Here is a 70,466-nt window from a genome sequence, read left to right on the forward strand (position 1 = left end):
CTGTACACGAGGTAAACAGTTAACAAAAAAGAGCAAGACCATAACAAATTCACCAACGCCGCGGTGACTCGGATGAAAACATTATACGTGGTGAAACAGGAGGATAATAGCTGATCATGAATATACAAACACAATCTTCTCACTTGAACAAAAACCTCCCACCCGGTAGTTATTTGTTGGCTTATAGTGCGCCACACAAATACAGCTAACGATAGGTGGTACAATATTATGGTTCTATACCTGCAAGCTGCTGCCTTGAAATCAGTTATCATGGAAGTAGTTCAGTAACATGGTCTTTCAGAAGTACTTACCATGGCTATAGAACCACTTTACATCGACTTAATCGTTATTCGGAACGTTACACTGATCTCTTTTGCCATCAGGACACTTCCTGGCTAGTTATCTAACGGTTAATTCGTTTAAATGTTACGCAACTTCTCAGGTAACGTCAGGTTATATGTCCGGCCAGCCACCAAACTCGGCTAACGTTGGCGAGCTATAGCTAACTGGCTCCCTTTGACCATCTTGCATGCAATCCCTGCTAGCTAGCAGGCATCTTATCACACACTGCAACCTGGCAAAACAGGTTTTAAGTAGAGTTCTTCTAAAAAATATAAATTGTATTCATATTTCGTGACAAAAACCTCAACACATTGTTAGTGCTAGCCAGCTACATTTTGCATCAATTATCTTGATGCATACCTTTTCAGCTGTTAGTAGCAAGCTAACAGCTCGCCAGCCTACTAAGGCAATGGCATGTTGGTTAGCTACCTAGCAAGCTAAATGAACAGGCCTAGCATACATCATGCAATTGCAAATCATTTTCAATAGCAATCAGTTTAAACAGCCTTACTGCTCCTGTAGCCAGCATTCTCTGAAGCGCCTGGATATAGTCCCCCTGGGGTTGCTGAGTACCTATTTTAAATAAATATCTGTGAAGTTATATTGAAAATACTCTGTTATGAAAACAGAGAAGCCCCGGTGAGCGCCGAAGCTATCCTATGACCTTTCAACTCCCATGGTTGTCATGCGTCACGTGACGATAATTTAAACTCATAAACGTCTACCCTTCACCGTCTATATTTGACTCTTTTTTTGGCGTGTTAGTAGTGAGAATCATAAACAAAGTAATTATTTTTTCAAACAACAATTAGTGAAACAACTAAACGTACATAAGAATATGAATGACGGTTATGCTGAAAAAAATATCCAATTTATTGGCTGTTCCATTTATCACCGTTAGATGGCAATGGAACAAAATGTTCAGTGGCAGTTGGGGGTAAAGGCAGAAGAGCTGTCTATACTCTTCTTTCTAGCGTAATATAGTGCTCCCTGAGTTGCTGTCGTGCACCCAGTACTACAAAGTAGTATATTTTATATGTTAACCTTTAAGTGTATAAAGCTAAAGAGTCAGACGGACCATTCATACACCAAAACAATAATGGCCTTTCAGCCTGAATTATTCATTAACCACATCCCTAGGAAGTTGGTTTTGGTTTAATTGGATGTGATGCAATGGTGCAGTATAGTTAACCAGTCATTTATTCATGTCTGTGTCAATCTTAAGCATGCCAGGTATTTCACAACATATCTGTTTAGACTGGTAATGTTTATTGAAGATGTTTGGGCAATGCAATTAATAAGATACTTATCTTATTTAAGTAATATAACAATAAAGTATGATGCACTCACTGTCTTTTGAGATGCAGTGCAGTTATTTTAAAAGACATATAAGATGGGTACAAATTCATGGGTCAGAGATACTGCATTCCAATCTCTAGCACTGTCCTGATTGGTAAGACTGGTGGAGACTGCGAGAGCGTTGTTTTGGTTAGAGCAACCCCATGCGCTTCCTCTGGTAATACTTACCAAACATTCTCAAAGCAGCCAATGGGATGGGATCCTCTGGATGCCTTCACATGAGGGGGGCCCTCTCCTCTTGGGCCCCAGTACAATTATTTGGGGAGGCAGGGAATCATTGCCAACTGACCTACATAGAGGACAACGATGCAGGTTAATGATTCTGCAAGCACACAGACTGAGTGCACATTTTAAAGGGGTAGACAAAGAGACGACTTGCAAAAGTGGACGTGTCTCTCTCTCTCTCTGTGTGTGTGTGTCTGATTCTCCTCTCGGACGAGTAATTGTAACCCCAGCCATGGCTAAACTTGTGGAGTGTGTGCCCAACTTCTCGGAGGGGCGAAGCAAAGAGGTGAGGCTGTGTGAGGATACAGGATCGTTTTATTATTTAATCATTATTTTTTAAATTATTTCATAATTTGGGGATTTGGCAGAAACAGATTGACTCATGCAGTTCCTTTAGATTTATTGGTATTCAGAGTCAATGCAGATATATATAATAATGAAGGTGCATATTGTTTTTCTGCTGGTGATAGATGCAATCGTACAACAGAGAGATAGGGAGACAGAGCGAGAGGGAAAAGTTTTCAAGTGTTTAAGGTCAAATGGTCAACAAGTGACAATAATGTAATCAAGTTCTGGTGTAGGAGGACATCATGTTCGTGTGATTGTGAATTCAGTAATAGATAACTGCAAACTTACATGAACTGATCGACTCTTCGTAGGTGATAGATGCCATCGCAGAAGCCATCTCTGGTACGGAAGGATGCAGCCTGCTGGACGTGGATCCAGGTTCCTCCACAAACCGAACAGTCTACACGTTTGTGGGGTCACCCCAGGCAGTGGTGGAGGGGGCACTGAATGCAGCCCGCGTGGCCTTTCCGCTCATTGACATGACCAAACACTCAGGTGACTGTCCACACTTCTATCTATGCCAAACACTGTTGCCAAAATATGGCCTTAAGTGCTTTAGGGGTTTAGGGCTTGGGTTCTGTTAAGTGCTCAACGGGTCTAGTCCTTGGGTTCTGTTAAGTGCTCGACGGGTTTAAGCCTTGGGTTCTGTTAAGGGTTCTATCACTAAATACAATTGCAATTGGGAACAATATTGTCTTATACTTGATATTAATTTGCAATGTTGACAGTGCACAGCCTACTTTTGGAGTTTACTATAATAGTTCTGTTTAAAGATCTTATATCCAGTAAATGGGTGAATGTGTTTGCAGGGGAGCATCCTCGCACTGGAGCCATGGATGTGTGTCCCTTCATCCCCGTCCAGAATGTCACCATGGAAGACTGTGTGACCTGTGCCAACCTGTTTGCTGAGAGATTGTCTGACGCGCTACACATCCCTGGTGGGTTCTTGCTCTCGCAGTTTGTATGGGTAAAATGTTGGGGTGCGCTTTTCTCTTGGTGACTGTGTTTGCAGATATAAAGGTGCATTTTGCGCTAGTTGACAGGTGTGTGTGTAGATGTTGGGGCAAGATTTGCTCTTACGGTTTGTGTATATGCAAATAAAGGGCGTCAATTTGCTATTGCAGTTTGTGTAAGTGCAGACATTGGGTGTGTTAAGCTTTCTTACTGACTGCCTGTAAAGATATTAGGGTTCGTTTTGAGGGCTAATAGCAAAATTATATTGGTTGTCTCTATTTTGCAGTATATCTATATGGAGCAGCAGCTCGTCAGGAGAGCAGAAGATCCTTACCCACTGTGCGTGCAGGAGAATACGAAGCACTACCGGAGAAGGTACCCGCTACACATTTGGGAAGAGAATGCTTCTCTCTGTAATTACTGTATATAACTGTATTATCTGACATTATGTAACATTATTAAAATGTGTTGAGTGATATTTCAAGAGAAACCGCTTGTGATCCAGCAAGTTATCCTGCAACGGTAATTTCTTCACAGCTAAAGAAGAGTGAGTGGGCCCCTGATTACGGACCTGCCACATTCGTGCCCTCCTGGGGCGCCACGGTGACGGGCGCTCGGAAGTTCCTCATCGCCTTCAACATTAACCTGCTGAGCACCAAGGAGCAGGCCCATCGCATCGCCCTGGATATCAGGGAGCAGGGAAGAGGCAAGGACCAGGTACCCTGGATTCGTTTACTTTATTTCACAATGAAGGGTATGATTAGTACACGTCATTAGACGTCATCGGTGTGTTTTTTGGAGCTGTCTTGCTGTCTTCGACTCCCAAACTCATGCCCTTTCTTTGAACCCTCTCCCAAACTCGTGCTCTTTGAACCCTCTCTGTCTTGTTTGCGCATTGCTGTGCTTTGACCCCTGCCTCAAAGGGCTTCTGTTCGCTCTGAGCCTGTTGCAGAAAAATAAAACCTGCTAAGAGAGAAAACTATGTTTTGTCCTGTGTTAATATGCTGGCACTGGGCCAGAGACTTAAGAGATTGCCAAGATTCTGGCTGCCAGGGTTGAGGAATGTGAAATTGTACTTTTTCTCTTAAAACAGTAATAGATCACAGGGCCATAGTTGATACTGAGGCCAGGAGTAGTACCTTTTTGGATGATGCCATCCTGCCAAGTGCTATGTGCTTAGACTAATTAGCTTTGCTGTGTGATATTGTAATTAATGATGTATTATCTATTTAATATAGCCTTTTATTCATACTTTCTTGGATTGGTAGTAGTGGCATCAGAGTCAATGCTTTTGGCGTTTGTGTTGCAGCCAGGTCTGTTGAAAAAGGTGCAAGGGATGGGCTGGTTTCTGGAGGAAGCCAATCTGGCCCAGGTGTCCACAAACATCCTGGACTTCGAGCTGACTCCACTTCACACAGTCTACGAGGAGATCTGCAGAATCGCCCAAGTGAGCAAAGATTCCTACCTGTGGTTCTACAAACTATGACAGACAGGTAAGGAGCTCCTCTAATGCGATGGTCATTTATTTTTTCTGGCCTCCTGTCGTAGGATCTGAATCTGCCCGTGGTGGGGTCCCAGATTGTGGGTCTGATTCCTCTCCAAGCTGTCCTGGACTGCGCTGACTTCTACATCCAGAGGGAGAAACTGTTCGTCGTAGAGGAGGAGCACAAAGTGCGGCTGGTGAGTAACCTGCAGGGCACAGCAAGTAGCAATGTCATTGGCTGAGGGGGAAACACGCCCTACAAGTCACAACAAACAGTGATTCTATTGGCTCAAGGCGAACATTGCCAATAACATCTGAAAAAAAAAAAAAAAACATATTCTCTAACCCGATTCCTGTGTCTGTACTGAAGGTTCCTGCGCACAATCACTTACACTCATTAATGTGACCTTTGATCTCTTCACAACTCTAATCCTCTGCACAGACAAGCGTTAGCGTGTAGCAGATAAGGTTTCCATCAAGAGCATGACTGACATGCACATTCAGCCTTCTGACACACCAGTGACGAACATCAGTGATGAAATATGATGCATTTAAAAAGCACTTTTGGAAAAAGAAACATTACCTTCTTGAGAGGAGTTCACTTTCGGTCCTAGTTGTGAAAGGACAGGACGGCAGTTATTAAACTTTTGAAATATGGGATTTCTAAGGTATAGGTATTGCAGGCTCACAAATGCGGAATTGTTTGAGGGATTTGGTGTTTTAAACAATAGCAATGAAACTGCTCTATTTCTAGCGGCTGATTAGGTTTATGTGATGAATGCCTGACAGCTGAATTGAGTCTCCTATCTGTTAGGTCATCAGCAAGCTGGGACTGGACTCGCTTGGGCCGTTTGTACCAAAGGACAGAATCATTGAGTGAGTGTCAAAAAAATCACCTGCTTTTTTTTTTTAAGTATTTATTTTGTATTGGTTTAAATTGGGATTACAATATTTCATGCATTCTTATTAAGCATATATGCCATAACATATCCCAAACATGTGATAACCCCCCCACCCCCTTATTCACCTGCTTCTAAGTCAAGCCAGTAACAGCAAATAAACAGTTTCAGTAGTTGAAATACATACATAACTGATTTTAACACCTATAAAATACATAGCTTAGTCTCTACAAAACTAAACCAGCATCATACATTGACTCTACTTATGATACGTTTATTACGTTATTTATTTATTTATTTAGCTTAGTTTAATAAGCTACCTAAAATGGCTGTTTGGTCTGTCAGGTACATGGTGAAGGACAGTGAAGAGGACAGCCGTCTGGTGTCTCAGTCCCTGCAGCAGTTCGTGCGCAGCGTGGGGGCCAGGACCGCTGCCCCGGGAGGGGGCTCTGTCTCCGCCGCGATTGCTGCTATGGTGATGAACCAACATGAACGCCTTCTGTTTACCTCTACATATGCCATTAATATGACTAACAAACCCCAGGAAACCCATTATTATTTATATATTATGAATATGAGGTGTGTTACATACATATACGTAGTCCTGTGTTGTCACAATCCTTTATGTAAAACAGTCTGACACCCAGCTCTTACGGAAATCCACCTACAAGTAGCATAAAGTTTCACCTTGACCTTGACCTTGACCTTGACACATAGTGCCATGTCCTTGTGGTGGTTCAGGGGGCAGCTCTTGCTGCCATGGTGGGGCAGATGACATATGGGAAGAGGCAGTTTGAGAACCTGGACGGGGCGATGAGAAGGCTGATCCCACCCTTTCACCAGGCCATGAATGAGCTGCTGGACATGGTGGATGCAGACTCCTCCGCCTTCAACTCCTACATGGTAAGAGTGCAGTAGCGGTGGATATAAGTGTTGTGTTACCGTGGTGACCACTGCACTTTCAGCCCATGGTAACACAAATCCAAGTGGAGCTTCACATGCTTCCTGGGTGCCCAGTTAATATGTTACTGTTGTGGATGCAAGGGCCAAACTAAGTGCTGCGAAATTAAATTAGCTTCAGAGTTGAGTTGGGCAAAGTGCGGTACTGTTTTCCTGTCTAATCTAGAATAAACACACATCTGTATTAGGGGAGCTGTTTCAGTTAGGAACGATATTGATTGAAATTAACACATAGCTTTGTATATCAGGACATGAATGAATATACTATCTGTGAAGTGCACTTTTCCACATGAAAGGTGTCATGAAAGGGAGTCACTGAAGGTGTGGTTCTTGAAAAGAATGCCACAGGCCTAGCGATCCATGTGTGGGTGGTGGAACTTCTTTTGCTAGAGTGCTAGAGCTCCTTAAATAAGCAGATGGCATGCGTGATTTGAGCTATCTTGATGTTATCACAAACGTACTGAAAGCTCATGACAAAACGTCACATGCTTGACTTGACTTGACTTAATCCTGACTTATTTGGATGTTTGTTTTGATTTCAGACAGCTCTGAAAATGCCAAAAAGCAGCCCAGAGGAAGTGAAAAGGTAAATATAATGGAGACGGCGTGAGGGTTGTCAGCAAAGACTTCAGCCAACAATCATAACTTGCTGAATCTGTAATGGACCTGGCCCAGGTGTGGCCCTGGTGTGGCCCAGGTGCGGCAGTCCGGAGCTAAGCCAGTCCCAGAGTCGGCCGTTATTTGGTTATTTTACGTGCAAAACACGAGAGAGAGAAAGAGATGTAAAAGGGTGAGAATCTTTCTCTCTCCCAAGTTTGTTAAGGGAAAATTCTATATTGGCTTAGCATTGCCTCCATCTTTATTTAGCTCTTCTGAGCACAATCTCCTTGTTGTGACGTACTTTGTAGTGTTCTGTCGTTCACCCAATATCCTGAGTTGTCAAGCCAGAAAAAGGGTGTGAAGGGTAGAAAGGATCAGGTTTCCATTGATGAGAGGAGACCCTGAGGAGAAGGCAACTCTTCCACCCGTCAGACACTGAAACTGTGACAGGTGCCCTGAGCCAACCTGGCAAACGTAGACACCTAATTAAAACTGCAGGTGTAATGCAGGAGAACCCGTTGGATGTTCACAGCTATCTGGAGAATGTGCTATTTAGACAAGGCAACGCAACACTGAGAATCGCATGTCAACGTTTTATTTTTCACCTTGCTTGGCCGTACCTGACAGTCTTGTCTGACCGCAGACACAAACCTGCTCAGTTTGTCAGGTGTTTAAATATTGAAATAAGCACAGTCGTACCAAGAATGGCTCAGGAATCAGAAATATGTTTTCATTTGCATTCACATTTGTATGCAATAGTGGTTTTACTGAAAGTAACGATTTATAACGTTAATATTTCTTATTCATCATTAATTAGCTGCAGAAATCAATATCAATAAAAAAGTAATGCACAATCTATATGTATTTGTAACTAATCCATCATCAGGCTTTTTTTCTTCATCTGATTTTACAGGTCAGCTTAATTTCGAATTGGAAACTCGAAATTAAACCTTTATCTACAGTCATTGTTTATATGGTATCAATGTTACCTGTAGCAGCAATTCCTATTTTACTACCACTGGCGGCTGAGTTGGATTTAGTTCTGACGCGTGTAGAAAAGATGAGAAGTAGAGGTGAGTCCAGTTGGTCCCTTTGACCGTTTATTGTAGAATGGTGGATAACAAGTTGTTGCAAATAAAATAAAGATTTTAAACTAAAAGGTCTTTCGTAAAGCACAGTTCTCCTTCGTTAACGTCCTGGCACACGGTCAAAAAACTGTTGCCTTCCTCAGCCACGCCCAGATGCTGTGGCTCCTGGCTTTTAAGGCCTTTCCCCCTTGGGCTCCACCTTCAGCCTCTCAGGTGTGTTCAGGTGTCCTCTAGGTGGGGCAAATACCTACGGCCATAGTGTCACTCATACAAACACACACACACACACTTGCACATACTAATAAGGAGATAATATATGAATCAACATAAAGGTAAATTTGGCTCCTACATACCGGCCCCTAATTGGGTTTGTAGAGGCAAAGACAATTATTTAAATTACAAAGGAGCCATTTCTATTTGCAGTTTACATATTTTCAATCATTTGGCAATCACAAAATAATCTCAAAATATGAACTCAAAGTGAATAAATACACTTATCTTGAACTCTCAGGATTTTACCTTACAGGAAATGTCATCACCCTCTAGCAGTAAGCAGATTTTGGACACTGGCCTCTCCAGTACACTTGTCGTTGTTTGCAGCTTCACCACACGGACATGGCCTCTGGCATCAGGCTTGGCCTCTAAGACTCTTCCCAGTAGCCAACAGCTGCGAGGAGCGTTGTTATCTGCTATTAGTGCAATGTCGCCTGGGACAAAGTTTCTTCTGGTTCTTGACCACTTTTGTCTTTCCTGGAGGAGAGGGAGGTATTCTAGCAGCCATCTCTTCCAGAAGAGCTCAGCAATATACTGGACCTGTCTCCAGCGTCTTCTGTGGTAAAGGTCAGAACTTGAAAAGACTCCAGGGGGCAGAAGTGGGTTAGTTCTGTACAGAAGTATGTGATTGGGAGTTAAGGCTTCTAAATCTTGAGGGTCATCAGATACTCTTGTTATAGGCCGGCTGTTGAGAATTGCCTCAACTTCACAGAAAACAGTGGTTAGGCCTTCATCATCTAAAGTTTGCTGCTTCAGTACTGAACATAAGACATGCCTTACCATTCGGATGAGGCGTTCCCAGAACCCACCATGGTGAGAGGCAGTGGGGGGATTGAAGCTCCACTGAACTCCCTCCTTCCTTAGAGTTTGTTGGATCTTTCTGTTATCTATGGCTTGAAGTGCTTCTCTCAGCTCTCTCTCTGCACCTACAAGGTTAGTGCCATGATCGGATCTCATGTGTTGCGCCGGGCCTCTTCGACACAAAAAACGTCTGATAGCATTGATGCAAGAGTCTGTGGTTAAAGAACAGGCCACCTCCAGATGTACTGCTCGGCTGGTCATGCAGGTAAAGATGACACCATACCTTTTCTGCATACTTCTGCCCCTTTTCACCTCAAATGGGCCAAAGTAGTCAAGACCAACGTTTGTGAATGGTGGCAAGTCTGTGACAAGTCTTTCACCTGGCAGATCAGCCATCTTTTGTTCACCAGGTTTTCCTCTGTTCTTTCTGCAAGTCACACAGTGAGAGAGAATCTTTCGTGCAGCAGTGTTTGCATTTACAATCCAGTATGTTTTTCGTACCTGGGATAGCATATGGTTCCGTCCACCATGTCCAGTTTGAGCATGAATGTGGCGCTGGATGAGAGTGGACACATGGTGGTCTTTGGCCAGAATGGCAGGGTGTTTCCTTTCCTCTGGCATCGCTGATCTCCTCAGACGGCCACCCACTCTGAGAATGCCACCATCCAGCGTCGGATCCAGTCTGTAGATGCCGCTGCCTTTTCTCACACAGGATGCTCCCTCTTGCAGCATGCTGATTTCCTGTGGGAAACTTTGTCTCTGCACATAGGTAAGTATTGCATTTTCTGCTCCTTTTAGATCTTCAACTGTTATTGATTCTTTCATGTTGAACTTAACAGACCTTGTGTTTATTCGGGTTGCCCTTTGATACTGACCGTCGTCCTTTGAGTCCTTTCTTTTCTGCACCAAGTGCCTCAATGCATCCTTCACTTTCATTATCCATGCAACAGCTACTCTTAACTTCAGCCAATCTGAAAAGTAATTGAGTAACTTGTCTGTGGGCCTTTCCTCACATGTCTGCATTATGGAATTAACGGTTACAGATTTTCTGACCTCTGGGTCATCCGTACAAAGCTGTCTCCTGTCTACTGTGTCATTTGGCCAATCCTCTTCTGATGACCAGAGGAACTCCGGTCCACAAATCCATCTTTGCTTCTGCATGAAGCTCTCTGCGCTCACACCTCTAGAGCAGTCGTCGGCAGGGTTTCGTTTTGTGTTAATATATCTCCACTGAGACACTTGTGTGGCTTCCCTAATCCTAGATGTCCTATTCGCCACATAGGTGTGAAAGCGAGTGTGGTCATTTGAGATGTACTTTAACACAGCTGTACTGTCAGACCAAAACACTGACTTATCTCTTGTTGATGGTAGTTCTGCTTTGAGCATTCTGTCCACTTTGACTGACAAAGCTGCTGCGGCTAGCTCCAGCCTCGGGATGGTCTGCCTTTTTAATGGAGCTACCCTCGCTTTGCCCATCAAGAATGCTACATGGACCTTTCCTTTTGCGTTAGTCATTCTGAGATAGCTGGCTGTGCCATAGCCTAGCTCACTGGCATCAGAGAAATGGTGGATCTGGCTGTGCACTGACTCACCAAAATGATGTGGCTTGAAACAGCGTGGTACCTCAAAGCCTTCAAGCAGTGACAGCTTACTGGTCCAATTTGTCCATTGCTCAGATAGAGTATGGGGAATGGTCATGTCCCATCCAAAGTTCTGACGGCATAGTTCCTGCAACAACAATTTAGCTGGCAAAGTAAGTGGACACAAAAAACCTAAGGGGTCGTAAATTGAGCTTACCATTGATAGGATACCCCTTCTGGTAAGTGCACGTTCACTGATTGTGATGTTGAACTTAAAGGAGTCACTTTGCACGCACCACTGAAGTCCTAAGGCTCTCTCCATGGGCAACTGATCTTTGCTCAAGTCCAATTCCTTTACCTCTTTGGCTCTGTCCTCTGGTGGAACAGTAGCAAGGACGGCTCTGCTGTTGCTTATCCACTTTGATAAATGAAATCCTCCTTGGTGACAGACTGTGGTGAGATTTGAGATCAGCTCTACAGCTTCCTTTTCTGTGGGCACAGATTTTAAACAATCATCCACATAAAAGTTTTCCATTATTGTCTTTGTTACCTCAGGTGGGAAGTTGCCTGCATTGTCCTGTGCAGTCTTTCTCAGTGCAAAGTTTGCAATGCTGGGTGAAGAGACCGCTCCAAATAAATGAACAGTCATTCTGAATTCTGTAGGAGCATCATCCACATTTCCTTCAGGCCACCAAAGGAAGCGCAAAAAGTCTGTATCACCTTTTGTGACCTTGACCTGATGGAACATGGCCTGTATATCTGCCATCAGTGCTACTGGCTCTTTTCGGAAACGTGTCAGCACTCCTATCAGTGTGTTTGTCAGATTTGGGCCTTGGAGTAGTTCACAGTTGAGGGCTGTTCCCTGAAATGCTGCACCGCAATCGAACACTACTCTGATGGTCTTCTTCTTTGGGTGATATACCCCATGATGAGGGATATACCATACCTTCCCATCAGTTCTGTTCACCTGTGCTGGGGGAACCATTTCAGCATAGCCCTTATGGATGACATCACTCAGGAACTCTCTGTACTCCCTCTGATAATTCAGATCTCTTTTGAACTTCCTTTTCAGATTCAAAAGGCGTTGCTCTGCAATCACACGGTTGTTAGGCATTGTCATCTTATCAGCTTTAAAAGGTAAGTTAATGCAGAAGTGACCCTCTATCACTTTAACAGATTCATTGGCAATGTTCAAGAACTTCTTGTCATCTACTGACATTTCACTCTTTTCATCATAGACTCTCTCATTGAAATCAGTGTTGTATTGACTCACCAGAAGTTCTTGCAGGTTAACCAGGGAGATCCTATTGGCAGTCGCTGTGGCCTTGTCCACCCCTTTACTGCATCCTCCCAATGGACCATTGACTACCCAACCTAGTAGGGTTCTTACAGCATAGGGCCCATCTTCTTGTGAGTTGATCACCTGCCAGGGTTCCATCAAATTTGCTGCATTCATGCCAATGAGTAAATCAATGTCAGAGTCTATTTGTGGTAATTGAACTTCACTGATATAAGGCCATTTCCTTAAATCCGCCTCTGTTGGGATGTCGTCCCTAGTCACCGGCATAGACCTTTGAGTGAAGACTTCTGGTAAAGGAAGGAAGTTGTTAGTTGTAATTTCGCTCACTTCTAGACCTGACACCAACATGCTCTTGACGTGCCGTTCTTGTGACATTGTTTTTAGCAACACAGTTGTTGGTTTCCCTTCAAGGCTCAATTTTTGCGCCAGCCTCTCTGTGCAGAATGTTGCCGAACTGCCCGGATTGAGAAAAGCATAAGTTTGAATTATCCTGTTGCCTTTCACAGACTTCACTTGAACAGGTAAGATTGAAAGTGCACATTTAGAGTTCCCGGCCCCATTATGCCTACAAACATTGGACTTCACCTCTTTGATGTTCTTTGGTGGCTCTGATGACTTTGAGGTCTCACCTTTGACCGGAAAGTTGATGTGAAGCACAGTGGGATGCATTCGGTTGCAGATGTTGCATGACAGACGCCCTGCATGGCAGTCTTTGCTTCTGTGTCCTGTACGCAAGCATCCAAAACAGAGTGCCTTTTCCTGTAAAAGATTCAACTTTTCCCTGTGTGATTTCTTCTTGAATGCAGAGCAGTGCTCCAGACTGTGAGCACCATCACAGCAGAGGCATGGGGATTTTACATCACTGTCCATGTTTGAAGTCACTGGAGTGGTTACCGCTGCCACATTAGCTGCATAACTAACCTTGGGCCTAAACATGGGCTTGCTTACCTCGGGTCTTTTACTCCTACTTGCAACTGACTCTTGGATATCTCCAAATACTGGGTTGGAGCATATTTTTGCCTGTTTCTCAATGAACTGTACAAGATCTGAAAATGTAATCCTGCTGTTGCTATCCAGTTTTTCCTGAGCTTTAGTCCTCCACTTATCACGAAACTTGAAGGGTAATTTCATTACTAAGGCCTTCAAGGTAGAGGCAACATTCAGTTCATCCATGTAATCCAGCTTTGTCATGGCATTACAGCATCCTTTCAGAAACAGAGCATACTCCTTCAAGGCCTTTGGGTCTTCAGGCTTCAGGCTAGGCCAACTAAGAGCTTTCTCAATGTAAGCGGTGGAAATGTTATACTCATTGCCGAAATGTTCATGCAACAAGCGTTTGGCTCTGAGATAACCCTGATCTCCATCCATATGCTGACAGCTTCTTACTAGTTCCCTAGCTTGACCTTTTGTATATTGTTCGAGGTAAAACAATCTGTCTAGTCCATTGTCTGTTTTCTTCTCAATGTTATGTTCAAAAGAGTTCATAAATGACCTAAACTCTAAGATATTTCCATCAAAGACAGTAACACTTTTAAGTGGCAATGTGGATAATTGCTGCTGTCTGAGAAGCATAGACGTGATTTCATTTTGTCTATTCAAGATGGCAATTAGATTACTGGGAGCTACAATGTCCTGTAATGACCTGCACTGCTCTTGGTCAGGTAGTCTAGGACCTGCCATGTCTGCCTGGGAGTTTACTAGATCATCAACCAGCGGTCTGTATTCTGTACTGAGCTCAACTTTGTCAGAGTGATCAATGGATTTCTCATTTAAAAGTTTTGAAACATTACCTCCTTGAGTTGCACGAGCTGCCTGCTGATTCAATCCAGACTGTGACCTTTGAGCTGGACCTACGGCCTCTGGGGTTTCTTGGAGTAACCAATGTCCTATATGGTCACCTAGTTCACCTTGTCTGCTGCTTGCTTGAAACAAAGGTACGTGTTTCGCCCCATCCTTTGGTCGAACAATCCTTTCTTCAGGCATGTTGGTTGTGAGAGCCACTTGGTGCACTGTGTCCATGTTGGCGAGTTCCAGGTTCCTTTCCTCGAAGTACGCGTTCATGCCATCAGCTGGAGTAGAAGTCACTTGCTCCTCAGCACCAGCATACACTGCAAGCTTGGCATTTGTAGCAGACAGTTCAGCTTCAAAATTCAAAGTCTCCCTTTGCCTTCTAATTTCTTCTCTTTCTGTGGCTAAAAGTTGTTCCTTTTTCTCTAAAGCATGCCTTTCTTTCATAGTAGCAGCCTTGGCTAAAAGTGCTGCCCTCTCCGCCTGTGCTACCAGACGAGCTGAAGCTGAACTTGATTTTGAACTTTTAGATACCCTACTTACTGAAGAGATGCTGTCCTCAGGACTAATTTCATCTTCCTTCTCTGTTGAAGGTGCAACTACAGGACAAGATTTTATCCATTCATCAGCCCTTGTCTTAAACTCCTCAATATGAATCCTCTTCGGTTCATACCACTGTCCTGTGTCTGTAACACGTTCATCCTTTGACAAAAGCTCTTGATATTGTTTGTGCAATTCATTAAACTCCTCTAACACCCCTGTATATATCTGTAGGCTCTCCTTTACTTGCTCCAGGTTTGCTGGATCAGACATGAGCTCACTCATCTTATTCATTTTACGAGTCAAAGCAGCCAATCTATTCTTTCTAAGTTGCTTTGCTTCTTTCTTCTTATTTTCTAACTCAAACATTTCTTTTTGCTTTTCAGAATCAACAGAAGTAACAGCATGGTCATCCATCTTGGAAACCGAGGCTCTTTGTTCAACTTGACAAACTTAAAAGTCCTTTTTTGTTAAAAAATATAACTCAATATTCCACAAAAATGATTCTTCTTAAGACAATAAACAAGATTCCTTTCAAAGTTTTTTCATTAACATACCGATTGCTGTGGATTCACTTGGATTCAATCTTGGCCCTCCAGCACTTCAGAGTGGCACATGCACTTGAATTCACGCTTGAACTTCCTTTGTTCCAGAATCCAGTTCCATCCAATGTTGTTTTCTTCCAAGTACATCCATCCAAGGCAGTTTTTTGACTAAATTGTAGCAGCAATTCCTATTTTACTACCACTGGCGGCTGAGTTGGATTTAGTTCTGACGCGTGTAGAAAAGATGAGAAGTAGAGGTGAGTCCAGTTGGTCCCTTTGACCGTTTATTGTAGAATGGTGGATAACAAGTTGTTGCAAATAAAATAAAGATTTTAAACTAAAAGGTCTTTCGTAAAGCACAGTTCTCCTTCGTTAACGTCCTGGCACACGGTCAAAAAACTGTTGCCTTCCTCAGCCACGCCCAGATGCTGTGGCTCCTGGCTTTTAAGGCCTTTCCCCCTTGGGCTCCACCTTCAGCCTCTCAGGTGTGTTCAGGTGTCCTCTAGGTGGGGCAAATACCTACGGCCATAGTGTCACTCATACAAACACACACACACACTTGCACATACTAATAAGGAGATAATATATGAATCAACATAAAGGTAAATTTGGCTCCTACATTACCTACAGTGTTATACACAGTCAATGTCAAATTGAGGTGCTAGCCCAGTTTCCCCACACTGAGCTCCCGTCTCCCTGTTCTCCTTCAGGAGGGAGGTGGCGATGCAGCAGGGCCTGAAGAAGGCGGTGGGGGTTCCCCTGGCTCTGGCCGAAAAGGTCACCCTACTGTGGCCCTCTCTCAAAGAGATGGTTCTCCACGGAAACGTGGCCTGCAAGTCAGACGCTCAGGTGAGTGGCAGACACAGAGCGAGCCAATGGTGACAGGTGAACACCCAGGTAAGTGGCAGAGACAGAGAGAGCCAATGGTGGCAGGTGAAGTGGAAAAACACTAGAGTCATCGGAACTCATGCATTAAACCGTCAGCATCGCAGACACATTAGAAACTCAACCAGAGTCATTGGAACCCATGCGTTAGAACCATCAGCAGCACAGTCACATTAGAAACTCAACCAGAGTCATCGTAACCCAAATGTTAGAACCATTCGAAGCGCAGACGTATTAGAAACACAATCAGAGTAATCCGAACCCAAATGTTTGCATCACAGACATATTGGAAACTCAGATGTATTAGAAGGAGTGTTGAGATTAATGTGATTGGGTACAAGGGTTCACAGGGTTTAGTGATGCTGGGCCAAAAACAAGTGCGCGTTCGTTTTCTTTGAATGAGGTGTATCATTGTTTCATGTTGCACTAACCATATTTACTCAAGGGTTCATTTTTTGTTAACTTTATTTAGTTTTATTTTACATGGTAAATAGGTAGCCGCGAAAGCCCTGGAGACGGCTGTGTTTGGAGCCTACTTCAATGTCATCATCAATCTGAAAGACATCACCGACAAGTCCTTCAAAAGCACCGTAAGTGCTACAAAAACACCTTCGCTGTCACAATAACAGACAGTATCAGCCAAACTTTGATGTCACCCTTGACGGTCGGCAGATAACTGTGAGATGGAACTGGCTCTAATCTGACTCTGAATAACTGCCAAATCTGTGCCAGACCTACCTGAACCCACTTACCCGACCCCATACACTTGCAAGGAGCAGAATGGATACAAACACAGTTCCCCCATTCCAGAATGTTTAACTTCACTGGGGAGCTCAATTACACATTACTGTGGATAGTAATGAGCACAGAAATATCTCAGAATAAGATCTTATGCTCGTATCAAAGGCTTTTGAAAAATGTACGTGTATTGTAATGTAATGTACAGCCTGTGCTCATCTCTCGGTCCCTCTGCGACTACAGACCCAGCAGAGAGCCACGGCGCTGCTCGAAGCGGCCAAAGCGAGCGCCAGCGACGTCCTGGAGGCGGCGGACACCAGGCAGTAGTGAGGGCCCGGCTAGGACGTGACCCGAACTCGGCCCCGATTGGTCCCTGGGGTGGCATCTTCACAAGCGCCCTTTTCCACTGCTCAATTAAACATCATCACCTCGTGTTACAGCTCATGACTACGTGACGTCTCTTTCTTCGGCCCTGCAGACACCTGCGGCCGTGTGTGTGTGTGTGTGTGTGTGTGTGTGTGTGTGTGTGCGTGTGTGTGGGTGTGTGTGTGTGTGTGTGTGTGTTTGTGTGTGTGTTTGTGTTGCAGACACCTGCGGCCGTGTGTTTGTGTTGCACTCTGTGTCTGTGTCGGGTGTCTCTCACAGGGATCTGTCTGGGAAATCAGAGGTGTCAAAAAGAAGGAAAACAAGACACACAGAAGCGTACCACTTCTCTCTCTCTCTCTCTCTCTCTCTCTCTCCCTTACACACACACACACACATGCAAAAACATGCAAAAAAACAGAAGAACATATCGCTCTCCTGTCAGTCCTTGACCAAGGACTGGACATGATCACTTGGCCTGGTCCCCAGGCGCCATATAAAGGCTGCCCACTGCTCCTGGCTGCTCGTGAGGAAGGGCAGCTCAGGATGGGTGAAAAGCAGAGGACAATTTCCACCAGGGACATCTTTAGCATGTGTGTGTGTGTCCTGTGCCGCCGCCCAATACAGGGGTGTGTTGTGTGTCGTGCTGTGTGGCAAGAAAAATAAATTACTTTGATGAATAAATGACACACACCTAAACAAACACGCATCCCACTTCCATTTCTCTGTCTCCCTTACACACACACCACACACACACACACACAGGCGCACCAGCAAAATGTAATGACATACTTTTTCAACAGCACAATAACTAAATTCACCTGTTCCTCAACAGGACTTACAGCGCACATACACATTTTCTTACAAAGTGCAGGTTCACTCAATTAAAGCCCACTGCAAATTCACGCAGAAGCTCTGGCTTATGGGCCATCTGAGCTCATGGGTCCCTGGGCCTGGTAGGCCTGTTCTGTTATCCATCTCTGCACACACACACACACATACACACACACACAGAATCAAACACAACAACATCTGACATATATCATGGATGTAAATTCCAGGATGTCATTTCTATCCCCGTCATAACAACCCCTCCCATTCATACTCCACCCTTGCTGCACCTGAATATAATAAGATACAGCTTAGGTTTCTCCACTGCATTCAGTTCCCAGGACAGACTGCACCTCTGCACCTCTGCCACATCAGCTCTCCTAAGTAAGTACACTGCCTTCATCTCTTATCTTCAACTCTTATACTGAAAGTTTCATGAGATGTGTTCGATACCATTTACTGCTTTAAAGGCCAGTCAGTGTTTTCTATCTGAATTCAACTTTAAAGGCTTGTAAGTGTTCTCTTTTATTATTTTTGACCATAGCTACTAAACATTTGACAACAAACTATGATTTTAAGATGACTCAAACAGAATTATTCTCATGGGAAAAAAATATTTAATTGAAAACCTGGCTAGATGCAAGTTTTGATGATAGTAGTATTGATTCTCAATGATACAGATACAGAGGTACGAATTAAAAAAAAGGTGTGTTTCGTCTTGTGTGTGTCTTGTATGACACCACCTGCAATTACTTCTTCATCTGTCGTACCCAACCGACTGGTTTTTAATGTTGTCAAATCTCCTGCCTCTCCCATACAAGATCATCAGATCAGACATGTTCAGCACCAGTTCAGGTATGGCATTCACCATCCCCTAGCTCATTATAATAATAATAATAATAATGATTAATTACATTTATAGCGCACTCTACATTCACATGAATCTCAGAGTGCCACAGTGAGAACACAGTTAAGAACATTAAAAACATGGTTAAGAACATAGTTAAGAACATTATTAAGAACATAGTTAAAAACTACCTATACTAAAACATAGTTAAAAACATAGTTAAAAATATAAGATGTTCTTCATGTGTGCGGTACAGGTGGAGACCACCCTTCGGGTTTTGACCTGAACCTGAGTGATGCCATGGGAGGTTGTGAAGGTGAACAGCGTGATGGGCCCGGAGACGACAGTCGCCATGGAGACCGCGAGCGTCGGCCTAAGGGTGATCGTGAAGATGATGGTCACAACCGTGGCCCAGAGGATGATCACCATCGTGACCGCAGGCATAGTGGTGAGCACAAAGATGACCACCGACATGAGAGAAAACGCAGCGGTGACCGTGACGACCGTCATCATCGTGAACGCAGTCCCAGCGGTGACCGTGATGGTGATGATCGTTGTGGCCGTAGACCCAGTGGTGACCATGATGACGATCAGCATCGTGGCCGTAGATCAAGTGGTGACCGTGATGGCGATGATCGTCGTGGCCGTAGATCCAGTGGTGACCGTGATGACGATCATCATCGTGGCCGTAGACCCAGTGGTGACCGTGATGACGATCATCATCGTGGCCGTAGATCAAGTGGTGACCGTGATGGTGATGATCGTCGTGGCCGTAGATCCAGTGGTGACCGTGATGACCGCCATCACCGTGAACGCAGACCTGACCGTGACTGTGATGACGATCATCGTCGTGGACGCAGACACAGCGGTGACAAAGATGACAACCATGAGCGCAAGCACAGCCCCGGCCACAGGCGTGACCACAGCGGAGGCCACGGTAAAAGCGGGAGTGATGGAGAGGGTGGTCACCATGGCCGCAAGAACCGGCGCCACAGTGGGGGGCACAGCGGGAGTGACAGTGATGAGGGCCATGGACACGGTCGTCATGGTCACGGACACGGGCGTGGTCACGGGCGTGGTCATGGGCATGGTCATAAGCATTAGTAAAGGCTAGGCTATGTTGAGCCTGTAACAAGTATTCAATAAATCTAACCTATGTCCCAGTGATATCACAATTAATCATTTGTCGACAGAACATTTATTTGTTTATCTTACTTGTACCTCAGTCAAAATGTTTTAGGACACATAAAAGATTAAAATAAATTCCAACTGGTAAAACCTTACTGCACACACCAGAGTATGTTCTTTTTAACAATTATTTTATGACACAAATGTTTTGTTAATGGGTTTATGTGCTTTTCTAAGGTAGAGTATAACATACAAAATATTGTAGTCAAAGCTATTTCCCATTGACTGAATGGTTCAAATCTCTAAAGACCTCATTCATATGAACAGACGACCATCTATTGGTACAAGTTGTGTATGCTGTCTATTTTAAAGTTACAATAACTTGCAATTTTCCTGTTTCATGAACAGATAACAAAACTTTTTTTCTATAATTCATGCAATTAGAAGCATAGTACATTTTTAATGGTGAAGTTCCCTTCTTGAACTTGGGGGATTGTGATTGAAGCCTTTCTGCCAACCAGACGAAATCCAATACTACCTGTCATGATAGCCCCACTTATCTCCTTATGTTATGGACAGTAGACTGGCATTTCCACAGGGTGGCAGCAGTGAGCAATGATACAGTCAGTAGATCAAGGAAACTATACAAAAACACACTTTAGCTCTGTCTCCATGGTCCTCACCCTGAGATTGGACAGCAGTCCCCCTGACCCTCCTCCTCCACTGCTGACTCGGTGTCTTTGATCCGTACTGTAGGCGACCTTGATCCGTACTTTAGGCGGCCTTGAGCTGGCTTTTGTTTTCATGTCCACAGGGGCCACCTTGATTGGCAAACAAACTCAGAATGAGGGAAGAGAGAGAGAGAATGAGAGGGAGAGAGAGGGGGGAGAGAGGGAGAGAGAGAAAGAGCGAGAGAGAGAGAGGGAGAAAGAGAGGGAGAGGGAGAGAGAGAGAGAGAAAAAGAGAGGACAGCTGAGCAAAGCAGGGCTTTCTCTCACAGACAGTGGGGGAGGGTAAGTTAGGATGTGTGGATCTTTGAGAAAATTCGAACAGTAGCCATAAATGAGTCTCACTCCTCGCTCTTGTCTTAATCTAAGTTAAGGTTTCTTCAGCTTTTACCTGAGTAGTCTGTTTGGGCTGTAATTGTGTGTCGCTGTCTTGCCCATTAGTCTTGGTTGTAAATTGAAGAACTCATCCTCATGTTGTGACAGATGAGTGGGACTAATGGAGGATCTCAGAGGGACATATGATCCAGCACACTGCCCACTCTGTCAGGTTACCAACAGCTGTGCACATGAGTAGGATGGATGGGACAGACTAGTGTTTTAAGTTGCATGGCAAACACACAGAGCAATATGACAGGTCAGAGGTCATTTCTGTACGCTGGTAAATGAGCCGCTTTCATTTGCTTGCTAGCTCAACAAATCTCATCAATTATTTTCTATGTGCAGAAGGCTTCAGCAATTAGGTTCCATAGCGTAGCTATGTCAAACATCGGCCATTCTGTTAAACAATCAAAATGCTAAGTTTAATAATGGATTAACAATCTGTAACTTCAGTTTAATAATGGATTCACATGACAACTTGCCGATAACAAACGCCGTCTGATAATTAACACTGTTACGATAGCACATAAATACATACCCACATCTAAAAAGGGTTTCACTTTATTACCACAACCTTTCACAGATCCTGTCACCCCAAGTCTTCAGCTTTGTTGCCTCGACATTTCTACTGTACTGGGATCTGCTCTGAGGTACAGTTAAAGGGGCAGCCATCAATGCCCTTCTGTTCCACTTGGCACAGGATGAGAGCGTGCATGCCTCTGTGCACTTCCTCCTCGGGGATTATCAGCAGGACAGGACAGGACACTGACAATAACCAGAGCAACTGAAAAAAGGGAACTATTCTCAACAGGAGTAGTACAGAAACATTTGTGTATTTACTGAGCTTGAAATGGAACCCAGGAATGCCAGTGTTCCTATCTGAGCTTGACCCATATTTACACCACAAACAAGAACAGCGAGGCAATACAAATGAGGGTGCGCTGAATAATGGCTGAACAACCACATTGTTCACTCCCTGAGCCCCAAAGAGAGAAGAGCCATGAATCAAAGCACACTACGTATTACACAAAGGGCCAAAGATCTCGTTAGTGGGACTGAATTTTACCTGGGACATATTTTGCACGAAATGGGCAGCTACCAATATGTGAAAATAACCTGGTAATTGGGAGAGAGTCAAGTTGGTTGGTCAAGTTCAAAGACTGGTGGCAGGTCGGCGTCGATATAAGGGATATCTCGATACAGTCTGTCTAACTCATCCCACTGCCGCACAGCCAAAGCCACGATCTCCTCGGCCATCATGTGAGCGTAGTCCAGCAGCAACAGGTTAGTGGATGGAGCAGGTGACGAGCCCTTGAGCAACCCAGAGTCATAGTCCTGCAACAAGGCTGTGCTCTCGTCCTCCACAGAGTCCAAAACAAGGACAGCCTTCCCTTCAAAGCAATTGTCCAGAACAGGGAGGCTGTGCTTTGATTTAAGGCATCCCATGGTAAGACTAAGAGTCCTTTTATGAAGAGGACGACGATGGAGGATGTGAGCTTGGTCCAGTGACGGGACCCACAAGACAGCAGCAAGCAAACTCCCTTAAATCTTTGAGGTCTCGCCAGAGAGTTGCACGTGCAGAACTCAACTCATCTTCACGGTGGTGTTGAAGGAGATGGATGAGAAAAGGGTTTCAGCATCAAGGCATGATTACAAAGATTTGGATAACATGATTACAACTTATTTTTTATAAAACCTTAGGCTGTTAAGTTATAAGATTATAATTAGTAATAATTTTGAGAAAATGTGGTTATTTTTCTAAATGCCAAAATCGTCACTTTAGTTAGTCACCCATTCTAAATATGCTGTTGATGTCCTCTGTAGAAGACATATCGTTCAGTTTTCCGAAATGGACATCATTAATTGCTTATACTTATTAAATCAAACAAATATATTTACCATTCTCAAATCCGTGAGTTGCTTGCGCTTGCTATAGTTGTCCATAGACAACACCAGCTGGCAAGCCGCTTGCAGTGCAAAGACGCGTTCACACTTTTTCGTACTTGTGCAAGAATACTCAAACAATCTCAACACTTCAGCCAGACTCCGGACATTTAACTAAGGCAGGAATCAGTAGAACAGTAGCGCCCTCAAGCGGTTTGGCAGTGATACACTAAACTGAAAACTCATGTCATACAGAGAGACATCCGAGGCTGTTACTGATCGAAATACAATAAGATAATGCATACACTGCAAATAAATATATTTAACTGGGCAAAGGGTTCAATACTAGCAATAAGGGTTAATAATAAATTTGCATAGAAATGGCAAACATTCATAAAATGAGGACTAGAGTTGGCCCAGGATTTCAAATAAAAAAAAGTGGGTAGTGCAAAGATGTTGTTCTCACAAAGAATATCATAAGGGGATAGTGATAAGCAATAAATGATTAAAATAGTACAGTTATGCCTACCGTCAAAATGCTATCATTTGTTTTTGTAACTCTGGATCATGCATCAGTTATTGGTGTTAGGCTTTAAACTTTGACGAATTACATCTGACATTATTTCGGCCAATCATGGGATCTTGACGACATATCAAGGAAGTGGTTGTATAAAGCAGTTCGTTGTGCAACACCGTGCCTTTCACTGGTGCAGGCGAATCAGGAGCTGAAGAATAGCCAAAATGATCGCTACCACGGCCAACCGCAGCTTAAGCGACATCATGCTTTTCTTGGTGTACCTGAGTTTCTTATGCGTGTTTGGAGCAACCTGTTCAGGCAATTCCACAACACCTCAGCCAATAACGACGGAGGATACCGAGCAGTGCTCCACATGCGAGTTCAGGCAGCAGAGCAAACTGATGAGACTCCACACCATCAAGTCCCAAATTCTAAGCATCCTCCGACTCGAACAGGCTCCAAACATCAGCCGGGACATGATAAGACAACTCTTGCCAAAAGCGCCTCCCTTACAGGAACTCTTGAGCCAGTATGATCTCCAGCTGGACGACAGGAAAGTTGTGGCGACTGACGATGGGGAGCACGCCACAACTGAAACCATCATAACCATGGCCACAGAGCGTAAGTTTTTCGCACCGGATCTTTACTCTTCATACATTTAGATCCTGTCATAAAGTGTTTGCATAAGCACAGGTCATCCACTTATGTAAAGAAGACAACAAAAGATAAAAGTACTGTCAACAGTAAGCATATTTATTAGTTTGAAATAACCCGGGGCGCACCGTTGCGCCACCCCGAGGTGCGTAAAATATGGAAAGCACTATGTGGTAATTAATACTAGGCCTACCGAGTACAGAACCTTTGTTGATCTCTTTCTGTGGTACATTTTAAGCCAAATCTATACTTGAAAAATTCATCATACTTCTGGCTCTCTGCACCTAGCCGTTTTGCGCTCTAATTAGGCGGCACTGGCATGGCCAAATTTGCATTGACTGTTGTGCATTGGTATGCATTTGACGACAACAGTAGTTTATTTTTCTCCTGCATTACAGGTAGCATTTCAATATGTATTATCTTCCTTTCAACAGCCCAATCAATCGCCCAAATAAACGGAATGCCAAGATGTTGTTTATTTTCCCTCAGTTCGAAGATATTACCCAACAACATCTTGAAGGCGCAGCTGTGGATACATCTGCGGGCGACCGTAGAAGCCACTACTGTCTTCTTGCAAATTTCTCGTCTTAAACCACTGTCAGAGGGCAAAACTAAGGCTATTATTAGGTCCCTGAAAATCGAGGTAGATGCAGAGACCAGCTCTTGGCAAAGCATCGACATGAATCAGCTTCTCCAGTCTTGGCTGAAACAACCCGAGACCAACCTTGGTATCGAGATCAGGGCGTTTGATTCCAAAGGAGTGGACCTGGCCGTTACCTCTGCTGAATCTGGCTCGGAGGGACTGGTGAGATTTCTGTCAAATGTCTGTGGAGAGTAAAGATTTTCAGATGCTCAGATAGAAAGAAAGACACGCATGGCTCTGCACATAATTGTTCTGTCTGTAATTCGTGCATTTACATAATTTGTACACATCTCTCATCATCTCACATCTCTTATAATGTATTTTCCATATTCTCAGAAACCTTTTATAGAAGTGAAAATAGCTGAGACGCCCAAGCGGTCAAAGCGAGACAATGGCCTTGACTGCGACGAGAACTCCCCCGAGTCCCGCTGCTGCCGCTACCCTCTTACCGTGGACTTCGAGGACTTCGGCTGGGACTGGATTATTGCGCCGAAGCGCTACAAGGCCAACTACTGCTCGGGGGAGTGCGAGTACATGCACCTACAGAAGTACCCACACACTCACCTTGTGAACAAGGCTAATCCACGGGGTACCGCTGGACCCTGCTGCACTCCTACCAAAATGTCTCCTATCAATATGCTCTATTTCAATCGCAAAGAACAGATTATCTACGGAAAGATACCCTCAATGGTGGTGGACGTATGTGGCTGCTCCTAGACTTTTTTCACGGCATTGGTCTTAATTGGAAACTTAAAAAAGGGATCTTCAGGATTTCAGCCGTATGTCGATACAGATTTACCGCATGTTGACGGATGCATCAATTAAATAACATCCATCACCCTGTAGCGGACATTTTAAGGGAAACAAACTGTCTTACAAACTGTCCAAGTTCATCATCCATTTAATAATTCTAAAGACAGAAGTCCACATAATACAATATATTACAGAAATGTATGTGTATTTTAAATGTTAAATATATTCATTTGACATAGGCTAAAGGAATGTTGGTTGTTTCATAGATCAGGATTACAAAGAACAAACTTGCAGATCTAATATTGCGGAATAATGGAAGTATAAAGAGAAATTGAGACAAACACGTATGACCCTTCTATTCTAGTGACACTCTTACAGTGACATCTGGCCGGCCTAGTTGGTTATGTAAACGGAGACAAATAAGTGATGCTCTGTGAGAGCAACTTTACCCTAAAATGCTCTTTCTCCCCCAATAACCCCAAAACAAAACGCAATTACTGATGCTGCTCTCACCCCGCGGCTTGTCAACAAGGCCGGAGCACTTTGGTTTAAGGACGTGAACCTGGCCGTGGTCCCTCCGGATTGTTTTACTCTTGTGTGCGCTCTGGCTGTGTCCACTGCAGACCAGGAGACCTCTCCGAGGACACACTGACATGTGCAACAACAGATGTTTCTCACTGGGAACCTTCTCCAAAAATGTCAGTTATATCTCCATTTAAAAAGGCCAGCAACAATAAAAGTAATTTGACATTTGAATCGGACGCTAACACTATGCACAGAAAACAATGCCATGAGCATTCTTTTGGAGCACGGATACTGAAATAAAATCCGTTCTTGAAGGTCAAATTACAGAGATGCGGCTGAACTCGAGGAACGCGAGGGTGAAAAGAAATATTTTGCAATCCAGAATGTGCGATCAGAGGGGGTCAGACTTGGAACATAAGCGGACATCATAATACAGCGTCCAACTGTTTAGTGAGCGGGGCTGTTCTCCTAAAGCAGCCAAGATAACCAAGTCTTTAGAAATATCTGTTGTCTGAGAAAATATTATTGGGATCACTTCGAACATGCAGTCAGCATAAAGTGCTTTGAGGGAGCAACGATGAACTTGCACCAAGCTTTCGTTTAAAATGTGATGGGAAGTTCACACTTCAGCAAAGGTCATCGTTCAGGGAGTGCAACTAAAACATGCTTGCAATCAGAAGATGTTGTAAAAAAAGAGCTGAAGTAATAGCACCCTTTGGCTGAATGCCTAATCCCAGTCCTGATTTGAGAGCCACGGGGCATCTACAGCTGATGTGAGATGAATTACCTCATGTAGATGGTTGTGTCAACAATCAAAAAGGACTCCCTTTTCTACGTGTCTATTTTGTGGAATGTTTCATACCAGACAATCAGTTGAGTTGGGTCCACTGGGGCTAAGTTGAACCCTTTTCAAAATAGATGTAACATACCCCCAGCACTCAAAGGTGGTGTTAAAACTGCACCAAATGAAACAGATGCAGTCATGGGTCAATCATTTCTAATAATTGTGCCTCTTGAATAACAGAGAACAATTCTACTTCCTACACCTTTAACAGTCCTCTTACGGAGCATTAGGACATTTCCAGTGGCCAGCTGTGGTAATCGTCCTTGCACTTTGGTCTGAGAGACTAGTCTAGATGACATTTAAATGGGCTGCAAGTCAGTGAGGCACAAATATTTTTGTTCAAATGGACAAGTGGTAGCTTCCAGCGTCATGAAGACTACTGCTTAACTGTGTGGTGACAATCAACCCATACTTAACTGATATACTGAATCCATGAGGAACTGTTAACCATGTTAAAGCTAGGTTACAATAATACCAATAAACACAAACACTGGGTACTCACTTAAGACTGATTACAGCTCCACATTGTGTATCCAAGCTGCAGACCGACCGACCGACCAGACTTACCTACGCAAAGGGCTGCTTGTCCTTTGAACCTTGTGTGCAAGTTCCAAGGTTATACCGATCATATATTGTGCCAGAGTTCTGACAACTGACGTTCATCATTAAACAACTAATTATAAACCAGTGTCACTTGAATAAAATATGCATTTATAAATATTACTTTATTGCAGCAAGGAGTGTCATCCTCCCCCAAAATAAAACCAGAAAACATATGATGAAGTAGTTGGTAACAGTATATAATGTTACTTTTGAAAGTTTAAAGGGGATATCAGTTATGTGGTGTCATCTTCAACACAAACGAAAATGGAAATGCATCCAAAAGGCCTCCACAACGATTTTCAAGTATGAGTGACCAGTTTTTAATTGAAACATCGGTGCAACATTATTTCAATGTTACATCACTGCATGTCCTGTAAGGTTCACAATATTTACAAAAACAAACTCGCTGCTTACAAGAAATCATAAAAATCTAAAAAAAAAAAGGAAAACAAACAAAAAAGAAAAACTGAAACAATTAGAAATGATGGACTATTATGGGCTATTTCTAAACACCCACATCAATGCTACCGGCAACAAATGAAATCAAGTGCACAACATCCTTTACAAAGTCTACGGCTGTAAAGTATATATTGGTGAGAAAAATATATACTTAGTTACACGTTGGAAAGCAACAACACAGAGAACAGAGAGGAAGAGCGGTTGGTCATACCAATAGGACAAACAGAAGAGAGGAGAAAACAACAGAAAGAAAACACACACACGCACGCAAACACACACACAAGCTTACAATCATTAAAAGATGAAATAAACTGTTCAGCACATACCCATAAGGTAACATATACGGGACACAGTTGACCATTCTGAACAGAAAGTGTTTTGTTTTTTTGACCTCTAACAGAAAATAAAATTTGGAAAAAAAAAAAAAAAAAAGGACAAATCAAGACCAAGTACACCAAAATGATGCGTATGAAATAGACCAGTCCTTTCACACAAGGGGGAGTTTGTACATGGGACTGCTAGTCTCCATGTCATTGCACATACCACAGAATGAACTTTACCACCAGTGCTGATGATTCTCATAGGGTTAGCGTTTGCTTGGCAGAGAAACTCTGACCCACTTTGCATTAAGAGTCCTCAGGACTGCGTATTTCATGAGCAAGGAATACTTAAACATATGCACCCCTCGTGTAAGTGCACCACCCCTTAAAGGTCCAGTCCTTGATTACAATGCAATACACTTTTTATTTTAATTCAGCGAATCCCATCTCAGTCCTCTATAGGTTGTGTGTGTGTGTGTGTGTGTGTGCACGCATGTGTATATATGCGCTCAATATAACTCTGGTTTTCTTTTTTCGTGACTCAGACCAAGTCATACACTATTCCAGCCAATCACCATCAAGTGCCATTCGTGCTGCAACATTGCTTCAGCTGAATTGAAGAGAGGGGTGAATTTGATTAGCTGTTGACTGTTGAGCACCCACATTATCAACCTTCTGCGAGTATCAAGGACTGCACCTTTGACCAAACCCAGTCCATCCTGTAATAGCATTTGCTAACACAAATTGTACATGGTGATGGATTCAGTGGTGTGGAGTTCATAGTGCCTAAGGCAAGTTAATAGAAACTTGGGTCAAATTCTCTGTAAATTCTGCATGTAAGCATCAGTCATGGTTGGAGGATATTGTAGTCTGCTTGAAGTTTGATTACGTCGGTGTGAAACAAAAAAATGAAAGCAAAAAACAAACAACATTGTAACTAAAAGAGGCTACAAATATTCTGATAGTATACCAACATGACGGAGATACGTTACATTACGTTATATTGCACTTGACATTTTAGTAGTGACTAGTTTGATGTGGCACCATGAAAACATGCTTAGGAAAAACATAACAAAAAAAGAAATAAAATACTCCATCTTCAAGACACATTAAGTCGTAAAGTTTCTCTGCTATGGTTATTTTCATCTTGGCAGCGAAGACCAAACTCTTAATGTCACAGTCTCTGCTTAGTTGTGACGAGGCCAAGACTTCAGTGAATATTTCATGCTAGTGTTGCTATATACTGACTTTCCTCATCCTCCGCCCTACAACACACAGGCACACACATCCTCCAACATGTATTTCATAAACTCTTAAGCAGGTCTGCAGCTTCTACGACTCAAGTGGGATGCAGGCGGGCAGAGGGATCAGCCACAAGACCAATGAAAAGCTGGCTTTGTAGCAGCATTTGAAAAAATGTATTTTTCAGTGTAACATGAACATTAATCACATGAAGTTTCTGTCCTGGTGTGGTTTGAATCACGTTTTAAGACTGCAGTAACCTCTGATTCTGAATCCTCACCTTGTGATCAATGCATCCGAAATCACTATTGTTTAGTGTGCTACACGTATGTATGGTTTGAAATCTCAAGAAAAAAATGAAAAGCGTAGTGTTTTTCTTGAAGCTCATGGCTGCAGTCTCCGTGCTGAAGGACTCTTTAAGCCAAAGAATGAGCTTGAATGTAATACAAACAGGTATATTTATCTATAAGGACAGGGCCTGCATCCCAAAACAACGTACAGTATAAACATCCCATTAACACTCCATTCTCAGCTCCAACCAGGTGTCAACTGATTGGCCTATGACCTATGTACGTTTATATATTTAAAAATAAAAACTGTGATGTTCTCTCACACATAACACAGCCGCACATGCGAAGACACGCGTCCGCAGACTACAGAGTACAGCTTTGTGAAGTCTGTGAACTATAGCTTTGAAGAAAACGACTAGTCTTCCTGAGACGAACGCGAGACCGGTTACTGGAGACAGACTGTTTTGTCAAAAGGAAGCAACATCTTTGCATTTGAGTTGCCACAAGACTACCATGACACAAAGTAACAGTGCTGAAAACTGCCTTACACAATACGACAACTGCACCCATAAAAAAAACACTTTAAATAAGACGGAAAATAATATATATAGAGAGAGATTCTGTTAACAGCTAAAAGTGAATAATACTGAATACAAAGTGTGTTCCTCTCTGTGCAAGAGATATATATATCTATATATATATATGCTTTGTACATACATGTATAAGGCTTTCTCAGAGTATTCAAACTCATGGTTTGTATTATTGCCAACTCTAAATGTGTGGTTCAAATAAATATCGGAATACTGTACATAAATAATTTACAACAAAAATACGAAACTTATAAGGCCCCTAAATGCAGCTACAATATCCTCATTCTGGCTGATGTGGGACCGGCTGCTGATGTCATCAACCCCATCCTAAGCAGTGCAACAAGGTCTACCGAGTGTTTCACGCACGTAGGAGATCCATGATAATCCCAAAGTGACACTCTAATGCTGTGATTGATTGATCAATCAATCAATCAATCAATCAATCAATCAATTCATTAATTAATGAATTCATTAAGAGCACCAGCCATTTGTAACAGAAAATAAAATTAGTTCCTTTGAGCTAATGGATAGAAATACAGTTATGCTTTGAGCTTATTGCGTATAAATTTGCGGTGATTTAATAAGATTGAGTCTATTTTCTGATATTGTCTTAGGAATCACGTGGCGTAGGGACCTTGCAGCACCCACGGATGTGTGAATGAGGCCACAACAGGCCCCAGAGGACCTCGTACAGCTGGTAAAGTTCATTCTGCTTGGACACATATACATATACCGTATGAACACGCATTAGTGTGTGTTTGTGTGTGTGTGTGTGTGTGTGTGTGAAGGGGGTCAGCCATACACAAACAGGGGTGGGGTGTGTGTGTGTGTGTGTGTGTGTGTGTGTATGTGTGTGTATATGTGTGTGGGGGTAAGCAGGCCAGCTCCTCCCGCTCTTGCTTGATTACAAGAAAACAAACAAAACAGCAAAAAACAAACTAACAAAACAAACAAACAAACAAACAAACAAACAAAAACAACAGACAGCGCATTTTTTTCTCTGTCATGATCATATAAAAGCTGTAGGCTGTCTGTCCCTCTGTCATCTTCTTCAGTCAGTTCTCTAGCACACGGGGTCATATTGACCACGCGCTGAATAAAACCAAGGACATTGGTACACCTCTGCCTGGTTTGGGAGTCTTCTGGTTTTCTTTTTGTACAATAAAAGATAGAGTGTGCATTAGGTCTGCTTGTACATGGCATTAATGTACATTATATACAGTTTTGCTTTTTCTCTTCTCGGAATTTCACCATGAAATTTTCTGTTTTCTATATACATATTGAAAATGTATCAGAAATATTTGGACTGTCTATTTTTCTTAAATGCAATATTTTTTTTTTGTGTATTTTTTTCAAGTTTTTGTCATCTTCTTGTATTCTAGAAAAAAATAGTTCTTCAGCGAGCTGTAGACGAATTGCAACCATTTTGAGTTTTTTTCCCCCCTCCCTTTTTCTCTCTCTCCTCCCAAGAAATGTTTTTCTTTGCAGTTTTCTGATTGGCTTATCCAGCCCCTTCACTTACAGTCTATCAGTCCGACAGATAGAAGGACTTGGGACAGCACTGCACCTAAACTGACGGTCACAGCACCTAAAGGGGAGGAGGGAGAATAGAGAATAGGGGTGGCGGGGCGTGTGTGTTTGAGAGTGTGTGTGTGTGTGTGTGTGTTTGTGTGTGTGTGTGTGTGTGTGTTAAACACAACCCCCTTTGAGGCTGGATACCGCACTGACTGCTACCCCTCCGAACTCAATGTTATCTGGAGATCTTCCTCCGCTTCGGTTTGGGCAGCCGGACCTGGCGCTCTCGCGATGGGATCTGGTGAACCTACACACACACACACACACACAGGTTAACATTACATGGAGGCTACTATAAAATAATCACATAACTCTACAGATTCCAAAAGTAATGATGTGTCACTATGCGTTACTATACTGCATTTACACAAAAACACCACAATTACAAAGCTTGTTGAAATGTGACGCATTTAAAACGCATTTAAAACCAGAACCAACAATATCCACAGTATAGCAAGGACCGGTACATTATTTCTGGTTCCGGTTTTGAACTGGAACCACAATGCAGTCAGTCAGTCACACACACACAGCGCAGTCAGTCGGTCACACACACACAGCGCAGTCAGTCGGTCAAACACTCACAGCAGTCAGTCACACACTCACAGTGGAGTCAGTGCCATACTCACAGTGCTTATCTTGTCCAGCTCACTCATGGCCTCCTGGATAGCAGCTTCCAAATGATTATTCAGCTTCCCAGACCTGAGGAAGACACAAAAAACAACACATTGAACACACATTTGAAATAAGGGTCATTGCTTTAGAAAGGGCCAAGATCTTTGACCACACACTGATTAGACCCAGTTCTGAATAATAATAATAATTTTGAAAGTAATTTCATAAAAAAATGAAACCTCATGCATACTGCAACACTGATACCCCATCACTAACCATCAATCATGTAGGCAATTCATAATATTAACTAGCGACCACCACCGCCATTACTACTGAATTAAAAAACATCTTCGGTTTCATCTTCAAACATACTACATGCATGTTCGAAGCTGCTTATAAAGGTAAGTCCCTGAATGTCATCTATAACATGCCAATGTGAATACAGAGCTGCTGGGGTTGGTTTCGGAGGAGATGGTCGTTGGCCCTCTCACAGTCCATCAGCCTCCATGGCCAGTAACACAGTAATGTATGCAATTCAATCTGAGGAGAAGGCAATGAATCTGTCACCTCAGCTTAGAGGCCTACCTCACGTTTCAGACGCACACTCTGGATCACAAATGCACCCGAGATGCACGCACATACTTTGCAGTCTGAATTGCTCTGACTAGAAAATATCTGAGTACATTTTTTTTACACTCTGTTGGAGTGTAAGCTGATTTAGCACTGCCATCTAGTGTCCACATGTTCAAAGTGCAACCTTGACAGGGCTCTACCAATAATTAGTGCATCTATACATGGTAATATTCATTATGTCACCATGTCTAAAAATAGGGCTTTTCAATATTATTCCCCTTGAAATCAAGGAGCATCTGATACATTTCACAGGAATTCATCTTACCAGATGGAACAAAGAGTGTGTGAGTGTGTGTGTGTGTGTGTGTGTGTGTGTGAAAAGGGACACTAAGGATGCAGATGGAACAAAGAGTGTGTGAGAGTGTGTTTGTGTCTGTGTGTGTGTGTGTGTGTGTGTCTGTGTGTCTCTGTGTGTGTGTGTGTGTGTGTGTGTGTGTGTATGTGTGTGTGTGTGTGTGTGAAAAGGGACACTAAGGATGCAGAGGGCTGTGGCCAGTCAGAGGGAAATTCAGACACTGTACTAAATAACTACTAGATGAGCACAATGTATGTCCATAATGTAATGTGTATAATGTAATGTCTTATATACCTACATGTAGCTACAAGATTTACTTCAGACGATGGTAAGGATTTCGCATGGGTTAATTATTAAGGTGAAATTAAATTTAGTTACAGGGAAAGCCTGTAGTACTGTTATTTACTTAAGTAAATGGTCAGGACACTTTATATAAAGTGGGAGAAAACCCACCGCCCAACCCTCTTCCCTGTAAGATGTCTCCAGCTCCCATTCAGGTTTTTTGTGGGTCATGTCAGGCGTATCAGGAGGAGGAGGAGGAGGTGTGGGGGGGGGGGGGGGGGGGGGTTATTACGCAACATCATTATCACAGGGGACACAGACCGCTGGTGCCACAAGTACAAACGAATCCAGAGGGGAAAGAACTGAAGGGTTTAATGACTGGCGGAGAGTCAGATCACTGGCAAAACAGTCAGATGCAAATTTAAAGCAGTCGAACTACACACTGCACCTTTAACACAAAGTACTCATCATTCAAGTGATGCTAGCATAAGAACTGAAAATTGATCAGTTTCTTAATATTATTCATCATCAGTGTACACTACACTTTTCAACCTGCTTTGTTTTGTTTTGAGTTGAGGGTGAGTCAGGTTTTTGACGGAATTGAGGGCAGCGGAGAACAGTTGATGAGTTTAAGAGTGTTTGGAGTCAAGGGTGGAGAAGAAGAGTTGATGAGTATAAGAGTGTTTGAATGGTGTTGAGGGCAGAGAAGAAGAGTTGACGAGTATAAGAGTGTTTTGAGTCGAGGGTGGAGAAGAAGAGTTGACGAGTATAAGAGTGTTTTGAGTCGAGGGTGGAGAAGAAGAGTTGACGAGTATTTTGGAGGGTGCTGGAGAAGTGTTTCAGTCATGAACTCGTCTGTCTCTGTGAACTTATTGTCTACCTGACGTAATAACCCCTTCCGAGTTTTACACTAGCTCTTGCGTGCAATCAATTTTAAGTTATAGCCCTTGGTAAACAAAAAGAAAGATGGTGACAGCAGAATTAAATTGTTTTGAAGTTCTTTGATAAAACCGACTGTCGTTGTGATAAAATGAACGTGTAGTAATTGTGAGTTCTGGACAGATTTCTCAAGGATGGCTGCTACACTACCGGTAACTTGGCTTAACAAATTCACATTGTTGAAAAACAGATACAAGCTAATAAGACAATTTGAATTTTTAATCGTTTGGGCTTAAATATGCAAACACAATAAAAACACTATGAAGTTTTGCTTGGACTACCATAGAATGATGGTAACTAACGTCAAAATATCAACTAATTATAATCATATTTCATATAATTAATTATATGCTTCGCTCTACGTGCTGAGATCAACCTCATCATAGTTGCATAGTCTTTTAGTTGATATTAGACACCTCCCGCACGAACCCCCACCCATAAAGGCATTAAGTGTAAAGGACTTACTTTCTATTCATCTTGGCTACCCTCTCCAATGCCTCCAGGTCATGCGTTAGTGTTTTCAGTTTCTCAGGCTCCACCTTAGAAGAGAAGAAAATAAAGATATTATGCAGAGATTATCATACTTCACAACAGTGCAAGAACCACCCAATCACAAGAGGTAATTCATATACAGAAACCAGCTGTACCCTTGCTTAGTCTCGTAAATTGCAAAAATAATTGCGTACATAATTACAGATGGACAAAAGGGAGAAAAACAACAACAACAACCAAAACACATGACATTAATCATCTAACTTCAGTGACATAGGTGTTACTTTCATAGACTGAACGGTGGCCTACTTAGCCAGGGAGATATTTTAAGAAATAAGGGGCTAAACCCTGATCCACTACTTCAAACTCTCCCGTCTGCTCACAGGAATGGAAGTATTGGTTTCGTAACGATCACAAATGGCACCATGTCAGCGCCTCCTCCACAGCATCAATGAGAGAACCCTGCAGTTAGAGGGCCAGTTTGGCTTCATCTTGTTCTTCTGCACCCACACCTCTTAGCACTGGGATCTACAGAGAATTTACTTATCCAAGTTCGCGGCAGCATGGCCTGACATCACAGGAATCTGGCATTTTCTGTGTGTGTGTGTGTGTGTGTGTGTGTATGTATGTGTGTGTCAAGTTTGTTAACTAGTTACAGACCCAGGACTGTACACTAAGACACTGAAACAGACAGCTAGAAGAACGCCAGGAAGAATTTGACAAAAAGTGTATGGATTATAATTAAGGTCCTCACTTCACAGACAGGGAGAAGTGGGGCTTCACCTTGTCAAGGCCAACATAATGATCAACATTATGATGAACATTGTGATTAACATTAAGAGTAGTAGTAGTAATAGTAGTAGTAGTAACAGTAGTAAGAGTAAGAGTAGAAGTTGTAGTAGTAGTAGTAACAGTAGTAGTAAGAGTAAGAGTAGTAGTAGTAGTAGTAGTAGTAGTAGTAATAATAGCAGTAGTAACAGTAGTAGTAGTAGGAACAGTAGTAGTTGTAGTAGGGCTGGGCGATTTTTCGATTTCGATTTTAATCGCGATGTAATTTTTTTCTACGGTTTTAAATGAGACGTTCGATTAGACGGCGCCTTCAAAAAAAAAAAAAAAATCAATGTTTTCACAGACCCGCGAATACAGCGCCGCACGTAGCCCATGGGCGTCGCGACAATGTAATTGGGGGGGGACAAGACCCCCTCACTTTTCAAAACAAGTCGTTTCGACTCCCCCACTTTTGCAGTCAAAATAGTGCGTGCGTGACTGCTGGTCTACTAGTACATTATTCTTTCCATTGCTTCACAATTAAATCCGTTCAACTTTATCAGTGGGGAATACCCACAGCAATATAAATCCACTCCGCGTTTTCCTGGTGTACTACGCAGCCTCATCACGCACGCAGATTCAACTGTCATTAATGTTCATTCATTCTCTGATTTGATCGGAGCGTCGCGCTAGAAGCAGACCACAGAAATGGACATACGGATTTTTTTTTCGAAGAAGAGGAAAGTAAGTCAGAGTTGCCCAAGTTTTACCTGTAGTGGACAATTAAGGACCACCCAATGGACATTATCTGGCTATAATCGTATTGTTGTTGCCATAACAACCGTGAGCTAATCTGGCGTTAACGTTAGCTAGCTAATGGCAGTTTTTCTAACGACAGCAGCGACTAAACACACACTCACCAAAGAAGATTTTTTTTTTTTAATGTGTCACTCACTTGTATACCTGTCTTTGACTCACACACGAAAGATGATGTCAATGCCACAAATAAAATGAACATTGGTGTGCTGGGCATGCTGTCAAGCTTTGCCATGTATGAAAACTTTTTCCCCTACGTGAACCGTTTACTTCTGGCAGCTTCCATCCTTAAAGACTTTGGGTTTCAATACACATTTGGCCATTTCTGACCTGAACAGTCATACTTTAATGAGGTGGTCAGTTTGAATGTAGCCAACATAATTATCAGGCCACCAAACCTATATCAATTGTGAATTTGATATGCTGATAACATGATTTACATCTCAGAGAAAAACATGGTAAAATGCACCAGAATGCGGGTATTTGCATGTACGTTTTTCAAAAAAAATTGGGGTGATTTTGTTCATATCGTGATATAAAATCGAAATCGAAAATTTTTTGGGGAAAAAAATCGAAATATAACTTTTTCCCATATCGCCCAGCCCTAAGTTGTAGTAATAGTAGTAATAGGGACAGGAAGGGAGGTGTGGGGTCTCACCTTGCCCGGCTCAGAGAGCTGCATGCCAGCCTTGTGCAGCTGTTCCTCTCCGCCCGCCAGTTTGCCCGGCCAGGGCGGGAAGCCCTTGATCTGGCTCCACACCAGCTCCCCCATGCTGAAGGCGCGCTGGCGGTAGTGCATCAGCTCCGGGGCGGGTGAGTCTGGGTGGCGCAGCTCCTCCTCGCTGCTCAGGCTGCGCGTGTCCGAGGGGCTGGGCGCGCAGTGCCCGTTGTAGTGCCCGTTGTAGTGCCCGTAGTCCTTCGCCAGCGGGCCCTCCAGGCTGGTGGAGGAGCTGGGCGACTGGTCATCCCCCGTCAGCTCCTGACGCGGGGGGCCCAGCGGGTCGCTGTAGACGCCGCGGGCGGCCGGGATGGGCAGAGGCGTGGGGCCGCCACCGCCATTCATGTGGGCACAGCGCTCCACGGTCTGCTCCAGACGCTCCTTGTAGTTGATGGCCGTGCGGCCGCTGAAGCGGAAGCTTTCCTCCAGGTAGGAGGACGGCGTCCGGTCTGAGGAGAGAACCGCATCGTGAGGCGGAGCGTTGGCGACAGGGAGAGGAGGCTGGGCGGGACTGCTGCGTACGTGGGTGGAGCATTCTAAGAACTCCTCCCCTGCCCCGCCTCCCGTGGCTCCTCCCCCCTGCCACAGCGTCTGTCCACCCGTGTCCAACCCCTCCCACTGCCCTCTGGGTGTGCCCCCGCCCCCACTGCCGCCGGACGGAGAACGGAAGTACTCGTGGGGCGTGGCGTTGGCCGCCTCAGGAGGACTCCTGCCCTGCTCTGAGTTCTTGCGTGGGCGGCCCGGCCGGGGTTGCCTAGCACCACCTGGGCCTCGTGTAGCAGGGTTGGCGGTGATGGAGGGCTCCCCCTGCTGGCCGTGCATGGCGGCGGCAGATGTGTTGATGTTGCCATGGTGCTGCAGGGCGTGTGACTCGCCGATGGAGGCGGTGAAAGCGCTCATGGCGCTCAGAGCGGTCACAGGGCTGGCCTGCGTGCCCCCGCTCGCCGTTGCCGTGGTGATAGTCACGTGCACGCCCTTGCTGGCCGCGTCCACCACTGCTCGATAGATGGCGTCGACAGACTCCGGACCACCGCCGCTGCTGCTGTTTGCTCCGGGTCCGGGCCCACAAGCCCCTGGACCAGCCGTCCCAGCAGACCCCATAGCCTCGCTCCGAGCCTTCATGTCTCTAAGCGCCTGTTGTTGTTGTTGCTGCTGCTGCTGCTGCTGTTGTTGTTGTTGTTGTTGCTGCTGTTGTTGTTGTTGCTGTTGCTGTTGTTGTTGTTGTTGCTGTTGCTGTTGTTGGAGGTGGTGGTGCTGCTGCTGCTGCCGCTGCCGTTGCTGTTGGTGGTGGTGGTGGGAAGCCTGGTACTGCTGCAGGGAGTGCTGCATCCCAGAGACCTCTTCGGGGAGCGAGCTGAGGGGCTGTGGGGTCATCTGGGGATGGGCCTGCTGATGGGACATGGAGCCGTTGTCAGGCATACAACCCTGAGACGGAGACAACAGGACGAGGCACGAAGATGAGAATTACACTCAACATGCCAACCTCACAACCTATCAGTTACAAAGCAAGGCTGGGCTACAACTCTCAACTCACAGACTAATAATGACACAAAATATAACAAGGGACAGGTGTGTGTGTGTGAGGGGTGGGGATTCACTGGCTAGTCGATATGCAAAACCTCACAACTTAAAAAGGTTAGTACACAGGTACACAAACCTTGACCTTCACAACTCACACTGAAGCGGATGTAGGGCTTGCCTACTAAGTTTTAAGGTAAAGAAAAACTGTTTGATTGAAACTTATTTTACTGACCGCTCTGATGGAGGCAAAGCAGAGTCTTAAGGCACTGAGGGAAACTCCACAGCTCACAGGTAAATATTCACTAACACACATAAAGGGGCCTGTGGCACACCCTATGATTTGCGTGGGTGTGTGTGTGTGGGGGAGGTAACCAAAGAAACCATCCTCTTCTGACTCACCTGATAGTTCTGGTAGATGCAAGCCATGGAGTTGGACGAGGAGTTGTCTATGTAGAGGTTTTCCTGGTACGGGTGCTGGGCCTGGAAGGCAGGGGGGGGCCCATGCATCCCCTGCAGGCCAGGATGGAGAGGCTGCTGCTGGGCATGCTGCTGCTGACGCATGGTCTGGGGCTGGTACATGTGGCTGGAGGGGTTCACGTGGGCCTGCAGGCCGCCCATCTGGGGGTTAGACATGCAGTTCATGGAGGACCTGTCACCTAGGGGGAAGCACAGAGGAATGTGGATGTTATATATACTGTACATAACAGCAGGTTTCAAAGGAAAGAGTGAAAGTTTAAGTTCAATATTTACTTAAAGCCAACTATGGTGGGCAACATCAGGACAGTTGAAAATTCATGATTCAGTGGCTAACTGTGCTAGAAATATAGTTTTCTTGACATTCCAGCTGATATAATGATAATAAGTTAATAGTGTGAAAATCAGTGTCAAGTTTCCGATCCCATTGACATCACCATATACTAAATCCTTCATCCATATATGCACATCCATTCACTTAAAAGAATCACATATCACACCAGTAAATAATTAATTTAATCAATAATTAATATCGAATAAATAGTAAACATAATAATATTTGTATGTATATATATAATGGCTATCTTTTAACCAAACAGGCACAGGATAAATGTAGTTCCTGTAATCTGAAGAGAAACTGAGCTGGTCTGCTGCCATGTAGTAGCAGTATGTGGCAGACAGAGGGCGCTCTGGCGTACTCTGGCCTCTGCATCCTCCAGATGGCTTGGGGAGTCTTTTCTCTGAGAATAAAGGATGTACAAACACTGCCAGGACCCTCCACCAATCAGGGGGCCGCCTTTGTCAACGCATCTGTGACAATAGCTTAATCTATGAACGGCACACGGATGGCACCACAGATCTCACCGTATTAGGCAAGCACATCTGAGCCCTATGGTCAGGGTGTCACTTCTTCAGCCAATAGAAAAATGAGGGTCTTTTAACATCTTCCAGCATTAACCTTCTTTTCACATTGTACCTTGTGGAGCTTAACCCATCAAAACGTGTGAAAGAATCTGTTTGCCTGTGACATTTAAATCTGCCAAGTGCCAACCCAAGACTACCGTGTACATCAATGCATCTTGTCTGCCAAATCTCTGCAAGTAGCAATAAAAGTAGATGGCAGTTGGTGGCAGATAATCGTGAACCACTAACAAGCGAGAAGCGCCTTTTGATTTTCTTTTTTTAATCTGCGAGATACTAGCATTCTAGTTTTGTGGGGGAGATGACTCAGCAACTCCAGCAGTAGCAACGGTGGCACGTCAGTCAGACAGCCCAGAAATCCTGACTCAGCCGAAACACTTGCAATCTTTATTGACGTCTGACGAAGAGCGAGCGGCCAACGCACAGCTCTACAGTCTTACGCAGCTTTAAACAATGGCAGAAAAATAAACGCTCACTACCCCCTCAATGCGAAAGGGGTCAAACCAGTGGTGCTCTACAGCGGACAACAGTAGGGGAGTTCATCATAATGAAACCTAGAGCTGGGCGAAGTACAACAACACAGTTACGGCTATATTGATAATGATTTATTTTAGGGGGACCAGATGTGTTTCAAAAGAAAAAAGGCAATCCTGAAAGTTTCCTCTTCTATTAAAGACACAGGGCCCAGCCCTTATACACATGGTTTCTGTGAGTGGAGGTTTTGAGTGGCTTTCAAGCAACACTACGCAGTAATTTACCTCCCGTAAAAATGCAAGAAAAGCTTTTCCAGAATGACATCACCAAAAGACAATGCAACTATCACCAGTGCAAAGTGTGCAGTAGTTAGTGTTTCCACGGATTTTGTGTAGAGGCCTCTTAGGTAGTTAGCGTGCCAGTTTTTTGACCACAACTCCTTAGTGCTGCTTTACTGCAAACCTACCAGCACAGCACTTCTTTTGAAATGTCACTGAAGAAAACATTTACACAATCACGGGAGATGTCCACAGGAGACTCTTTCCACTGGAGCCCAGCCAATACGTTCAAACAAGCAAACAAATTCAACACGGTGCTATAACAACCCCAGTGGATACAGCCCAACACACTTTCCCGACACTCCAACAAGGAAATGCCACATCAGGGAAGAGCTCACACAGCTCAAGTGAAAGCCTCTCCACATCCAACACATCGGACAGAGATAACGCAGTGTTGGACACATGAAGATCAGGAGAGCATCAGCTAAATTAAAAATAACAAGAGTGTAAGAGTGTGATTTAGGTACAGCACAAAGTGTGGTGTCTTCCATAGTGGTCAAAATTAAAGATAAGATCCGAATCAGTCTCATCTGATCTGTTTCGTAACATTTACTAAACTATCAAGTTGGAACTCTGATTAATAAACTTAGGAATTACAACTAAAATTTCCATATCAATAGCTAGGAGGGCTGGGCGAAATCATTGAATTTCAATTTCAATAACGGCTCCATTTTCTCAGTTATAGTATCATTCCAGTCAAAAGGCTAGCCAAACCAAGACATAGCGTTAGCATCTCTTCTGATTGGTCATCCGTCAACAAGTTAAGTATGAAATAAGGTTTTATGCTGTCCTGCCAAACACTTGAACAACTCCGTTTGGGATGATGCAGACTATCTTTTCAGTACCATGTTCATATCACAATTCTTTATGGAAAAATAACTTCAACCAGCAGATTTTGTTTTAAAACATACAGTGCACCATTAAAATCACTGTAGGCCTACGTCATCGTACAGTACATATCTATTCCACTGAGTATGAAAACAAAATGCATAGTATTCAGTACACAAATTAACTAAATATGATTTTAAATAACACTGTCTGTACACAGACAATTTACTATATAGGTTACCGGTAATATATTATTATAAAATGGAAACACATGTTGATGATAATTCTACTATGAATACAGTAAAAAAAATGATAATAAAAACATTAAGGGGTTCAATGTCGCAGGCTCATGTCTGTGCCCAACCATACTGCTGCTGGAAAACTCATTGGGGAAACACTGAATGAGTCATCGCGTTAAATAATCCTGATCTCAATATGGACCAAAATAATCGTGATTATGATTTTTGGCATAATCAAGCAGCCCTGATGGCTAGTAAAGGTTGAAGGTCTTTGGAGTTCTGAATAGTAAAGGCTGGCAGCTTTCACTCTTGTTCAACATTAAATAGACTATACAATCAAAAGCATTTACAAAATTATCAAAAGGTAAAAAAAAAAAAAATGTAATCTAATTAGATGAACGGAACTAAAGGTGTGTATTAGAGTGTGTGTGTGTGAGAGGGAGTGCGAGTATTTGTGAGCATGCTCCAGTGTGCGCATGTCAGGTGGGTGCCAGGAAGAATGTGTGTGTGTTCCTTTGTTCTGCCTTGGAACGTTCTGTGTGCACATACGTGTGGGTATGAACACACATGTTAGGTCAGACACAAAGGGGTATGTGAGGCGGGATCTTTGAGGTTCCCCTCTGTGCGTGTGTGACGATGTTCAAAGTGTGTGTGTGTGTGTAGGCTATGTGGTCCATGTGGGATAATGATGCCAGCCTACAAAAGAAGATGGCTAGTTTGCTTGCGAGACCCAGCGTCTGTGTGAGGCACAACAAACATCAACTCACATTTGGTGTTGTGAAGCTAACTCCTGAACACGGACAATGAACATATATCACAACAGTTGTGTTCAGCAAAAAAACCAAACCAATCAACTAATGCAGACAAAAGTTTAGCTGCCCAACGCTTAGCCGTGTACCTACTATTGCAGCAGCTGTAAATAAACTTGTTTATTCTCGGTTAGGGGTGCGTACAGAGGTGGCTAACGAGGAATCGTAGGCAAGCTCTGGCGTTGTTGTCGTAAGAAAAAGTTCTCTGTGTGAGTCAGGATTCTGCGCACGGAGAAGAGAGCTCGAGAGCAATGTTTTCAGGGAATGAGAGGTAGGAGAGTGGAAGAAGGAGAACTGTGGTTTTGTTGACCAGGTCTGGGGTGTGGGTCCAGGTGATAACAGATTACAGCTAGTGACAGGAAGTGCTTGTAGGAGGAGAGGTTCAACTGTTAACGGAGCGCTTACGCTTAGTGTTCCTTATTACAGATGAATTAATTTATTGTGTGATTTTCCCAAATAGTCCCAATTGTAACCAACAGAGCGTATGATTTAGGTATGTGTAAGGTAGAAGGTTGTCAGTAACGTGTGTGTGTGTGCCAATGTGAATGTGTGTGTGCGCACATTTGCGTGTGTGTGCGCATTTGCGTGTGTGTGTGTGTGTGTGTGCTGATGTGCGTGGCACTGGTCCCAGGCGGTGACTAAGCTGAGTGCTGGCCAGCAGACCCAGCAGCTGCTGCATTACTGGATAGCCCGCTGAGCCCCCTTGTCCCTTCAACCCCTCTCCTTCTTTCCTCTCCTCTTCTCTCATTCCCTCCCTCCCTCCCTCCTTTTCTCCCTCTCCCTTTCTTTCTGTTGTGGCCGTCAGTGAGATCTCACCCAGCGCGGACTCCACATATGATGCACCGACGGCTGCTGGTTGCCGAGCAGGTTGCCATGGGAACTGGGGGATGATTGGTGGCGCTGTCCGAGGCTCAATTCGGGCTCCCAGGCCGTTGGGGGTTGAGGGACATGATTTAACAGGTCGGGGGAGGGGGGGGTCAGACGCACAGCCCTGCGCTGGGTAGTGCCCTGTAGCTGGGGCAGTGGTGGACGTCCACACTGCCTATGCTATCCTCGCCCGGCTCGCTCAGATCAGCCCTAGCAACGCCTTATGCTGAAGCCATGATTGGTTACATCCACATGTTTAAGACAGTTACATACTCACACTACAAGACGGTCAGTCCTGAAAAAAACATAACATACACACAGGCTCTCAAACCATGCGTTGCCATTTTGCTTGCAGATTTGCTTGCAAAACACCTGTAATTTTCAGATCTTCAGGATGCCACTGTAAAGTTGAGCACCCTTGGCTAAATACTCTACAGTGGATCATCAACGATCTCACACTTCTGAAAGACAGTGCTTTGCTGAATAGCTGACATTTGTAATGCATGAATGTGGATTTGCATGTGATCTGATTGTGGTAAATGGTCAGGTTACTACCCTTTGCTTGTCTCATCACACACAAACCAAGAGGTAGGAAGCAATATGTCTACATTGCCACTCTATATGCCTAGTGATCTAGTGAGAAGTAACCCAGGAATTTTGGTTAAAAAATACATAAATAGTATTTATTTATTGAATACATTCTGAGGCCTTTGCCTGTTGTTGCATTGACCGGTTGTAGCGCTAGCCAAAAGACCCAGTCACAAAATGGAAAAATAGAAACCGAGTTTTGCATTCGCTCAGGTCTTGTCAGACATTTGACAATACCTTTAACATGGTCTACTCAAAACACCAGGTACAGATTAAGCTGCCAACACACAAATAAGAATATCACCAATTTGAAAGCCTCTGATATAGCTAGTTCTAACTGTGCCTCATACCACATGTCACAAAATGTCTTTGGGCCAATCAGTGTTTGGCAAATCATGACCTGTTTTAATGATATCGATATACAGAGTAATTTTGCAATTTGTAATGTAGGAAATTGTATGTTATCTATGTTATTGGTTGTTCAACAAAGAAAGCATAACCTAATTAATTGTAATAAATGACTCGTGGTTGGTAAGGAGGTCAAATATAGCGGTATCTGAAAAGTCTTGATTCATTGCCAAACCCTACCACTATCCTCTTTCGCCATTTCAATGTATTAGTACCAAATCCATAAGCACAACAACGCAAGAATCAGACATGACTGAATGCACCACCGTAGTTTGTAGGGGTGCACGATTCAGAAAATGTCACGATTCGATACCGATTTCTAGGCTCACGATTCGATTCAAAATCGATTTTCGATTCAAAAACGATTCTCGATTTAAAAAAATTGATTCACAGCATGTATGTTAGCGCTGTCAAACGATTAAAATATTTAATCGCGATTAATCGCATTTTTGTCATAGTTAACTGAAAATGAATCGCGATTAATCGCAAATTTTATTTTAATGCTCTTATCATGGAAAAGTGGATTGGCTTGCTTTATGCAATGTTTTATTTTATTGAAAAACAACATTGCGGTACAAAATACAATTATAAAGTGCACATTTCAGACTTTGCTGTGAACATAGAAGGCCTCTTATTTCAAAAACAATGAACCGTAACAGTTAGGTTACCAATAAAAGGTAAGCCTACTACTTCTGTGCTTTTAGCCAGCTGCCTGTTGACATTTTCAGACAACAGTGAAGCTTGCTTCTTTTGCACAACACAACTTTAAAGGTAAACTTTCTATTCAGAAGCTTTTTATCAACCATTTCGCCGTATCGCACTCACCATCACTCAAACCGTAACGTTAGCCTACTACGCAGTTTGCAAAGCCAAAAAGAACATTAATCTTTTTTTTCCATATTTATATGAATCGATTTTTGGAATTCTATGAATCGATTTTGAATCGGAAGCACTTGAATCGCGATATGAATGTGAATCGATTTTTTTGCACACCCCTAGTAGTTTGCTAGCAGAAGTAGTGAACCAACCAGGCTAGTGGTAATGAGCTAGGCTACTCTATCCTTATGCAGAGCTATCACCTTTCAAGCCTAATGTCCGGCACTTATGCCATGCCCCACACAACATTTCTGGATGACATGTTAGTTTCTACTCCCATCAAAATAGCCCTAAAAGTTTGCAACGCTATGGAAGTATTTGGCCCAATTGGGTTGCGTGAAATAACATTTCAATTTGCTAGTAATAAAAGAAACAGCAATCTTTCTGTAGATATCAGCATTATATATCTGGAAGAGACGTTGCTACCTAAAAAAAACTGAACAAAACACCCCTTTTGGTAAACGAAAAAAAAAGAGAGCACACTTCCAGGAAAAAGGTCCTCATCCATTGAAAACACACAGGAGTCTCCTCTGGATTTCCAAGAAAGAGTTACTCCTCAAGGAATGTGGTTTCACTACAGTAGATAATGTATGCATGGAATCTTGGACATAATATTACATGGCCAAGAGGCACTGGGGATTCAGTCAAGCGCAATGAAAGGAAAAATAATCTTATCTCGAGTCCAAATCCAAGCGCAGTGGGCACATTGAAACCAAGAGGATGAGTCACACCAAGAGAAAACACTGAAGGACAAACTTCCCACTTCCTATGAAAAACAACCAAGATATCATAATACTACTCTGTACTCCAAAGAGAGAGGATTCTCCTGCATTCTTCCTAGCTAAAATATGGGAATGCAGATGTTATCAACGTGGCAAAGAAAAGTATTGAAATTCATTATCCTGGAAGGCTGCTGGAGAGCCATTCTTCATATATAGTAGACCTGACGACTACAGCGCAATTAACTGATTGGAAAGCAAAGCAAGCCAGCCAAGCTAGAGCTGGGGCATACAATACACAACTCCTAAAATGCTTCTATGCAAATAATTGGCCAAGTGTTTAAGTGAAATGGCTTCTTAACGCTGTGGTACACCAGGGCCTCAAGTCAAATGGCATCTTAAATTTGGGATAAAATCACAAGACATTGTCAAACCTTGGAAATCGAACCCTATTTTATTTACTAGTCTACTTAGCATTTGCCCTAATGGACACAGATGTACCCAAAAATGGTACAAAGATGTACCCATTTGGTACAAGTACACTATGTGCTATATACGGCATAACGGCCAAGTTGCTATACCCTGTCTCATCCTTATGAAGCCTCTTTTTGTAGTCTACTCTTAGGTACCACTTACATTGGTAACAATTAGTTATTTGCATTACCCTGAAGTTAAAGTGCATCAGACATAAGATGGGAACCTCCCTTACCTGGCTCCGAGATGGCTTGAGCACAGCTCCCGTCGTTGCTGCTAAGCATCATCCCTGAGACATTTGCACGTCCATGGCTGAGGGGATGTCCCTGTTGCTGTTGCTGCTGCTGCTGTTGTTGCTGCTGTTGATGCTGTAGGTAAGACAGTTGCTGTGGGTGAGCGCCTGGGTGTCCCAATGAAGGGTTACCCATGGGGAGTTGCCCGCCTTGCCCCATGGGGCCGCTGTTCCCCATAGCCGAGGCCTGGAGCTGGGTCATCATCCCACCGTAGGGCATCTGGGTGCCCTGTCCCGTCGGGTCCAGGGGGGGGCAGTGCATGCCATCGACTGGACCACGGAGCCTCTGCTGTGCCTGCAGGTTCTGGTGGCCCGGCCCGCCAGGCATGACCCCGTCCCCAAAGTGCATCTGAGCAGGTCCGAGACCAGGCCCTGGTCCTAATCCAGGTCCGGGGCCCATCCTGGTGTTCTGGGCCATGTGCGAGTTCTGGGAGCTCATGGACTGTAGCAGCTGGGCCATGGAGGCGTTGGGGGGCAAGCCCGCTAGTCGCGATTGGGCTTTCCTTAGCTGCTCAGCCGGAGGAGGAGGGGGCCCGCCAGGCATGCGAGGGTGGGCAGCCATGTCAGGCTTGAGCATGTTAAAGACCATGCTGTCATGGTGGCTGGTGCCCGTGCTGCCACCACTGCCACCGCTGGGCTGCTTGCGCTTGCGGAGCGGGTCCCTCTGCTGAGCCATCAGCTTGTCCCGCAGGGCGGCCCGGCCACTCTGTGCGCCCTCAACCACGGAGTTAAGCAGCATGGCAGCGTTGGGAGGAGGGAGCATGGGGTTTAAAGTGCTGTGCCCATCCACACCCTTACTGCATGGATGCCCACCGCCTCCGCCCGTACCTCCACCTGCACCGCCACTACTAACACCACCTGTGTTGCCCATGCCCGCTCCACCGCCACCCATCTGTTTTTGATTCGCTAGCTGTGCTTTGGCTGCCGCTGACAGAAGGCTACTGGCTGGGAAGGAGGCTGCGTTATGCTGATTCAGGATCTGGTTGAGGGGCATTCCCAGAAGGCCTGGGTGGCTCTTCTGGGGGTTACCAGGGTTACCACCACCACCACCGCCGCCGCCTCCACCGCCACCACCACTGGCCGCCGAGGTGGGAGGGGGGAACATGGGGTTGTGCGAGGCGCTAAGGGTGTTGCCCATGCCTGCCAGGAGCTGGTTGGGCATGTCTTTGTATTGGTGTAGAGCGTCTGGCTTGGCGGAAGAAGGGCTGGAAGGCATAGCTGGCCGAGGGGATCCTAGGGAGGACCTGGGGGAGCGGGGAGGGACCTTCATGCTGCCGCAGGGGGCCTGGGGGCCGGTGGGCATGGCGAAGCTCCCGTGGTCGGAGGACGTGGAGGACGAGCGGGAGCGCTGCGGTGACGACTCCAGGCGGCCGTGCGGAGGAGCAGCCATGTGCACTGGGGATGTGACGGGGGACGGGGAGATGGAGGTTGACGCCGTTGGCTGAGTCCTCTGCGCGTGGCCGCTGTGGCCCACCGGGCCAGGCTTCACTGTTGGCAACGGGAGGTTGCTTGGCAACGGGACGATGGCGGGAGGCGGGATGTTTACATTCATCATTGGTACCTGAGAGTGGACGCCAGGAGGGAAGCTGGAGGAGTTGGGATTGGCCATAGGGTTCGGGTTGACCGGCTTGCTTGGGATGGGGTCCAGAATACCCAGCGGGTCCTTCTCGGAGCTCATCTGCTTCTTCTGGAGCATGCAGGCCTGGGGCATGGCAGGGGGCGTAGGGGGAGGGTGGGGTGTCGACTGGGCCTTCCCATGATGATGAAATACTGCTCGGGGCATATCCATGCCAGGGGGGAAGTTGCACATGGGTTTCTTCAGTATGGGGCTCTTGGTGGCGTTGGGGGAGAGGGGCGTGTTAGTCCTTCCCGTCATGACGCAGGATGACTGCGAGGCGGGAGAGCCGTGGAGCATGACTCCAGGTGGCGACAAGGGCGTCCTGCTGTTGCCGTGGATGGGGCTGGGGCTACCGCCCCCCTGGAAAGGGCAGGGGTTGCCCCCCCGGGCAAAGGCCTCCGGGCTGCCCAGAGGGTCAGTCCTGGGGGAGAGCGGGCTGTCCCCGTACACCTGTGAGCCGCTGGAGGTTGGACTGAGCATGCCAGCGTGGTGGTGGGCCCCGTCGCGGAAGGGCGACTTGGGCCCGGGCTCACCGCTCGCCAGCCTCTGTCTCTGGTACGCGGAGAAGAGTTCCTGCTGCTGCTGGTGTTGGAGTTGGTGGTGGTGGGCTGCACCCATGTCCTGTGGGTGTGGGTGTGGGTGTGGGTGTGGGTGTGGGTGTGGGTGAGGGTATGGCCGAGGACCTGCTGCCATCATCATCTTGAAAGGGATTTTGCAGTCAGAAGCCGTGCCTGGTCCGGACAGACCCTCGTGTAACTTATTCCTTATTGCTCTTGAGGTTGCTGAACGCGTAGGGCCCACTGAAGCAGCAGCTGGGGGAACAACAGAAAAAAATGAAATGAGGAACAGTTTAGATTCAGAGCTGAGCTAAGATGCGTTTTAAATGGGGCCAACTCTGGGGCCAGTTGTACTAGTCAAAATTACTGCTTTTGTAACATAAGCTGAAAAGATGTAGCCTGACGATGTCATACTCATAATTCTAGTCAGAATATGAGTCTGATACTGCTCCATTGAGCTGTGATTATGGGGCGTGTTTCAACGAACCAGGGGAAAAAAATGCCTCTTCGCTCAATTGACCGATCGCCAGGGCTCCGCCCCCTAGTTATTGTTGCTACATCCGAAAGCCATGGCGAGTACGGGTACAAGCGCTATAGCTGTCAGTGTGAGTCATGATTTTTGGAGTAATACCTCAGCAATATCCTCCTGATCAAGGCAAAAGGGACTGCAATATGCAGTGGAAGGATATATCCCAAATATATTAAGATTAACAACGAAGGGGAACACAACAATAATCGAAGCAAAAGCATACAGGTCTCAATAAAAATTAGAAACCCCCACGACCTCTTCAATAAATGCAACCTGGTAGACTAGTCATGTTCTTTCACCACTGGGTAATATCTGTATATACAATTTCAAGCTAGCTAATAACCTACAAAGATTCTGTATTATTATTATTTATTCACTCTCGGGTGGTATCTATCTATCTAACTAACTAGCTAGGGTGGTGGCAATCTAGAGAACAGTACAGCAACGTAGCAGTTTGGAGCAAGATAGCTGCTAGTAATGTTAATATTGTTCAAGGAATGTGTATGCATATTGCTGAAAGTATTTCACAGTCACTGTAGCGATAACTTGCTTGTAAAATGATGATGATAATGCTAGGATAATGCAATGGCTTTAGTCCTTAGTATCAGATCGCCAGGTTATTGCTCTCAGGTTGTGCCTTATGCATACCTTGGGATACCCAGGGGTAGGTTGCCCATTCACAAAATGCTACAAAGATTTAAATAAAAAAAGTTCATAATGGCCTTTTGGCACATTTTGTTTAACATTGATGCAGTATGTTAAGCTCCTGGCAACTAGCTGGCGTTTGCTATGGCTCGCTACGATAGCTCATCGTGCAATGTTACAGGCGGTAACATTAGCATTTTGACGGTAACATTAACAATTTGATTTAAACATTAACACATTTGTTGGACAAACAAGTTATGTAGTTCCGATGGTAATAATACTAGTTGCCATGAACCATAACTGTTTGGGGATGTTCTCTCAACTAGATAGTTAGCCATCATACCTAGCGATAGCTAGCTGGCAGCAAGCAGCTTAATTTACTTTGGAGCAGACATATGTGTATTTTGCGATATATTGAGTCGGGCGTGGGGTGACCACACTGTTTAATCCTCAGCTGGCACCTTTGCGCCTGTGTTTTGGGCTTTGGGGAAGCGGAAAAAAACCGACCTGTCCCTCTAATCTCTCAGGGTACCTTATGTCATACCTACAAGTCCCGTAGGCACACTGTTTAACCATGCTGCTCAGACCTCAAAGTCGTCGGACTCTCTTCTCTTAGTAGCGCTTGCTAAGGTATGATTGGACAAGGGCTGTTCTAGGGAGGAGTTTCGTGATCGGTCAATTTTGGATACCTAGAACCAATCAGAGCAACGGAGTATGACCATGTGTTCAAAAGAGTGATATATTTGCATCCCAAAAACATTGTAGTGGAAAAAGTCACACCTCGTTATCACTTGGCCCTATTTTCAGTACGCGCGATACCGCAACCTCACAGCTAGGGCCTACCTGTTTGATTCGCGAAAGTTGATTCGCGAAAGTTTGATTAGCCAAAGTTGCCTGAGAGAAACGTCCGTCACAGCAAAAACGATGAAAACTGAGACAACATTTGATAAAATTGACATAAAGCTGAGTGTAAAAAAATGGTGAAGGCTTGCGACTATCCAGGTTGTGGCAACAAAGATGATGGTGAATCGACTCTCAGTTTCCATCGTTTTCCTGTGACGGACGTTTCTCTCAGGCAACTTTGGCGAATCAAACTTTCGCGAATCAACTTTCGCGAATCAAACAGGTAGGCCCTAGCTGTGAGGTTGCGGTATCACGCGTACTGAAAATAGGGCCAAGTGATAACGAGGTGTGACTTTTTCCACTACAATGTTTTTGGGATGCAAATATATCACTCTTTTGAACACATAATGTTTTGGGAAGAGAAACGTTTTATTTTGCTGGGTCTAGCAAACCTGCCGGACTACTTTCGGCTTGACCAAAACTGGACGAGAACTCTGCTCACAGGACGCTGCCGGGGGTAAGTCAGCTTGATTGCATGACACTGGTGATGAGGATGCCATACAGATTCATGTCAAAAATCCCAAACTATCCCTTTAATTGACATAAAATATTTCCCACTAACAGGCTCCCAAAACGCCGCCATCTTGGTACGATTTCGAATCTACTGTTAATTCAACTCAAGCATTGGTTGATCATCTGTCCCTCATCGTATAAAGCCCACCCTGACAATTTCATTGGTAAGATAATTTAGCAGAAAACTGATAATTTCTCCCCAATGGAGCAGTGCCAGACCGAACTTCCCAGACCTCAAATGTTGTGGGTGGGGTTCGGGCTGGTATCCAGGCTATAAAAGATGTTTTTGACCTTCAAGGAATTTTAAGGATATATATTTAATTTTTAGGATATATATGTATGATGTTAAAATATGTTGTTGTTGTGGGTTTGTACGGCTGCCATCTTGGTCAGGTCTTTTGTTTTAAAAGAGACCTCAATTGTTTTTGATATCAATGGGACTTCCTGGTAAAAAGAAAGCTAAAATAAAACATATCAAGGAATCTGACAAAAATATGAACTCATCTAAATCACAAGAATAGACAAACATAACATGCTGAAATTATGACACTAAAATGCACTTTCAAAATTGTACTTCAGTCCACATGACTTACACCTTTAACCCTATACTTGATTTTAACAAAGAATACACATCTCTGCTCCATGGCTAGAAAGCGCACACACCTGTAGCCCCTCCTGTACTGGTCAAGCCTAAAGAGGGATGGGGCATCTCCATGCTTCTATGTAGAGTAGCCACGGCGATAAGCTTCCTCTTGTGTATGCAGAGCTTAGTGACATCCTCATCAGCCTTCACATCCTCAGCTGTCCTCCGCCTGACAGCAGCCCCGGGGTCAAAGTTGAAGACCTGCGCACACGCACACGCACACACACACACACACACACACACAGCAGTTAAGTCTCTGCTCTAGCTCAACTTGACATATTGCACTGTTGCATTTTTTGTACGAACCCGTCAGTTACACATTTTATATTGGGTTTAATGTCAACGCTAACGGCGTGAACACATAAAACTGACACGGCACGTATAATATAAGCTGTTAAACACACTTGGCAAACGACTGCTTCATATTACCTTTTGCAAAGTATCTATGAAAAGCAACATTAGCAACACTAGCTCTATAAAAAGCACAATGGAGCAGCATCTTACCTTTGGGAGGATGAGGGGACACTCCAAACCACACTTACAGGTCCCATCGGTCAGCAGGTAGGACTTCACCTGCTCCAGGCAAGACAGCACAGAGCCACTGGGACTGTAAGGGAGCACGCGCACGCGCACACGCACACACACACACACACACACAAGCACGTACACACACACGCGCACACACACACACACACACAAACACACACAAGCACGTACACACAAGCACACACACAACAGTCATTAAAACAACGCTAAATCAAATTGTCAAATATGTGAACCTCTACATTAGTTATGATAAAAGTAGGCCCTCAGGTACCTTATATAGACGACCCCAGAGTGATCCGCCTTGCGCTTCCAGCCAATGGGTACGTGAGCCAGGCTTGGCTGGCCCTCCGTGTCCCCTCCCTCACACTCCTTCGCTCCATTCATTGTTCTGGGGGTTTAGCAAATGACTCCGCGGGAGAGTTCACACGTCCTTCAGTGTCCTCGGACGACTAATCATCTTGTCTTCTTCTGGAAGAGGTGGCAGCAGTGGCGGTAGTAGGGGATAGTGGGGAGCCTCGCTCTCGAAAACAACGACGCTTTCTCTCTCTTTGACAACAACAACGACAAACAAAAGTGTTGCCGACAGAGACGACACACAGGGATGGGATGAGGTGGTGGTGGTGGTGGTGGTGGGGATTGGGGTGGGGTTTAGGGATCGAGGCCAGGCTCACGGGCGAAGCTGATCGCCCCGCCGCTGCTGCTGCTGCTTCATGGCTTCGCTGAGTGCCGGCAGAAGTTCCCACAACTGACTGGGTCATCCACAGCCATGGAGGCTGAAGCGGTTTCTCAGAATATGACACAAAGAATGTGCTTCATAGAACAGGGCACCACATAGATAGACGGAGGCAGTTCATACAAGTACATCATTCAGGCCAAAAGGCCACATGGGGTGGGGGTGGGGGGTGGGGGGGCTGGGGCAAGGAGAGGGGGGGGTCTGGAGATGGGGTGGGTTGAGGGGTGGGGGTGGGATGACTGTCCTTAGACGGACCCTTCAGCAGGACAGGCTGCTGGTCAGACAAGGTGCTTCGTTATGCATGTCATTTTTCTAACCCGGGCTGATTCTACGAGGGAACCCATTGAGGGGGTGGGGGGAGGGGAGGTCAACGCTGTGCAGTGCCGTGCGCTGGTTGGTTTTCGGGTGTCCTCATGCTCCCTGTGACAGAAAGAAAGAATGCAACAGGTCAGCAAAAGAGACACTTTGGACATAAAACTATGAGTGACCCCTATGTTACTGAATAAGGACCCGTTCTGAAAATCTAAAACATAAATATAATTCATAGGTATAGTTGTGAAGAGGGAATAGATTACGCAGGGGATCTTTCTTGAGCGAATCCTACTGAAATTCTGTGTATTATTTTCCTTTATGTCATCAGGCAGAGACAGTTAAAGTGAGACAGAGGGGAGGGTGAGAGGGTTTCAGAGAGAGAGAGAGCGAGATCAAGGCCAAGAGAGAAAGGAGTGAAAATGGTGAAAGAGAGAAAATGAGAGAGAGAGAGAGATGCACTGTCTGATATTACATTACATACATTCTCTCACAGTGGATGAATCATGCTCTCGCTGTGCATTTCCTGTTGTGGATGACTAATACCGACTAGAGGGAGCAGCAAAGTACAGCCACACAAGCTCCTCTCCTCTCCTCTCCTCTCCACACTCTTTCACAACAGACAAGAGAGGGCTACATTTTGTAGTGCTCTCTCTTACAGTGACTGGGACTTACTTGCTCGCCGCCTTTTTTATATTGTTTATGCAGTTCCTCATGTGACAAAATAAAAATGATTTGATCGGGGGGGAGGGGGGCTTAGCACAGGCGCTTGCTTGCTTGAGGATGAATTAAATTGTGTGTGTGTGAAGTTCAGACATTCAATATGGTTCTGCTTGCCGTGAGTTGAGGGGCGAAAATGCTTAGTAGCTTCTAGGAAAAGGCGAACGAGGAAGGGGAGAGGAAAAAAAATAGAGCAGTCTTAGAAGGAGGAGACTCTCTCAGGGGAGGTCTGTAGTATATGCCGCAGCTCCACATAACCGCTGCTCTGCATGCCCCTGCTCCCGATACAATATGCTAATGTCCAGGCCAACCTAATGCTTCTTTTCTTAAAGCACAATCAACAAACACATCTATGGACAGGCCACTGTCTCAGCGTAACCACGGCTTTTGCTACAGTGGGGGATGAAACAGGGAGACAAACTATCTCTTGCCCTGATTTGTGGGGCACAAGTGATTTCTAAGGCACACTGTACTGATACTAATCTGACTAGCTGTAATGGCATTTCATGGTAACCATGGAGCCCGCAACCTCTTTTGGAGTACACGGAACACAGCAGGATTTAGACACACACACACACACGAGAATAGGTTAGGTGGCACAGTCAAGTCACTGTGGCTTATGGAAGCACACACAATTCCAGTCACACCAGTGACTGTGATGTGTGACTAGCCAACGTATATCTCCAACATCCTGAAACCCACATCTTACTAAAGGCAAACGTCACCCCATCTTATTTTCCTGAAGTCTTCCCTAATGCTGTTCACACTATCGAAACCAATGCATCTCCCCCACAACACCAGAAAACTGACTATTTCACAAGCTTACTTACAAAGGTAACTTACATAAGACCAAATGTTCAGAAACATGGAAGAGGGTGAAAATGCCTGGGAGGAATGCTGCTACCTCCTAACCCTGAGGGGTGGTAAGATATTTCATTAGCTTGCTGGCTCTGTTGTGGTAAATTGCTGGCACACAATGAGGAGATCATTAGTAGTCCACCCAGGTAGGGCTGGTCACACTCGGGTCAGACAGAAAAGATGCTTGGAAACTTTCTCCGGAATTTATTCCAGCGGACATGGAAAAGTGTGAGTGTTTTCGGCCTGATGCTCTTGGGCCTACTTAGAGTAGAGGTAACAATTGGCACAGTGTGGCTTTAAAATCACATGATCCAGTTTCTTTCGGTCTACATTTACGTTACATTTAAAGCACCTTTAAGCACTTTGAACTGCAACTCTTGTACGAAATGTACTATATAAATCTTACTAACTAACTTACATTTGACATATATTAATATAGCAAATGCACTGAAGAAACTGACTTACAGTATTATACAGTTATGTATTATACAGTATGGATGCTCCCATGCGGTCAAAGCCATGACCTTGGTGTGGTTAACACCTTGCCCTACCGGTTAAACTACGGGGGGAGAGGTTACAATCGGCACATTATGGTTTCAGATTTCATTTTCTGTCTGTCTAACGTCTATCTGTCTGAGGCCCTGTAGCCTGTTGGCCGTATTTATTTAGCTGAAGTTGATTTGGGACAGATTAGTTGAAGTTGATTTGGGACAGTCTTTCTGTGGCTCTACTGACAAGGTTCTCACAACACCAAGGTCATAGGTTCCATAACCATGGACACGCATACATACTGATGAAAATGTATACCTGTACTGTAATTAGAAAAAAGCCATTGCTAAATAAATCAGTCTAACATCATGCAGGTGGCTGATGCAATCAAACCACATTTAGATGGAGATAGATAAGACTTTGATTCGGCTAGAGTGAGGTTTAGGAGGAGTCAGTCGTGTTCTGTGGACGAGAGTGGGGGGGTGTCTGTAAGGTTTCAGGTGAGCCAGACGTGTAATGTCTCGGGGAGATGAGGAATGGAAGGGGTCGGGAGTACGGCCTTGTGCGCCTGAGGGCAGACACATGTCAGCGTCTCCTCTCAGCCAGGGACGCTGACTCACTACCAGCTACAGCTGACTGCAGAAGGCATGGGGAGGTGTGTCTGTGGGTAGGTGGTTAGATGAAAGTGCTGAAGGCAGGTGAAAACCCCGTCCTCAGACTGAGCATGTTCGCATACACTGAGAACACCTGCTTGGCCGTATTTATTTAGGCATATTTGACCATTCTCTAGATTATTTAAAGGGAATAGGATACGGCTATATCCGTCAGAACACAAACCAAGCACCAGGCCTATGTCTTTCTCTAAAACTAAAGAGCAAAGCATGCTCTGGGTGAATCCAGCAACCAAAACATTAAGCAAAATGCAAAGGAGTTGTCTTCATTCCTCAGTCCATGTCAGACAAAGAGGGGTGGGCTAATGCCCTGCTTAAATTGTGCACCTGTGCTTCCTGGTGGCTGTTACGCAATATGCGACAGCTCTACAGATCTCGAGGTGTGTGTAATGATGTGCTTGAATAGCACATCATTCAAAGCACTCTCTCCTTTCTAAAGGTAAGCCTCTCCTTTCAGCGTCTCTGCTGGTCATAAGCCAGGTGGAGAAGAACTGACGTTTTTTACCACAGCACAATAAAGATGAAACGCTTCATAGCAAAATGGTCCTCTTCATGACACAGGGCGGTTAGTTTCATAAAATATTTCATAACAATGGATTCAGTGCTTCTAAAATCATTTAAAAAAAGCCAAATATAAAGCACAAAACCTACCAAATACCATCCTCTGCACAGTGCACAAAACAGGTTAAGGACAGATGGCCAATTCAAAGCACCGTCATACACTAGGCCTTACCTAGAAAACAGTAGCTTATACCATCATAACACACTGGTAAGCAAGACAACTAGCAGGGTAACCGGTCAAGAGATGACAGCTCAAATGCTACTGGAGTCCCTGGGAGGAGATAGAATACTTATGATGATAAGGCCAACGAAGGAGGTTGATTAAGTTAGCAAGGTAACTCTGCTTGGTAAATCCCGTCATCCCCTCAATTTGTATCGCCCTGAAGGTGGGTTAAAAGTAACATTAAGGGCTTTCGGTATCTGTATCACTCAGTAATTCTACTTTGAGATATACCATTATGGGCACAGATGAACGCATCCATGAGCTGTCAGAGGTAAGTCTCATCTTGTATTTGAATTAGGGTGAGCTAGGATTAGAATGTCTCTCATTTTATATAAACTTCACTGCGGCTCGAAGAAAGATTGAGGAATGACACCAATGACACCACTGGGGGTCTGGTGTGTGTACATAATTAATTCACACAGCAATTTAGATCAGGGTTTACAGTGTAGACCAGTGTTAGATTATCATAACATGGTTTTCTACATGCATGTGTAACTATTGTTTGTGCAGTAGTTGGGGTCAAGGAGGTCACCGGTCAAGCCATTTCATTCAGGTTTTATATATAGGAATATAACCCACTTTTGGGTAACTCTTTTTTGGTGGGTCTGTATGACATTAGTGAGAAGGCAAGATTAGAAGTCAAAAAACAAGGTAAAACCAATAAGATGGAACTCCAAGGAGCATTTTTTTAAACACAGGTGACACCTCTCTTTAGAAACGAGATATCAGAGGGCACCAATTCCAAATCCTTTATGCCATATGTGTCACACCAATTTCTACAGATTTCAGAACCGCTTCCAAACTAGTATAACGTTACAGAGTTGCTCCTATTCTTGCCGTTTGAAATACGTAGCATTTTCGATCTGAGATGAAGCTGAAATAAGATCAATGCCTAAATTAGTCCAGATTTCAATACCAACAGCCTCATAAAAGCTACGAATCTAAGCTGGTGCTAGCGGGTGTTTTACCCAACCAGCTAACAAGCTTTGTGAACAGACTAGAAGAGTTAACTGCGTTTGCATAGAAGCTAGCAAACAAGCTAGCTTCTGTCTCTCTGAACCAACATCGGTAGCCAGCTAGCACAGAGCTCCCAACCATGGCTACCGTCCGATTATTAAAACGTCTTTGATAACATGGTACAAATTTGGACGTCCTCCATGACTCCAAGTGAAGTCGCAAATTATCATACAAGGCACTTCAGAACAAATTAGCCACCTTACCAAGTCAACGACCTGACGTTAGTTCGTATAAATGACAAACTACATGGCCAACTCAGACTCATTTTGTAGAAGCTATAGGACTTAGCTCGTGGGAAATGATATGTCTAAGCTAGGTAAGGTTAGCGTCGCTAGCCAACTAGCAAGATAGCCGATAAATCTAACTATCATTAGCTAGCTCATCAGCTTGCTTGCTAATATATTTTTGCCTACTTGCCAAATATGACTGTTGGCGTAACGTACACAGTTCAAACTCATTAGAGCAGAGGCCAGTTCGTAATATTTTTTTTAGATAATTACCAAAAAGTCCTGCCAGACAGAACATCATAAATCTTTAGAGCCGCTACTACCAAGCTACCCAGGTCCAACCATACAACAAACAGCAATGGAGTACTAAAGCTAGCATAACGTTATTAGCGTAACGTTACCAGATAACTAAGCTATCAAGCTAGCTAGCTTTTTAGCTGACGTTCGGAGGCTAACAAGCTAGCTTGGTGGCCTGACCCAGCAGTGGGAGCAAGAGGGAAAAAAAACAACAGGAGTGAAAAACAAAACAAAACAATTCAAAATAAACAAAGATAATTAAATGTCACACGTACCTTAATGATTTCTTAGTTGCATGGGATGATAAAACATATTCCGAAAAACAACGAAGTTTGTCTTCTCGTTAGCTTTATTTGAACCGAGAGCCCTGTCCACTGAAATGTCTCCAACCAGGGCCAAGGCAGAAACACAGGGAAAGGGTAGCTAACGTTAGCAAAGGGTAGTGTTGCTGAGATCAAGAGACAGCGAAAGGAGAGGCTTTTAGGATTCCTCCTCCTATTTTCATGTCCTAACAGCCTTCACACTCATCTTTCCCGTGTCCAATAAGTTCTTGGACGACTAATTGTGTTGAAACAGTTCGTGTAAGCTTGTTAAAAATCGGTTCTGTCCCTTTAAAAATAAAAATAAAAAGCTTCCCCATCAACTGCCTTTGCTGGTTCTGTCTGAGCTTGGGATAGAAAGATGGAGCTCTGTACTGCGCCTGCGCGGCTGCTGAAGCCTGGAGAAGACGGGTTGTTCCAGCATGCACTTGGAGATGACAGGACAGAAAAATCAGAGATGATGAAGTTTCAAGAACTTTTGTATACTGTACAGTTGTGATCTGCTATGAGCAGCGTTTACGATAGGTGACATACAGAACATATATGGTTTCTCACATCAGAGCTAGTCTTATTTTTTTCTTTTTCCAACAATGTTTACAGCTTGAAAAACTCCCAAATCGGTTAAAACCATAAGGAAATCTCAAACAATACTGATACCTCAAAGGGTAAGTTCATTTAGCAGATGCCTAAGTCAAGGACCTTACGGCAGAAGGGCCGGGTATGTAAACAATTTCAACATACGCAGATGCAATCCTTCCAGACACAAAGCTTTGCAAGTCATACAGGTAACAACTATTCAAGTCCATTAAATACCATACCGATTTGACAGCAGCCTTGTAACCCAGTTAGTGTGCAGTATAACACTGGACTGGCATGTGGAGCAGTGTGAATATAAACTGAATCAGTGCGAGGAATACATTTATAAATAACTTAGGTGTGTTTGAAAATTAAAGTGCACAGGGTTACAGAAGTTAGACCACAGGCTTACCAGCCTCGTTCTGACACCCCACACCAACAACCCCGGATATGCTCAAGATAGCCCTTCCCGATTTTGTAGTGTCTCTCTGTTCTAGTTCCGAAAACTTCCTTGTGGCAATATTTTGAGTTGAAAGTTCACAAATGGCGCGGAAACACTAGAGAGGAATTTGTGTGGTGTATTTGTCAATTTCAGTTATTCTAACATTTAATTTAGCACCGCGTTTCAGAAGCAAACTCCAGTAAGTATGCTTGCTAACTTGCTAATTAAAAGAGGCATGTCTTAATTGTAAACGTTTAGCTCGTGTTTGCTCTCTCATCATGGTTCTGTTCTAGAGGCGAAGTTAGGTCAGATGGGGATGTGCCTATTGTTTAGCGTTACTGTCCACTGGCTACAGCAGGTTACTGGAGACGTAGGAAGACTGTTGCACATATCCTGCACAAAAGATGAGCAGCTACGTTAGCAGTCGTTTTTGTCGCAGTGTGACAGCGTTGGTACGAGGGACGGTGTCAACACATCAGTTTTTACTCCAGCTGTGGCTAATGTTGTTTCCCCCCTCCATCTCGACCAGGTAACGAACAGAGCCATGAGCAAAAGAAAGTCAAGGGAGAGCCATATGACAGTCGGGGAGTGTGTCTCACAGGTTTGCATTTGGCCACATTACTAATTGATCTGGATGTCAATGAATGAGTGAATCAATTAATGGATGGATGGATGACTTTATTACCTTCGATCAGCACATCTTAGTTGAACTATTGATTTTCACGTTGTCTTGTAGCATTGACCCGTTCAAGACTATCGGCAATGGTGCATGTTTTTGTGTGTACATCTGTAGGCACAAAAATGTTTGAGGCAGAGGTTTTGTCGGCAGGAGCTGTCCACCCGACCCATGGGTCTGGAATCCCAGCACAAGTAAGTGTGATGGGTATCCAGCTACTGACCTACACCATCTTTCAATCTATTTATTCCTTTACCATGATGTTAGCCTTAGAAGAAAGGACTCAGAAATCACATCAATTATTTTTGACTGCAAGTTGTATTGATTTCCCCACTGAAAAGATTAAACACTGTTTTGAACCCAGAGAAACAGTCAGTTTTGATGTGAGCATGGGTAAAGTTAGTGAAAACACACCTCGACAGGCATACCCTGACCTCCCCTTCATGACTGGCTGGGTGCTACCCCAGCCCAGCCCTACCCCCACTCTTACCCCCACCTTCCAAGCACCTGTCCTTGTCATTGAGCTGTGTGTGTGTGTGTGTGTATGTGTGTGTGTGTGTGTGTGTGTGTGTGGTGGTGCTGCTGGAGGGGTCTCGGGCGTAGTAGAGGGTTAGAGTTACGGAGCTTGTGGTCTTCTGCTGCTCCTGCTTTCAGGCACTTGCTGGAGCTGCTGAGGAGAACGGCTGTTCACGGCGAGAGTAACTCGGTACTCATCGTGGGACCCAGGGGATCTGGCAAGACAATGGTATGAATGAGGCACTCTGTGTTCATGTCTGTGTGCACTCGCCTTCAGTCCCTCCCCACCCTGGCTACCAGACTACACTACCCAGCCGTGTGGCTACTGTAGAAGTCGCACCATTGCCCTCTAATACTGACACACACACACACACACACACACACACACACACACACACACACACACACACACACACACACACACACACACACACACACACTACGAGCCATCAGAAGACCTATTCCCACAGACGGTGTTGCTCTCAGTCTGCCAACTGGTGTATGCATGATAACAATATCCCCTGGCTGAGCGTTGGGAAAGCTCACTGGAGCAGTCCTGGAAGAGTTCTGAAATAACAGTACCAGGACCACACTGGCCCCTTCCAGAAACTGGAGCACAGGCTTATTGTGTGTGTTGAGTGGCTGCATGTACTGTAAGTAGAAGAAAGTGTGTTGTGGTGATGATTCTTCTGCTATTGTTCCTGCCGAAGGAAATTGATACCCATATCAGTTTCTACATTCAATTTAAGGCAAGATGGAAAAACCCCATCAGTAACAGGAGTGGAAAAACAGGTAGTGTGGGGCTAGATGTCGAGATAAATACCCAGGATTTAGTGTAGCAAATAAACAGTGATTCCCCTTGCTGTACCGCTCTGCTGATAGTAGAAACCTTTAGCAGCCAGTGTTGTGTTGTATAGGAAACTATATAGTTTGACCTCGTAACACTATGTAAAGCAAAAATCATTAGCTCGTATTTAGTGTTATAGTGAATTTTAAGAGTTACACTTTGAATGAACCTTTATACGATCTCCAACTTACCATAATTTCCAGTCATAATCTATACTTTTTTTTTGTTTACCTCCCTTGTTGATTACTTTGGGCTTTTACAGACTTCATGCATCCATCCTCTCTGTTCATGTACCAAATTGGACAGATGGTCTCAGGATATGTCTGTATCTGCGTTGACCCCTCAGTGACTGATGGTCTCTGTGTATCTGCTTTGACTCCTCAGCTACTGAGCTACGTCCTGAAGGAACTACTGCAGGAGAAAGATGTAAAGAGTAACATTATGATGGTGCATTTGAATGGTGAGCTTTTTGGGAATGTATGTACACATTCTAGCACTTATATTTATATGTAAAAATAAAAAAGAAATATGTATATGTTATAAACATTCTTGTTATTTAATTCGTAGATGATAACGCTGCTCTGCTCTTTCAGGGCTGCTGCAGACTGATGATAGGATCGCCCTCAAAGAGATCACAAGACAGCTCAACTTGGAGAACGTTGTTGGAGACAAAGTTTTTGTAAGTGATATTGACAAGCCATCCTGTGAGGATGATAAATCTTATTAGTTGACCTTTCATCCCAAATCTACACCCGGGTCAGAGATGGGGGAGCATGCAGAGTAAAGGGCATGATTAGCAAAGCTGGACTGAGGTCGCTTGTGTAACTAGGGGAGAGAGTATTCAAACCAATAGTCTTTCTATCATTTAACAATGGCTGCTAATGTTCAAAGGCACTTTTTAGGAGACACACACCTGAGCTTGAGAGCCGGTGAAGCTCTGGGCACATCAGTCTCTCAAAATGAGTTTGTTTTTAATCTGTCAAATGCAGTTTCTTTGATTTGCTTATTGATGCCGTTTTTTCTTTGTGTGTTTTAAATTGTGCAAAGAGGCTACCATGATGTAGAGTGGAATGTTACTGTGAGGTTTGATGACACGCTTGTCTACTATTTCAGGGTAGTTTTGCTGAGAACCTTGCGTTCCTTCTGGAAGCACTCAAGAAAGGTAAAAGCTCATGTGATGCAATGAAAATACTGTCCTTATACATAACAAATTGTGGTGTGTTACCATAACATTACAATGCAGTGTGTGTGTGTGTGTGTGTGTGTGTGTGTGTGTGTGTGTGTGTGTGTGTGTGTGTGTGTGTGTGTGTGTGTGTGTGTGTGTGTGTGTGTGTGTGTGTGTGTGTGTGTGTGTGTGTGTGTGTGTGCATGCGTGTGCGTGGACAAAGTCACAATGCATTGACCCAGTTTCTCTCTAGGTGACAGGCACAGCAGTCGTCCAGTGATTTTCGTGTTGGACGAATTTGATCTCTTTGCCCACCACAAGAACCAGACGCTTCTGTACAACCTGCTGGACGTCTCGCAGTCTGCCCAGGCTCCCATCGCAGTAGTGGGCCTCACCTGTCGACTGGTGCGTCTGCTTCACTACATAAACCTATGTAGTAGTTGACCATTAATACAAACCTGTTTAAAACCAGTGCGATGGGGGAGCCGTAGGGCAGAGTTAGCGTTAGCGTACCATAAATAAATGGGTGTAGGACCCATTGCGCTCCCCGTTTCCTGAGGGCCCAAATTCGACTCCGTTCTGAAGTAATTTCTCGAGCCAACCCCCCATCTCTGTCTCCCACTCATTTCCTGTCATATCTTCACTTTCCTTTCAGATAAATGCTAGAAAAGCCCCCCAAACAAACAAACAACATTTACATTTACATTTAGTCATATAGCAAACGCTTTTGTCCAAAGCGACGTACAAGAGAGAGAACAATAAAGCTAAGAGCAATAAAACCTGGTGGAACAATAAATACTGCTTTAAAAAAAAAAATTAAAAAATAGAAAACGACTTAGAAAGAAAAAGAAAAAGGAGTGCGGGGCTGTCACTGCTTAAGTGCAAGTTAAGCCAAGGTGCCAGTTAGGAAGAGAGGTGCTCTCTGAAGAGTTGGGTCTTCAAGGGCTTCTTGAAGGTAGAGAGGGACGCCCCTGCTCTGGTAGTGCTAGGCAGGTCGTTCCACCAACTGGAACTACAACTGAGAATAGTCTGGATTGCCGTGCTTGCACCGGGGGCAGTGCCAGACGACGCTCACTGGATGAGCCCAGCGTCCTGGGTGTAACATTTGCCCTCACAAGAGCATTTAGGAAGGTGGGAGCAGAACCAGTAAGCACTTTGTAGGCAAGCATAAGTGACTTGAACTTGATGCGAGCAGCTACCGGCAGCCAGTGGAGCTCAGTGAGTAGCGGGTTGACATGGGCCCTCTTTGGTTGGTTGAACACCAGACCCGCCGCCGCGTTCTGGATCATCTGTAGTGGTTTTACCGTGCAAGCCGGCAGGCCCGGTAGGAAGGCGTTGCAGTAGTCGAGGCGGGAACTCACCAAGGTTTGCACCAGCAGCTGGGTGGCATACTGGGTTAGGTACGGCCTGATTTTGCGGATGTTGTATAGCGCAAAGCGGCATGACCTGGCGACAGAGGCGATGTGGGCTGTGAAGGTTAGTTGGTCATCAATAATGACCCCGAGGTTTCTTGCTGTTTTGGATGGAGCAAGAGATAGAGTGTCAGTGTTGACGTTGATGTTGTGGTGGATGAACTGTTTGGCTGGGAAGACCATCAGTTCTGTTTTGGCCAGGTTCAGCTGAAGGTGGTGGTTTTTCATCCATGTGGATATATCAGCAAGACAGTCCGAGATCCGTGCGGAAACAGTGTTGTCCTCAGGAGGGAAGAACAGCACCAGTTGAGTATCATCGGCATAACAGTGGTAGGAAAAACCATGCGAGCGGATGATAGGGCCCAGCGAGGTGGTATAGATGGCAAAGAGAAGTGGTCCCATTACCAACCCTTGGGGCACCCCAGTGGTGAGGTGGTGGGGTACAGACAGATGACCTTGCCATGACACCTTGAATGAGCGCCCAGTGAGGTACGATTCAAAACAGGAGTGCGCCTTGCCTGAGATGCCCATACTTGACAGTATGGACAGAAGGATGCGGTGGTTGACTGTATCAAACGCAGCTGATAAGACAAGCAGGACGAGAGCTGAGGATTGAGCTGCTGCTCTAGTTGTTTTTAAGGCCTCTGTCACAGATTGCAGGGCTGTTTCGGTGGAGGGACCGCTTTTTAATCCAGACTGGTTTGGATCGAGGAGATTGTTTGTTGACAGGAACTCTGTGACCTGTTTGGAGGCTGCCCTCTCAATTGTTGTAGATAGGAGGGTGAGAAGTGAGACCGGTCGATAGTTTTCCACCTGAGTGGGATCAAGAGACAGCTTCTTGAGCAGCGGCGTTACCCGAGCCACTTTGAATAAAGAAGGAAATTTTGCAGAATTAAATGAGGCATTAATCACCTGTGTTATTGCCGGTAAGACGGCAGGGGAAATGGCTTGAAGGATGTTGGATGGGATAGGGTCCAGCAGGCATGTAGTTGGATGGCTGCCTGCTAGGATTTTGGAGACCTCACTCTCAGTGAGAGGGGTGAAAGAGGGAAACGATGAGCCATTGATGGTAGTGCCCTTAGGGGGGGAAGAGAGTTGGTTGAATTGTTTCCCAATGGCTGCCACTTTCTCTGTGAAAAAGGAAGTGAGGTTAGTAGCTGGGGGAGGAGGAGGAGGGTAGAGCAGAGTTTTGAATGTTGAGAATAGTTTCCGAGCATCAGTTGCACTGTTGATCTTGTCATTGAAAAACAAAACAAAACAAAACACCAAAAACGTCCAAAACACCAAAAACCAAATACAACGTGAACTGTACCTCAGCAATGCTTGTTTTCACTTACCTTGCAAGTGAGTTAGTTTGTGCTCTTGATCCTCCTGCTCTCTCTAGGTTTCTCAGCCTCTCTTTCTCTCTCTGTCACTCTCTCTCTCTCGCTCAGCCCTTCTCTCTCTCTTTCTCTCTCTGCCACTTTCTCTCTCTCTTCGTCTCTCTATCTCTCTCTCTCTCTCAGCCTCTCTCTCTCTCTCTCAGTATGTAAACAGTGGTTCTCTCTCTCGCTGTCTCAGTATGTTAACTGTGGTTCTCTCTCTCTCTCTCTTTCTCTCAGCCTCTCTCTCTCTCTCTCTCAGTATGTTAACTGTGGTTCTCTCTCTCTCCCTCTCTCTCAGTATGTTAACTGTGTTTCTCTCTCTCCCTCTCTCTCTCAGTATGTTAACTGCGGTTCTCTCTCTCTCTCTCTCTCAGTATGTTAAATGTGGTTCTCTCTCTCGTTCTCTCGCTCTCTCTCACTATGTTAACTGTGTCTCTCTCTCTTTCTCTCTCTTTCACAATGTTAACTGTGGTTCTCTCGCTCGCTCTCTCTCTCTCTCTCTCTCTCTCTCTCTCTCTCAGTATGTTAACTGTGATCCTCTCTCTCTCTCTCCCTCAGTATGTTAACTGTGGTTCTCTCGCTCTCGTTCACTCTCTCTCAGTATGTTAACTGTGGTCCTCTCACTCTCTCTCTCTCTCTTCCTGGTCAGGATGTGCTGGAGCTGCTTGAGAAGAGAGTGAAGTCCCGCTTCTCCCACCGGCAGATCCACCTGCTCAGCTCCATGGGCTTCAGCCAGTACCTGGAGACGGTGCTCTCCCAGCTCAGCCTGCCCGCCGACTTCCCCGACAGCAAGTTCTCAGACGAGTGGAACGCCAACGTTAAGGTGACGCCATGGCCACACCAGAACGTCATGGCCTGGAAAGTATTAGAATTTGAGACAAACAGATTCAAGCACAGAAAGCCATCGACATTCATTTTGTACTAGTGCAGGCTAAATTCACAAGATTGAGTATTTGTTTCTTGCCCTCGACCTAAACCCCGACACTTAGTGTCTCACTCTCATACGTGATATGTAACCATTCCATGTGATGGTTGGAGCCATACTTATAGCCGTACTTATAGCCGTACTTAGAGCCGTACTTATAGCCGTACTTATAGCCGTACTTATAGCCGTACTTATAGCGACACTTATAGCTGTACTTATAGCATTATTATAGCTGTACTTATAGCCATTCTTTTGAGACTAGCCTAGTTAGCTTGTGTTCAGTGAATGGTGGGGAATAAAAGCAAGAAGGGGTCAGGGGTGGATCTATGGTATTGTAAAAGTGCTTAGCCTTTGCTTGTTATGTTGAGATGTATTCATAGTTTGATCAAAATGTACTGTAATGTTTGAATTTTATGTTTCTGTAAGGACAAAAAAAAGAAGTAATTTGACAGACACATGTTTTCAATAGCATGGATCTGAGTGTGCTGACCAGTTGGAGTGGTGAAGGACTGTATTCATCTTTTTCCCTTGTGCTTTATTGTCCTCCATCTAGAAACTGTGTGAAGACAAATCAGTGGAGGACGTTCTACGAAAACACTTCAACAGCAGCAAGGACTTCCGTTCACTGCACTTGTTGCTGGTAAGGCTGTAATCTTGCTTTTGTCAAATGCACTCCCCACCACATAGTCGACATGCCAGTGTGATTGTGTGTGTGTGTCTGTGTGTGTGTGTGTGTGTGTGTGTGTTTGTGTGTGTGTGTGTGTTTTGTGCGTTCATAATGCTTGGTTTCATAGACTGCACTTTCATTTGTGGGAGTTGCTCTGAGCATCCTAGTGTCTGAACTCTCCCTGTGGTGTGGTTAGTGTCGCCCACCTTCCTCCACCACAGCCACAGCCACAGCCCCCCCCCCCCCCCCCCAAGCTTATTTACCGTCGGGTGCTGCAGATTTGTGGGTCTTAAGTGGTCTCTGAAGCTGCGCTGACTAGTTAGTATGGGAACAGCTGTGAAAGAAACAGGCCTTTGTCTGACTGTTTTGTGTTAGTGTGGTAGGTCATTGTGGTTCTCCCAGGAGATTAATGTGTTTGTGTGTGTGTGTGTGTGTGTGTGTGTGTCTGTATGCTTGTGTGTGTGTGCCTGTATGTATGTCTGTGCGTGTGTGTGTGCGCGGATGTGTTTGTGCGCATATGTGTGTGCGCATGTGTCCGTGTGTGTGTGTTTGTATGTCTGTGTGTGTGTGTGCGCGCGTGTATCTGTATGCATGTTTGTGCGTGCGTGTGTTTGTGTGCGTGTGTTTGTGTGTGCGTGTCTGTATGCATGATTGTGTGTGTGTGTGTGTGTGTGTGTGTGTGTGTGTGTGTGTGGCCCACACCGCAGCTGCTGGTGCTTGGCCGTGTGACGGTATCAAACCCTGTCATCAGACCGGCCGACCTGCTGGAAGTTGGCCGCTTGAGCAGCGTGGACTCCAAGGCAAACATTCTCCACGGTGAGAGCCGCAATCACTATGCACAGCTACGGGAGCCCAGGGCACATAGAATAACAAAGAACGCAAAAGAAGCCGTTTTAGGCCCCAAAGCGTTTAGAAAGGTTGAAACGTGGAGTAGAATCTCTGAAGAGGCTTAGAGGGATGGTCAGATTCATTTCGGCTCCTTAGCTGTACCTCATACTTAACCCCGTCTCTGGATTTTCATTTTAAGGTTCTAGGGCCCAATCTCAATACTTCCCCTTACCCCTTATCTTACCCCTTACCCTTGAAATTGCGCGTTCATGTGAGAGCTAGTGGTGTCTCAATACCCAACCTGATCAAGATTAAGGGGTAAGGTTAAGGGGTGTATGGCCCTCGTTTTTGAGATGATCGGAGGGCTACCTTAACTCCAAGGGCTATCCCAGAGCACACCGCGAAACCAGCTCAGGAATTTTCAAAAAAACATGGCTGCTTGAAGCGAGGAATATTTTACATGAATAAAGCTATCTACACAACTTTTTATATGTTTATAATGACTCGGTTTGATCTGAAATGTGCTACTCGAACGATGTATAGTATTTTAGGTCTTAACTGAAGCTTTCAAACGGTAGTTTTAGGATACATTTAGCGCGTATACCACCACTCCATTGGCTTATATGGTAGCTTGCCAGCTATCATGCTAAATACACTACATGTAAGTATTTTTGGCTTATAATTAATTTAAAAATGACGACAGTCTTGTTTCGTGCTCTACACAGTTGTATACATATATATTTGCAACCATGTTCTTCATTAGACTTTTTTTTAAATCGCTAGTTTCATAGCTCATACAGTCACGCATGACGTAACCGAAACCTAGTGGCGTCTCATTTCATAGGGGAAAGATCTCAGCCCTTGGCCCTTACACTTGCAAGTGCTAGGGTTAAGACTAAGACAAGATTAAGCAAAAGGGGCAAGGAGAAGAATCGAGATTCGGCCTTGTACTTGAGTATTTACATTTCATCCTACTAATGTAATGCATGCAACTGAGTACTTTTACATTGTTGTATTGGTATTTAACTTAAGTGTGTGTGTGTGTGTGTGTGTGTGTGTGTGTGTGTGTGTGTGTGTGTGTGTGTGTGTGTGTGTGTGTGTGTGTGTGTGTGTGTTTACAGGTGTGTCTGTTCTGGAGCTGTGCCTCATCATTGCCATGAAGCACCTGAATGACATCTATGAGGGCGAGCCTTTCAACTTCCAGATGGTGCACAATGGTGAGAGAGGAGAGCACCAGACACAGGAAGCTCTGTAGTCATCACTATAATGACGACAAAATGATGACATTTCTCCTCTGCTCTTCCAGAATTCAAGAAGTTCATCAGCAGGAAGTCACACTCCATCCACAACTTTGAGAAACCAGTCGTCATCAAGGTAAGCTGTCAGGAAAAAGGAGGACCAAAA

The 70,466-nt window shown here is 44.6% G+C and overlaps 6 protein-coding genes across 9 annotated transcripts in view; 3 read left to right on the top strand and 3 right to left on the bottom strand.

Moving 5' to 3' along the window:
- The window catches only part of cnot9 (CCR4-NOT transcription complex subunit 9), a 4,087-nt gene extending 3,089 nt beyond the window's left edge, over positions 1–998 (bottom strand). The window contains exon 1 of the mRNA XM_080835974.1: positions 854–998. Within this exon, the coding sequence (XP_080692100.1) occupies positions 854–871 (18 nt within the window). The 5' untranslated portion in view covers positions 872–998. The remainder of the gene's footprint in view (positions 1–853) is intronic.
- A 1,160-nt stretch (positions 999–2,158) lies between these two features.
- Positions 2,159–17,035, top strand: ftcd (formimidoyltransferase cyclodeaminase; the record flags this gene model as incomplete). The annotated part of the gene is made up of 14 exons (XM_080835964.1): positions 2,159–2,212; positions 2,586–2,769; positions 3,084–3,212; positions 3,515–3,603; positions 3,766–3,945; positions 4,538–4,675; positions 4,777–4,908; positions 5,526–5,587; positions 5,956–6,085; positions 6,352–6,513; positions 7,113–7,156; positions 15,796–15,934; positions 16,465–16,560; positions 16,952–17,035. The coding sequence occupies 14 exons, from the start codon at positions 2,159–2,161 to the stop codon at positions 17,033–17,035; spliced, it is 1,623 nt and encodes a 540-aa protein (XP_080692090.1).
- Positions 17,036–22,117: 5,082 nt separating this feature from the next.
- LOC308362673 (small membrane A-kinase anchor protein-like) lies at positions 22,118–22,429 on the bottom strand (the record flags this gene model as incomplete). Its single annotated transcript, XM_080835402.1, has 1 exon — positions 22,118–22,429. One exon carries the CDS (start codon positions 22,427–22,429, stop codon positions 22,118–22,120), a length of 312 nt encoding a protein of 103 aa, XP_080691528.1.
- A 1,157-nt stretch (positions 22,430–23,586) lies between these two features.
- mstna (myostatin a) lies at positions 23,587–25,614 on the top strand. The gene is made up of 3 exons (XM_080835971.1): positions 23,587–24,005; positions 24,473–24,843; positions 25,018–25,614. The coding sequence occupies exons 1-3, from the start codon at positions 23,609–23,611 to the stop codon at positions 25,396–25,398; spliced, it is 1,149 nt and encodes a 382-aa protein (XP_080692097.1). The 5' UTR covers positions 23,587–23,608; the 3' UTR covers positions 25,399–25,614.
- Positions 25,615–27,775: 2,161 nt separating this feature from the next.
- Positions 27,776–53,861, bottom strand: mbd5 (methyl-CpG binding domain protein 5). Its single transcript, XM_080835403.1, has 9 exons — positions 53,491–53,861; positions 53,178–53,280; positions 52,694–52,874; positions 47,209–49,695; positions 39,358–39,614; positions 37,378–38,862; positions 35,109–35,182; positions 32,509–32,581; positions 27,776–32,129 (listed from the first exon to the last, which is right to left on the bottom strand). Exons 1-9 carry the CDS (start codon positions 53,601–53,603, stop codon positions 32,058–32,060), a joined length of 4,845 nt encoding a protein of 1,614 aa, XP_080691529.1. The 5' UTR covers positions 53,604–53,861; the 3' UTR covers positions 27,776–32,057.
- A 6,367-nt stretch (positions 53,862–60,228) lies between these two features.
- The window catches only part of orc4 (origin recognition complex, subunit 4), an 11,467-nt gene continuing 1,229 nt past the window's right edge, over positions 60,229–70,466 (top strand). The window contains exons 1-13 of one of the 4 annotated variants that reach the window (XM_080835967.1): positions 60,229–60,309; positions 61,192–61,263; positions 61,456–61,532; positions 61,993–62,083; positions 63,086–63,161; positions 63,295–63,380; positions 63,815–63,863; positions 64,120–64,271; positions 67,292–67,465; positions 68,121–68,207; positions 68,942–69,050; positions 70,184–70,279; positions 70,369–70,436. In XM_080835967.1, coding sequence (XP_080692093.1) covers positions 61,207–61,263; positions 61,456–61,532; positions 61,993–62,083; positions 63,086–63,161; positions 63,295–63,380; positions 63,815–63,863; positions 64,120–64,271; positions 67,292–67,465; positions 68,121–68,207; positions 68,942–69,050; positions 70,184–70,279; positions 70,369–70,436 — 1,122 coding nt within the window. In that variant the 5' untranslated portion in view covers positions 60,229–60,309; positions 61,192–61,206. Of the gene's footprint in view, positions 60,310–60,698; positions 60,862–61,191; positions 61,264–61,455; positions 61,533–61,992; positions 62,084–62,417; positions 62,508–63,085; positions 63,162–63,294; positions 63,381–63,814; positions 63,864–64,119; positions 64,272–67,291; positions 67,466–68,120; positions 68,208–68,941; positions 69,051–70,183; positions 70,280–70,368; positions 70,437–70,466 lie in introns of those variants that run through there. The other 3 variants (XM_080835966.1, XM_080835968.1, XM_080835969.1) reach the window with 3 other exon arrangements.

This window comes from Sprattus sprattus, assembly GCF_963457725.1.
Source record: "Sprattus sprattus genome assembly, chromosome: 3".
NCBI classification, from domain to species: domain Eukaryota; kingdom Metazoa; phylum Chordata; class Actinopteri; order Clupeiformes; family Clupeidae; genus Sprattus; species Sprattus sprattus.

What these genes read in the sequence shown, in the direction of transcription:
- mstna (XM_080835971.1), top strand. Translation starts at nt 23,609, where the DNA reads ATGATCGCTACCACGGCCAACCGCAGCTTAAGCGACATCATGCTTTTC. An exon ending in CATAACCATGGCCACAGAGC is followed by an intron (nt 24,006 to 24,472) that starts GTAAGTTTTTCG and finishes TCCTTTCAACAG; the next exon opens with CCCAATCAATCGCCCAAATA. An exon ending in AATCTGGCTCGGAGGGACTG is followed by an intron (nt 24,844 to 25,017) that starts GTGAGATTTCTG and finishes CCATATTCTCAG; the next exon opens with AAACCTTTTATAGAAGTGAA.
- mbd5 (XM_080835403.1), bottom strand. Translation starts at nt 53,603, where the DNA reads ATGAATGGAGCGAAGGAGTGTGAGGGAGGGGACACGGAGGGCCAGCCA. An exon ending in TCTGGGGTCGTCTATATAAG is followed by an intron (nt 53,281 to 53,490) that starts GTACCTGAGGGC and finishes GCTCCCTTACAG; the next exon opens with TCCCAGTGGCTCTGTGCTGT. An exon ending in GTAGCCAAGATGAATAGAAA is followed by an intron (nt 32,582 to 35,108) that starts GTAAGTCCTTTA and finishes TGTCTTCCTCAG; the next exon opens with GTCTGGGAAGCTGAATAATC.